Below are 72,089 nucleotides of genomic sequence, written 5' to 3'. Positions count from 1 at the left end.
ACGCTAAATTGTGGGCTATCAGTAAATAATAGTCCTAAGAGTTTCGAATTTCAGCCACAAGAATGCGCATGGGCTAACTGAGTAGTAAAACCGGGGGCCGAGTTCCAAGCGTATTTTAAACGGGTTTCAAGATTATTGTATTGCTGACTTTGCTGTTAGAGGTGTACTCATGGGGTTTTACTAAAATGAGTGATTTGGAGATTGTAGGACATAATCCTAAGAAAAGACGTACATATGGAGTAGGAAGTGAAAAAGACTTTCAAAAGTCAAGGAAAATCTTATAAAAATAATAACAAACTAAACATGTTAGCAAAGCAGGCCCCATCAGATGAGGTAAGACTTGAGGTCTAGTTTATAATTCAACTAGCCTAAACCCGCGGCTCCGCTCGCGTGGCAGTAGAGAGGGGCTACATCAATCAAGCATCGAAAAGAAATACTAATTTTATTATACGTTTTTCCAATTAATTTATTGCTCTACTAATACATCGTAGCATATCATAAAATCTATTATAAAAGTTTTTTGTTTATTTTAATGCGTTTTGGTAAACAACGTTATTAGTTGTATTAGGAATCACCCTATATTTGTCAAACTTGGGGGGGGGGGACTCCTCCACAACTATGACAATGGATTATCCATCACTGAAGTCAGATCAGAATGACAGCTTTCTCCAGAAATGTGTTGTTTTGATGCATGAAACATGAATGTATTAGATGGATATTTAGAGTCCATGTCACTAATAGACCATATCATACATTGGCTTGGTTATAAATAATGAGATCGTGCATGGATATAAAATACACTGGAATATTTACATGAGAAAACAAAAATACTTGCCTATTTTTTTAAACCTTTTACTGATGGAAAATAACACTGTTCTTGGAAATTGTAAAAAAGATATCAAATCACGTTTATCAAAAATTTGACATTTGTGACACGTTGTAAATGTCAAAAAATGTTTGTTTACATAGAAACGTCAAAAATATTTATGTTTACTTAGTTACTGTCAAAAATAACAACAATTTTTTGTCGCATTATATATGTTTACAAAGAACAGCTGATTAAAAATTTGAAAAGACTCTTTCACTTAATAACATATGTTTGCTGCAATGCATTTCTTACGGGTATTTCTGTAACCAGTGGGGCGGAATCCTGAATCGGGAAAGGGATAAAAAGTATCCTATAACCTTCTACAGATCAAGACGAACAAATTAAAAAAAAAATTAGGCGAATCCGTCCAGCCGTTTGTGAGTGATGCTGTTACACACGAACAGTTTCATTTTTATATATATAGACTATTTTTTGTTTAATGGATAGATCAACACTTTTTTGAAAGGGAGTAAACCCAGATGACCTAACGCCAAACTTCAACCAACAAATTTTAAAAAGGAGAAGAAAGCTGATCTCAAGAAGTTGATAACCATTTTGAAAGAACAAAAACAACATTTTTGCAGATCTTCTTACTACTAATTTTACAGACTTTTTATTAATGCTCACTTAAAATTACGAGCGGCACTGTAATTGGTTCCGTTTTTATACTCTTTTATTTTACGGAGTAAGTAAAACAGTATCATAATCTAGTTTTATTTTCCCTCAACTCTAAAAAATTGCAGTATATTAACAAATAATTATTTTTACTAACTCTGCATATAGCCCATTTCATAGTTATATCTATGTTTCTCATCACATTTTTCATATCTAGGATTTGGGACATATCGCCTTGTTTCAAGAGTGTTACCGTACTTAAAAAAATTTTTAAACATGTAAACCATTTGTCTTAGGGTTTTTTATAATTGAAACAAAATTATTACAATTTAATAAGCCTATCATAAAAGTGTTGAAGTAAAAATATGGGTAGTCAAAATATTCTCTTTTTCTTCATTATCTAGGAATAATGGTTTTGGTACCGGTTTTCATTTACACTCTACATCTGGGGACCACATTCAACGCATCTTTTGAATGAAGAGTTCAAACATCAATCGGGCATCCATTTAAATTGTTTAAAATCAGAGAGAATATTTTGGAATCGGAAATAATGCCTTTAAAAAAAATAACGCTCTGTTTTATCCCTTCACGCCCTACAATAAAAAACCCCTCATCTTTAATATATTAGTAATACTATTAGTTTACTTTCAACAAATTATATCGTATTGCATTGATAATCTCAGAGGAAGTCTATCAGATCAGGTGCAGAGTACAGAACTATATAGCGCTAGAGATGCACCTGTGTAGAGACGAGCTCTCTGTAGTGCTCGTACATCAAGTCTAAGTTAATGCTGTCAAATAAAAACAAATGGACAAAGTTCAGAGGAAGTCTATCAGATCAGGTGCAGAGTACAGAACTATCTAGCGCTAGAGATGCACCTGTGTACAGACGGGCTCTCTGTAGTGATCGTACATCAAGTCTAAGGTGATACTGTCAAATAAGAACAAATGGACAAAGTTCCGAGGAAGTCTATCAGGTCAGGTGCGAAGTACAGAACTATCTAGCGCTAGAGATGCACCTGTATACAGACGGGCTCTCTGTAGTGATCGTACTTCAAGTCTAAGGTGATACTGTCATATAAGAACAAATGGACAAAGTTCCGAGGAAGTCTATCAGATCAGGTGCGAAGTACAGAATTATCCAGCGCTAGAGATGCACCTGTGTACAGACGGGCTCTTTGTAGTGCTCGTACTTCAAGTCTAAGGTGGTACTGTCAAATAAGAACAAATGGACAAAGTTCCGAAGAAGTCTATCAGGTCAGGTGCGAAGTACAGAACTATCCTGCGCTAGAGATGCACCTGTGTAGAGACGGGCTCTCTGTAGTGCTCGTACTTCAAGTCTAAGGTGATACTGTCAAATAAGAACAAATGGACAAAGTTCCGAGGAAGTCTATCAGGTCAGGTGCGAAGTACAGAACTATCCAGCGCGTTAGAGATGCACCTGTGTACAGACGGGCTCTCTGTAGTGATCGTACATCAAGTCTGACGTGACGCTGCCAGATAAGAACCAAGTGGTCAAAGCTGGGACCAGCTCTAACTCTGACCCCTTCACATGAATTACCGGAAACTATAAACAAGGCCTGTTCAAGGAAACCGCTCACATTACTAATTTAGTGTTCGGCGCTAAAATCTCGAGGTTTTTACGTCTTATAGCCCTTCTGTAATAAATCAATGCTCTTAATTAGGTTTTTCAAAAATACCCGTTACATTTGAAACAAGTTTACGGTCAGTCCGTTCTCAATATATTTACACATATCATTATCTATAGTTTTCTACTGCCACTGTTTCTAAAAAAATGCACAAATTTGCGTTTTTACATCCAAGATGTCGGACCAATAATGTAAGAAATATACTACGTTTTCATTTTGAATCTGTCACGGAAAAAGCACATTACTAACACAAATTGGGGGTTTAGTCTTCTAAGCTTAACCAACTTATAAAGCATTAAAAATTCATTTTTAAGAATTAGTACTTCCTGAAAATCATATAGTACAAAACGTTTTCGTTCATGACTCGATGTGATTAAAGGTAAAGGCGTACTCAATGTTGTAAGACATAAGATGGTAAACATCACCCCCGTATAATTGTTTGCCGAATACGGAATTTGTACACCAAGGAGTCACCGTGTAATAAAATCCTAAAAAGAGAAAGGTTCTTTTTATTATGAGTCGAAAGTAATTTAATCGAAAGAAATAAAACAATATTGCCACATATTGTATTTTTCGTCTACGAATAAATATTACTATGGTATTAAATGAGAAACAAATGTCAAGTGAGACAAGCTAGTAACTGATATTGTCCTTTTTCTAGTTGTCAAATTTCTTAGCAAGGATCAAGACAAATTTTCCATGAGTACCCTCAGTTTTAGTATAACCGAAAAGATCTCACCAAAACTTTCCTAAAATTACGTCTTAAGGATCCCAAAATAACTTACCGGTCATTTCACGTAACAGTGTGTTTGGAAGAAAACACCATTAAAAATTGGCCAAGCCTCTCGCCTTTATTTGTTGAGGATGGCCTATGTTACCAAAACCTACCAATCATTAGATGAAGAGTTGTGTTATCGTCGGAAATTAAAAATAAACATATTTCCTTCAGTAATCATAAATGTCACAATTAGGACGTAATTAGTAACTTTACCTGTTATGTCAATTTGTCAAAAATAATATTTTAAAAATGTGAATGTTCATAGTTAAAATATAGCTTTTAGAAGAAATCTTCCATGCACTGTAGGTGTCGTGAAGCTGTACACGCGACTGGAGTGGGGCCATGTTGTACAGTCATGCGTAAAAACATCTGCCTGTGTATAATCACAAGGGAAACCTCTTCAGTGACAAGTATGAAGTGAATACATCGATTCCCTTCACTTTACGGTTGGAACATAAATGCTTAACAATACTTTGTTCGTAAATAATCGTGGTAGTTTATTTAATTGAAAAAGTTATACTACACAAGTAGAAAAAACAAAATATTTGCAAATAAAATAATCACATATATTCGTTTAGTTAAACTAACTGAAAAATGATATAAAAGTTAACGGTCTATTTAAAATTATTTATACGTATATTTTATATATAATATAAAATTTTAGTTTACGATTTATTATTCTAACATAAAGATAACCCTATAATGTGGAGTTCATAACATAATACATTTATTTTGTATTTAGTGTAAAATTATTGTTTATATACAGCTTACACAGTTGACGTGAAGCTTACTTCTGTGTAGAGGCAAGCAAGTAGATATACTTGTAGAATACTGCACTTAATTTCATTTATTAAATGAAACTGTCCAGCAATAAACAGAAATCGTGAATGTTCATATTGAAATCGGACCTTTCACGTTTTCTATATGTGAATGTTAAACTGATTTACGCTTTTGTTTTAATGTCCATTCAGCTAAAGTAGACAACAATTTAAAATCCATATTACGTTGTCGATTGAAAATATTACGTCAACGCTACAGATCAAGAGAGTAGGCACACAATATTTCTACATTCATGTATTACAGTTTATTGTATTATTCATGACTCCATGTATACAGGAACAACTATTTGTAACTGTTATTCATATCCCGTTTGTTTCATATAACTTATTTCATACTGTTACTCTTTGCGTAACTTACATTATTGTATTGTGATGTGAATATACATCATTCATATGTGATAATACTATCGTTTGATTTCTATCATTTAGGGATATTAATCACTCAAAACAAATAATATTAGAAAGAAACAATACTGGAGAGAGTATTCTTTTCTTTTTGGAGTACTGATCAAAAGAAAAGTGTTGATTCAAATAAAACTAAAATAATAGGTACATCAAGTATAAGTGACACTGTATATTAAACCAAAATAGACGGCTTCAAGTGTTAGATATTTAGTATAATACATTAAGGGCGAGGTGAAACCACGCGAAGAGAAGAAGACTGTCGCCTCAGCAACTGCTGCTCGCCAAGAAGGCGTCAGCACACGTCTGCTGATCTAGTCCGTTCGACGGATGTTCGCAGGCCTCACTACCTCGGATGAATGTTAACTAACGCGATAAGCAGAAGTACTTACCTCAGCGTTCGTTGGGAAGAGAAGGATAAAGGCTAGGCAGCCTAGCACCACCAGACCTCTGGCAGCCATGTTGTCTGTCAGCTGAGCGGTTCGGTTACTGCTTCGGCACACTCATGCTGAAACATAAACGTCTCGTCAGCGTGAGAAGTAGCCACTTACTGCCGTCTGTGGTGGAGGTGGAGGTGGAGGTGGTGGTGGTGGTGGTGGTACAGTAGTAAAGTCCGGGCAGGCCAACTGCGCCGTATGTGTCCCAACTGCCCAAACGGCATTTGTAGGGAGTAAATCAACTTTATTTGGCTGTGCAAACAGCACAGTTTTATTCCATTATTCATATCTTACCATTTATTGGCGAAATATTTTTTTTTAATACCAATATATACATTTTCAATTGCAAACAATTTAATTAAAATATTAGAATTTGTCTAATTGTCGCAATATGTGGACGGACGAACATACACAGTATATTCCTTCAAACTAATCAATTAAATTCGAACAAGATTGTTTGAGTGCTGAGCTGTTTCTTATCACAGCAGGTGTATAGACAGGACTCTGTCTCAGGGTACTCACAGTTTGGACTTAAATATTTGTGTCCGAAAATGAACATTTTTACTGCACATCTTACAGATTATGTTTAACAGGCAAAATTGGCGAAACTAGGCTGGAACTAATTGATGCTAGAAAACTGGTTCAATGTCCAATGTGTTGTCCTCATGAAATGTATTGTCTATGTCACTCGGTTTCTTACTTGGTTATCTTCACCTATAAGTTGGTCGAATACTTAATTGAATTTTAACCTACCCTAAGTTTTATGTTATCAGTTATCGTCCTATTCCACACGTGTACATGGGTGAATCTAAAATACAATAAATTCCTAAGTTCTAATTGTTTTGTTATTTGGACGTCTGGAAGTTTTAATTGCATTTATTGTAAAGAATTTGGCTGTACAGTATAAAACATGTATTTTTAATTATAGAAAATTTCGAAGTATTTTGTTCTGATATCTTATAATTAGTATTCTTTGGATGTTTCAAACTTGGTAACATTGAGAAATCTGAAATTTACGAAAAAATTAGAAAGTATGCAATTTATCAATCCATTTGTAAGAGACGAAAATTTTAAAGACGAAAATGATTCACCCAAATTTTAATAACATGGAATAAAACTGTCCTTGTACGCTATTTTCAAAAGAAAAGCAAGCTAATACAGTACTCATAGATCAGAAAGACATCAGCAATATACATTTATATTCATGGAGCATGTGGTGAGGTAATCACTGACTCGGTTTATTATAATGGACATGTCAGAGATCCGTAATAAAGTTCGCGACAGCCAGACATGTGACGTCAGAGTAACAAAAGTAATTAGTGAATTCATAAAATACGTGGGAACACAGAAAAGAGTGATAAAACTAAATAGGACATGAATATAAAAGAGAGGACATCATTGCTAATCTGGGGCACGATGACATCATGGTGCACGCGGTGCGGGGCGACAGCATGGTGGGCCTAGCCTGGGCCTACTGGAGCAGTATATCACCAGCACAATGCGAGGCGCGGGCGCCCGACATCACTCCACGTCCGAAGTGTGACCTCCAGACGTTGTGACATTTCCAGCCAGCGATTGTAAACACAAAGTCAAATAACGCGGATAGTCTTTCTGCGGAAAACTCTACTAAACACAATATACTGCTGGTAATCTACTCATGAATTATACAGTATGACAGGTTTAAAGTGAATTTTATTTCTACAGATATTTGCAAAATGTTTATATAGAACAATTTGAGTTTTAAGAGAATAATCAAAATAAGTATAAACCACTACTGCCCAAGTAGAGCTTTCCAAGTATCACGATAAAATGCGGAACCTCGCTCGCAGTGCTGCACTGCTGAAACGATCAGTCTCGTTTGCTCTTTGATTGGATGTAACTAATTCATCTGTATCATTCCTAAATTAATAAACAAATATATTATAGGAGACTTCCATTAAGAATTGAACTAAAACTCATATAAACTTTCCATTTCATTTCATTTTCAAGTAATATGTTGAATTATATCTTTTTCATAGGGGTTTATTTGTTACAGAGGCATTCTGTAGCTCTCGAATTAGTTTTAATATTAATAATTCGTCAGATTTTCAATGTAGTCAGCTTCAAAAGGTATTTCTTTCCAAATATCAAGGGGAAAGTGCGAGGAAATAATTGTTTATATCGTAGGATCTCATCGGGATCCATTAGACTAGTGATACTATGGAACGATGTAATCTTTTTTTATAGATGTAATTGTAAAGTGGAATTCTTTTCTATTTTGTATATTTTAATTTTCATTTCGATTTAGCGCTTCTCTCTAAATGGCATATTTCGTTATAGATATAATTGTAAAGTGTATATTTTGATATATATTTCAATTTGGTAACCCTCCCTAAATGGCGTCCCACGCGGGAGGCACACGTTCCATAGACCTAGAGGCAGAGCCGCCCCTGGATCTATGATGAGTTCGTAGCAAAGATTTACAGAAGTGCTTACCTTTGGATAATAATATGTCACATCCTTGTCTTAGAATTAGTGATTATTTATAGTTTTAAATAGCCATACATTTAAAAAAACAAATGAAACGAATAAAAGGTTTATAAACTAGCTTAAAATATAATTTGGTAAGTTTCATCGTGTTTTAACAATTTAATGAATCCTTTCGTTCTAAAAGTCACGTGTTTTAGTAATATGGTACTCTGCGAGTTCAAATTTTTTAGACAAAGAATGTGGATAATCCCTGTAAATGTTGAAATTATATGGAAAAATACCAATGAAATCCAAAACATACTATTAATTATAAATTTCATGAATCTTCCTGAAATATTACCAATCATAAGAACACCAGCAAGTAAGAAAAAATTGTTTTACTCTGATACACAATAATTGAGTAAAACAAAATCGTTACAGTAAAGTATATATTACTCCTGTAATCTTCCCTAACATATAATAGCCGCCCACTGACAGTAAGAGAGGGGTAGGTCAGTGAGGAGCGCGATGTGTGTGTGATATTTGTTCCCTGGAGACCCAACTATTATCTCTTCAATATTGAATGTTGCTGCCATTCCTCGTCATATTGCTCCGGACATTCCAACTATCTGCTCTCGTGTCTCTTGGGTTAGTTCCTGCATTCTCCTCAAAAATACACATTTCAATGACAAGCTGCAGCGAGAATTGTAGATGTTAGTTTACACCGCTTTTAGTTTTACCACTGACAGTATTGTCAAGTTTTTTATACTGTTACTGCAATGACAAAATTACTTCGAATACGTTATCTCGAAAACAATAATACTAAAAATAAGCAGATTAAAAATGGGAGGAATTGTCTCTCGTGTTATCGAGAACTGATTCAATCACAGCGTGGATGTGATCAAAACGTGAAGGGTCTTTGATTCAGAAATATTTATTCATCTTTCAATGCAATAAAATATCTTAATTATTCTATAGGTACTACGTAATTTAGACCTATCTCGATGATGCGTTTGATATTTAAGTAAGACGGTTTTCTGGACAAGAATGGGCATGTATTTCTTGCTAACCACTTCATGAACCATCAATTCATTTATACCTCACATTGTCAAATTGTCTTCCAATGGGAATTACAGAAACTGTACACATTCCTAGAAGCCTACGGACCGTATACGGGTATACTCGTTCCTGATATACATAACTGTGAATTGCTACAGATTAATAGCTTAACTATTATAATCGTACTATATATTAAACGTGTTACTTCCTCCCGTCGCAAAATCTAAAAAGGCGCCTAAGTATAATTTAACTTCAGCCATAATATACAACACAAACCTGTTTGTAATTGAAATAAAATAGATTATTCCGAACAATTCTATGTATATATATATATATATATATAAAAGAAAGTCGTGTTAGTTACACTATTTATAACTCAAGAACGGCTGAACCGATTTGGCTGAACATTGGTAGGGAGGTAGCTAAGGAATGGGAGAAGGACATAGGATACTTTTTATCCCGTTCCCGATTCAGGATTCCGCCCCACTGGTCTCTAAAAGTTACGGAAATACCCGTAAGAAATGCATTGCAGCAAACATATGTTATTAAGTGAAAGAGCCTGTTCAAATTTAATCAGCTGTTCTTTGTAAACATATATAATGCGACAAACAAATATGTTTATATAATTTAATTACGATTTTAAATTTATTTACATATTTATAGTTTGAAAGCATAAAGTAAGCTTAAACTTAGAGAATCAGCAAATTTTGTTTCAATAAAATAAAAACCATACGCAATTTCGTTTAACATCTGGAGCTCATAATCATTAGACTGTAATAATATGTACCTAATATATGCCTATTTTCGTTTCAAAATTACATTGAGCGCCATCATTTATTACATCGTATTTGTGCAAATGAATTCGACTTTTGACTCCTGTCCACGCTGGGCTAATATAGTTCAATTGTATACAAAAATCATAGAATATTAGAGAAAAATTCCAGTTATTTCACAAGTGCATATTGAGACTGTATTAAAATTTAAATCTTAAATAGTTCATGAGCTTGGAGTATCTTTCAGTGACTATTTATCTCAAAAGTTGAGTCAAAAGTCAAAAGTGACGTTCAAAATAAATATGCCTCCTATGTTCCAATTTTTCTGCAGGAAATCGCGTGCGAAGCCGTGGGTAACTGGGTATCTGGTTGTAATTGGTATTTTATTGAAAATCAAGAGTTTTCGTTATAAAATACTACGAATGTATTGACGAACTAGCTGTTACCCGCGGCTAATCGCGCATAATTGCTTTTAATAAGTAATATAAGGACTTTTCTAAAGATTGTGTGCGAAGCCGCGGGTAACTGGATATCTGGTTGTAATTGGTATTTTATTGAAAATCAAGAGTTTTCGTTATAAAATACTACGAATGTATTGACGAACTAGCTGTTACCCGCGGCTAATCGCGCATAATTGCTTTTAATAAGTAATATAAGGACTTTTCTAAAGATTGTGTGCGAAGCCGTGGGTAACTGGATATCTGGTTGTAATTGGTATTTTATTGAAAATCAAGAGTTTTCGTTATAAAATACTACGAATGTATTGACGAACTAGCTGTTACCCGCGGCTAATCGCGCATAATTGCTTTTAATAAGTAATATAAGGACTTTTCTAAAGATTGTGTGCGAAGCCGCGGGTAACTGGATATCTGGTTGTAATTGGTATTTTATTGAAAATCAAGAGTTTTCGTTATAAAATACTACGAATGTATTGACGAACTAGCTGTTACCCGCGGCTAATCGCGCATAATTGCTTTTAATAAGTAATATAAGGACTTTTCTAAAGATTGTGTGCGAAGCCGTGGGTAACTGGATATCTGGTTGTAATTGGTATTTTATTGAAAATCAAGAGTTTTCGTTATAAAATACTACGAATGTATTGACGAACTAGCTGTTACCCGCGGCTAATCGCGCATAATTGCTTTTAATAAGTAATATAAGGACTTTTCTAAAGATTGTGTGCGAAGCCGTGGGTAACTGGATATCTGGTTGTAATTGGTATTTTATTGAAAATCAAGAGTTTTCGTTATAAAATACTACGAATGTATTGACGAACTAGCTGTTACCCGCGGCTAATCGCGCATAATTGCTTTTAATAAGTAATATAAGGACTTTTCTAAAGATTGTGTGCGAAGTGCGGGTAACAGCTAGTAGACTATAAAATGTTAGATTTATATGAATATACTACTGGTTGTGTCAGTAGGTTCTGTATCCTCCAATATTAAAATTTGATATATTGATATTGTAGCAATTTACTCGTGACTAGCGATATGTTCCATATGCGATTACATTACCTATTTCTTTGTGTACTACGAGGGATATGAAAGTATCTGTAATAGTCTCGCATAGATAGGAGTAGTATAGTCTAGTTTGATCGGTCACATTTTGTATCAACTTTTCGAAAGATTTTGGCGAATAATCAACATTTTTCGAATACATGATGGAATATAATTTTTACCTCTACATAAAAATGTAGGTGTCTAAGACGACGATAAGTAAAAGTTATTGCACAATTGAATATAATTCGATTATATACTTAACTTTGTGCAATATATATTTTCACACATACATTTTTCGTGACACTGCCCAATTCAGGGAGTATATTTGCTATTTGTCCGATTATTATGAAATCTCATTCAAAAGCAAATTATTTGGTTTAAAATTCACTGGACCAACTGCACAGATGTTAATTACTTTTTGAAACATCTATATCGGATACAGCGATTTTAAATCTGTTGTCTTGAACATATTGGTCTGTACCTCGTACCTTAAAATTTGAATAAATCTGTAATGATGTAACCACGTAAATCAGTGTCCTGGAATATTAATTTTTTTAAACATTTCGTGTGTTTAAATAGTAAAAGTTTAAATACGAATATATGTTGCAAACGGCTAGACACTTTACTCTTGCTAAATAATCCGTTGTTTATAAATGGAATGACAATACTTGACTATCTTAGACAAGCAAGATAACCAGTATGGGGGCTGGAATCGCTGAACATGTTGTCTAACGCTGCAACCGTTCTGGATTATTGCAGGGAAAGGCACGAAGAGATGGAAAATAATCCACGATGTAGAATTAAATTCTTCCCTCCTCAAGAGCCAAATGGACTGGCCACTATTTTGATTATCGCTCAACACGAATATTTTTTGACAGTAAACCATTTAAAACTCTCGCTTTGGGTCCTGGATTTTCGCTGGGTGTTTCACGTTAAAGGTTTAATACACATTGAATTGTCTTCCAATCTTTTCGATTTTATTGCCAATCTCAAAGGTTGCAGTTAACCTTAATCATGCAAAACTGTGCACATTTTACAAAACTCCCTAAAGAATTGGATATGTATACGCAGTGTTTATTACACTAAAAATCTAGGAATTAGGGAAAAAATGTTTTGAGGTTTAACTTTGTTGTTTGAGGCAAAATGCAAAGTAATTATACAAAATATGCATCTCTTAAGACACCTTTGCTACGGTTAGGGGTAAAATAATTACAATTAGTTTTGAAGAGCCGGGGGAATAATATATGAACTCTTTATACAACAAGATTAAAAGCGACTTTCTCAAAGGTTTCCAAAGGCAGTGCATCAAAGCAGTGAAGGCCACCATGGTGTACGCGGGTATTGGTAGTTACGTGGTTTTAAATTAGCATTTAATGTTCAGTACTACAAACGAAAAATATAATACAAACGCTGTAAAGTTAAATTCGACACGATACGAGCGGTGCAGTGTTGTGCTAGGAGTGAAGAGAGGTATGTAGCGATCTGATAATAGCGCTCTACATTTCTTGTATTTGTCCTCACGACAGTGTCAATGGACAATACACGCGACCGCGTAGACTACATACCTTCCTGCACTCCAAGTACACCACGTCGTGTTGCTCCCACACCCTCATGGCAGAGGACGTGCACTTGTGTAATCTAACAGAAATGTATTCTTGTATTGGTCCTCACAACAGCGTCAATTACACGCGACCGAGTAGACTACATACCTTCCTGCACTCCAAGTACACCACGTCGTGTTGCTCCCACACTTCCTCATGGCAGAGGACGTGTATTTGTGTAATCTAACAGAAATATATTCTTGTATTGGTCCTCACGACAGCGTCAATGGACAATACACACGACCGCGTAGACTACATACCTTCCTGCACTCCAAGTACACCACGTCGTGTTGCTCCCACACTCATCATGGCAGAGGACGTGCATATGTGTAATCTAACAGAAATATATTCTTGTATTGGTCCTCACGACAGCGTCAATGGACAATACACACGACCGCGTAGACTACATACCTTCCTGCACTCCAAGTACACCACGTCGTGTTGCTCCCACACTCCTCATGGCAGAGGACGTGCATATGTGTAATCTAACAGAAATATATTCTTGTATTGGTCCTCACGACAGCGTCAATGGACAATACACACGACCGCGTAGACTACATACCTTCCTGCACTCCAAGTACACCACGTCGTGTTGCTCCCACACTCCTCATGGCAGAGGACGTGCATATGTGTAATCTAACAGAAATATATTCTTGTATTGGTCCTCACGACAGCGTCAATGGACAATACACACGACCGCGTAGACTACATACCTTCCTGCACTCCAAGTACACCACGTCGTGTTGCTCCCACACTCCTCATGGCAGAGGACGTGTATTTGTGTAATCTAACATAAACGCTCAACGGTTAATGATAACGGAATAATTATCAGTATTTGTACTGACAATTATAACTAAGTTTATTTAGATAGTGAATAAAAAACAACAATTCTCGCATATTTAAGAAAAGCTTGTAATTAGGGTAGTTCTGAATGTACCAATCATAAAAAAACTAATTATTCACTCAGATTTGTACAGACGAAATATTTGTTTTTGTTCATTTCCCTAAAATCAAGAAACGTTCAAGACTTTTTATATCAAATACGAGTATTAACCTACATTCAATTGTCTAAGTCGGTCACTAAAAATTTATATAAGTAAAAATACAATGAGATAAGATATATAAAATCAGTCTAAATTAGTTCACTTTCTTTATAGAGGACATACTTTTCATGTATGACCCCGATATACTTAAACAAAATCTGCTACAATTAAATATAACAAAGGTTATGTTTTAAATACATTTGATTAAACTTTTACCGTAGGCCTACTGTTGTTACATATTGCGTCTAGTCTTGAACCCGTATCGTCCATTATTACGACAAATCTAAAGTCTCTGATATTTTCTACAAATTTTGCGAAATTATGTTTAGATTCGAGATGTGCAAAAACCTGTGTATATAAGCTACGTCTGACTCCTAGAAATGTAGCGAAGTAGCCTATATGTGACTGATTTTTAAAATCAACTACGTTCACAAGTTTACGACAGGCAGATGCTATTTTCACCGCTAAATATTCAAATAAAACTGTAACAAGAATGTGTTGCTACATAGAAACTGTGAATTTCTGCTACTTCGAATTTTACCGAAGTGTATTTTACAATTTATATGGCAATAATGAAAATAACAGTAACTACAAGATTATTACTGATTTTTACAATTAACTCTGTTTACAACTTATGCCAGATGAGCCATAACATTTTCACCTAGAAAATAGTGAAATAAAAAAAGCAATATGCAGCTAGAACATGTGAATATATCGTAAAAGTTTACTACCTCAAATTTTACTGGAGTGTATTTGACAAACGAATCTAGGGAAATGTTTCAAAAAAGAATAAATACAGGACTAACAGTGATTTTTATAACCAACATAACGTTTTCGAGGAATAAACTCGTATTATTTTGTGAGCGGATGTTGTCCAAATTATTTTTAGCAAAAAGCGTCATTAATGTCGGAATTTCAGTCTAAATGTACGCATATTCGTGAAGAGGAATGAATTTTACTTATTGCGTACATAAGACATCAATTATCTTAACATTATTATAATAAGATATTTTAGTATTTTGTTACTTATAGGTTTCTATTTAGTTAAGTGCAGGCTGAAAACTAAAAAAGTATTTATTATTCTTCTTCCATTTTTCAATCAATGTTTGGACGAAATAAAACGTTCTAAAAATATAATTTCTGAATAAAATACTAGGGTTCATTGAAGTAAACATTATTATTGAATGAGTTTCTTTATTCATGATGAACCAATTAATCTTTCGCACAAATCCAAGACAGTAATTAAAATTGACGTAAATTTGTACAATTTTCACCGTAGTTTATGTTGCTTCTGTAAAGCAATGTAGAGAAGATGTAACATTACGCAATTTTTAAAGACTATGGCAGGCGTTCAATATTTTAAAACCTCTAAAATGTACAGGAACAGTATAGGTACTGAATAGCAGTCAACAATTATAAATTTAAATCTTATATAAATATTTAACAATTAACAAACTACGGAGTCTTATTAAAAAATATTCAAGTAATAACATACCTTTCTTAACAGTTTCATTAACTTCTTTATACAAAGTAATATCACAACTCAAATGTGTATGGATCAATTACAAGAATATCACAAATAAGCTCGTGTTTATGCGTCAGTAGCGAGACAGATGCCGTGGAAATTAAAAATAGGTTTTTACTGATTCGTCACGTCTTGCTCACGATTCTTTATTGTGCAAGTAACAGCTTATTATACATCATAATTGTACTATGGATTCTACGGACACAAACTAAACTTTTAAACACACAGAGGATATGCGATTAAATAGTGCACAGAGTAATAAATAATGTATGACGACACTTGAAGCGGTTCGGACATTGAAAGTTAGAAAACCCAGGAGTGATTAATTCCACCAGCCGTCTTCACTAGTTTAGCAATGGAAAACAGTGAAAATGTATTAAATAAATTTGTTTAACCCGTACAGTACCAAAATGTTTGAATACAAGTAAAAACCTGGCTAGAGGTTTAAGAGGTGTTCTCCAAAAGTATCATCCATATCTAGTAATTTGTATACAGTAATTTATTGGCCAATTTTTACGGTTTTTGCGCAAACATATGTCTAATAACATTGTGTATACTTAAACGCTTCTTAAGTATAACAAAATATATAGAAAATAAAACCGAAATCTGACTTTGATTTTTCTCATTTTCAGGGTCGACGCCCAAAGAAGTACAAAAGTATCCCACATTCCATGAAACCAATGCACACTAAAAGAACCTTTTATTTTCAAAATATCTACTCATTTTTATCTAATTGTGTGCAAAGATAAAAATATTAGAGCATTTCTTGATCAGCTGTGTTTATACATTAACATGAAAATTTTAATAAAATAACGTTTATTTTTCATTAAAAATCTTCATTCTTTTGTGTCATGAATTGACACAAAATAAGGTCTATTTTGAACACTTTTTCCCAATACCAGACGTTAGTACTGAAAAGGTTAAGCTGATACTTAAGAACTGTAATTGACTTTATTGACTACATTGTAGAAGGTTTTAGCAAGTTCCTCTTGGCCTATAATTTTCTGGCGATGTTGGTGCCGGAAGTGGTATTATTGCGGTTTGCATCTGCAGAAGCTCATCGGTGTCGGCACGGCGACGGTGGTGACTAGGCGGGTGAACGCCCTGCTCCAGAGCGCCCAGACAGCCTCTCACACTCTGCGGCATCTCACATCCACACCTACCTACAGTTACAGCTGGCTCTGGCCTCTGGCTCGTTATAATGAGACCGTGGACAGTGCAGTACAGTCAGCTGAGTCCCCCCCTCTTCCACGCCCAATAGTTTGGTTCAAATCTTGATACGAACACATATCGTAGTCAATTATCGCCGTCGAAGAACTTTAACGGATTAGTTACAAAGATATAACTAATACCCACTTTGAACAGCGATAAGGATTCAATAGCTTAAAAGTTTTAGGAATGAATGAAAATTTATTTAGTACACTTCAATGAGTCATATTTTGGTCACTACCTAAAATTTTTTAAATAAGTTTTTTAAATTGACAGAATCTAAGAATTAAAGTGATGGATGCATATTCAATCATTTCATTTTTTTGTTATTTTAGCGCATTGTAAAATTGTTATATAAATTGTAATATAAATCTTTGTTGAGCAATAAAATGTAATAAATATCAAAAAATTTAGAATTAAAACGAAAATATGATGTGCATATTATTTTTGTACGTTACACTAAGTAGATACTTTACTTAAATAAATGCATTCAAGTTGATAATATTCAGTATTGACTTCATTCTATAAATAGACACGTGCAGGAATTTATGTAAAGCTAAGACCTCGCACGGCATTGACAACTTCTTGTACCCCCATTAAAGTTCCACGCAAATGCTTGACACAACTGCAATTTTTCCATTTGCATGGTACATTTGTTATTCATATTTGTAAAGGCGCTGAATTAATTGTATTTTGAAAATCAACAAACACTCAATGTGCGAGTTTTCCAAGACTGATTAATTTAAAACTACAAATAAATTAAAATTACTTATTGTTTTTCATGGAAATTAAGTTTTTGAAATTTCTGATCGATCTCCGTCTCATATCATCTCCATCTCCGTTTTCATAGTATCAAAACATACTGACAAAATTTAAAAACAACAAATAAATATTTTTTTTTTTTAATTGTTAATAATAATGACTAATCAATAACTAATAAATTGATAAAATACACATATAAATTACCGCACACTAAAAAAGTTCATCAACTGCATAAAAGTTTGGACCTTACCTGACATCGGAAAACTAACCTAAGCAATGAGAGTCCACAACACAAACTACTACAGTAGGACTACACACACGACTCCCGACTACCACCGGTCCACAGGTTCTACTTTATCTGAACTGACGGTCCTCTTTTAGTGGCGAACAAAGAGCACATGTGATCGTAGGCACGGCTAGGCGGAATCCCGGTTCGTGTCGCGCGCTCTTTAAACGGCGAGGCCACTGCCACCTGGTGGCCACCGGCGCAAACTCTTCCCTTGCAGCTGGCGCTTCGCGGCAACTCTTGGAACTACGCGCAACAATTGGGCATTGTTGGCTACTGAGTACAGACCACAGTGCCTTCTTGTTCTCGTTCCTTTTGTTTTCTCGGAAAAAGTTTTATGAGCTATAAACTTTATTTTAGAATTCCAACGCTAAAGGTCTACGAACTACTAATTTATTACGAAAACTAATAAATCACCTATTTTAGCTCGTCGTTTCCCGAATGAAATCCTTGAAGATTATATTGCAAAATAGATGTCCCTTAAGGAAATCCTCGCAGAAATCAAAGTTAGAACTGATCAATATGTAGAATATCTAGAGGAAACTAGAATGACAAAACAAAAATCAGTACAATGGCGATTAGCATAAAAGGAGTACTCCTTCCACTTGACGAGAAGTCTATTTCTGGCGATACTTTCAGAGTTGAGTTGACTCATGCCTCTGTATGATAGAAGTCTAGTGTTAACACTAGATATAATCACATATGCGCCGGAACATAGATTATAGTAGACTCTCTCTATCGCCGATTGAGACACAATTACAAATATTAAGCGCATCAGAGACACTAACCACATTCATCCGTACTCGCAATGTAAGCTGAATCGGGTAATATTCAACATTTTACATTACCTGTGGTGATTGGTTCTTATTATGTCCAAGTATAACTTAGAAACATTGTTTCAACCTGTTAAGCCCATGGGGGGGGGGGACAGTATCGACCCTCTACTAGTACAACCATATGTTAGAGTAACAGTTTATCTGATCTATATTCTGGGCATATATGGGTTTCTAAGGCATTTTTATGATTTCATAAAAGATTTTTATTTTCGTTGCGCTTGTGTATTAATTGACAATTACCAATTTCAAATTGAGAAAATCTGCGCTATGTCCAACTAACTTATCTTTGTCGTTGAAATTAGTTTTTATCCGCACTCACGAGTATAAAGAGAGTAAGCGAGAAACTGCAAGTGTATGCAGAATTAAAAACGGAATCATATAATTTCAATCAGTTAATTGTGATATTAAATTCCAGATGCAGCATTTCAAATGGAAATCGATACATCTTACTTAATGTCATAGAATCGAACTGATATCATTTCTCAGTATCATTATTTTCCCTAAACAAGTGAAATAATTTTTATTAAATTAAAAAATTGTTCATTAAAATACCAGAAAGAGAATTAAAAATGTTTCCCCAATATATATCACGTTATAATAGTACACTACAGTCATTCTTAAATCTTTCACGCTCAAGTACGATTACAAGTAAAAAAAAATTTTAAAAAAAAATTAAAAAAAAAAACTGTGCTGTATTCGCAGTTACACCAGAGCCGAAAGCTAATTTTCATTGTATAACGAAACAACCTAGATTTTCAGAGGATTGATTCCTAATAAAAATATCGATGCCAGGCACGCTAGTTTTGGGTGAGATCGAAATGAAGGTTACCGATTGGACTATAAATATCATATAATAACTTTTTCCCGTTTCACTTTATTTTATTACGAGTGCGAAATTCTCACGAAAAACCAGATTGTGGTTTCGTATATTGCAAATTGGCTCTCATCTACAAGACCAAAACCAGTTTATGTTTGTGTAGTGGGTGACTTTAAGGAAAGTCTAAATCTTTAAACCACTAAATCTTACACCAACAACTTTCCGTTGTAGTTTTTAAACCTTCAAAACCTAATGGGTTATTATTTGTTTCTTGGAAACATTAAATTTAAAAGTGTATTATACAGAATGTATAGTTTCTAGGTAATCATACACTCTAAAATTAGTGTTGTATTCGCCGTTCAAAAAAAACATATTGCACCATCTATGGAGTCTATTGGGCAATCTCATACTTTAGTGATGTAGACAATTAATAAAGAGTTGATCATACTCAGTAAGTAGTACACGCAGACCAAAATGACAGTGTGAAATATATCCTGTTAAGTAAACGAGGTTTACCTAGTTCAATATTCACTGGAGAGGTTTATTTAATTTATTTAGCTATTAGCATATTCTGTTCCATTTTCAGAATTGTACTCAATTTCGGCTTACTCCTTTACATACAGGGTAAGTTTAAAAAGCCTCCCCCCACTACTATGTCCCACCTTTCTCCAGATATCGACTTCGGGCCAACACTGATAATTGTTGAGTAGCAAGTAGCTCATTTAATACGAGTATTAAGTTCATATTTTCGGTCACAATCTTGAATCCACCATATTGAAATTAGGTATAAATTAAATTTGAAGACCCTGTTGTGATATATGCCTTTAATTACCTTTTTGCACTGAAAACGATACCGAAATCCGTTTTTAAATAATGTTATCCATTTATGAGATATTGGTATTTTTAGAACAAAAATAACAAGTTTTGGTCAGAACATTCATGTTGACTACATAACATAACTATATCTCATTAACAGCTTACCTTGAGGTAAGTAGGTCTTATAGGCTTTAACATTATAATTAAAGTGTGTAGCTGGTCGTACAACAAAGTTTTGTTTTATATGTGTGTTCTCGTATTTTAAAAGTTACGAATACCTCTATCCCCATCATAATTATTGTACTAGGTCAGCCCAGATCAAAACTCTTGTTGCCCATTATCATAGTGCTGGTATACCTTTATCTACATTTCACAAAGATAGGAGATTCCATGCTACTATTTACAAACATATATTAGTGAAAATTCACTACTACTAGAGTTGCTTTTAATTTGTATTTATATCTGTCTTCCTGTCTACATTATCTGGAGAACGAAGCTAGATTCTTATGATTTTTAGAATTGGATGATGGCCAATCCTAAAAGAATTTGGCTGAGCGTTAGCGAACATTTTTGCATTCGTCTTTGGTAACCATAATTCAACGAGAAACTCTTACAATAAATACATTTTCTACACAAACTGGATACAAACTTGTGTCAGTTTAATATATGATAGTAATACATAGACTTGACATTTTGAAAACAACCTCGGCGAAGATTATTACGCGATACGTAATGTGTTTATATGATGCATTTTATAATATTCGGGGGGGGGGGCATACGAGTACCATAAAATAAAAACACATTACAAGAGTTTGCATGCCATAGATTCTAAAATTTGGTATTTTTAAATACCTTCTTTCTAAATTTGTATATTTTCAGTTTAATTTACAAATGTTTTATTATGGAAATAAACCTGCAAATTGTATAACTAAAGACTCTTCAGTTACTCTAAGTTCGCTAAATTATGCTAATAATTATTTAGCATATGCAAATGTTGGTTAATGAATTGCATACTGTCTAGTAGTTAGAAAGATGGTAATGAAGCGAGACCTTGCAGCTGTATAACAGACTATGGTTTTATATTTGTTAAGACTGTTTGTTTCATTATTTGGGCTGTAGCTTTTCTAATATTAATATTATACACGAAGAAAGATAATCTCACACATTTATTAATTTATAGTTTTTGTATTAAAAAAACGTACTATACAAAAATACCCATGAGCTTTTGGATGAATATTAATCGTATATTTGACTTAGGACATTTATACGGAAAAACTAGAGCGTAAAGTGTTAAGTTTAACATTGTTCTTATAGTTGAAAACCAAAGAAAGGTCATGTGACTACAGTAGCTCGAATCTGACCATCGCACCACAGAACAGTGATTAGGCACATTCAGAAGTTGGTAGTTTTTAATGTTATAAGAAGACGTAATTAGTTTAGGTTCGATAAATGTGACGATTCTCCTTTTTACTCTTACGTAATCCTAATTTCATGCAAAGTTATAGATTCTTACCGCTCTTGTAAAACCGTAAAACTTTTTTAACAAATCAATTCCTATTTTAATAACAAGATGAGCTATTTTCGGGCTTCCTGAAACATCTTTTTTCGTCATTTGGCAGTTTGATACTTGTTTCTTGAATGTTTTTGTTTTTACTTCTAATATGCCTGCAAAATTTCAAGTTTCTACGACATTTGCAAGTGGGTAAATTACTGTCAGAGAATAGCTGAGACCAAAGTGTTGGTTTATACGTTACAACAGTTAACATAACTAGGACTGTACGTGAAGTAAATTAAATTTTTGTACGACAAAGACAATCCAAATACAGACGTATCACTGAGAATAGTTTCTCTGACTAGTCAAGAGAATCTGCTATTTAAGTTCAAGGTTCATAAATGGTAGTACTAGCACTGGTTGTTGGTTAGCACTACATCCAGTGAGAGCTAGGTAAAGCCAAGCACTTATATTCAATCTAATGTAAAAAGCGTTAAGCAATAAATTAAATTAACTACAAATTTAACAACGGTGTGTAGTCTAGTAATTAAGAATGGAGATAAGCAAATTAACTATGTATTATATTTAAGTTTTTCAAATTACACAAAAAGAAAGATAAAATACAAGAGTTATTTTTCTTCCATTATTGATATACTATACATAAAAGTAACAACTGTAGATTAAACATTATTGCTGAAAAGTCACATTACAAATATTAACATACCAAATATTTTAATTACATGTTTGAATTATTAATTTTAATAATGATTTGTTAAAATAATAATGCTAATGTTGTACTAATTAATTCTTATCCTTATTTCAAAAATATCCTAAAATTATCTTTAAGCTGCAAAGTCAAACAAATAGTCATTTTAAGCACAAGGTGCAACAAACACTCACCATACTGTTAGTGTTGTACAAATTAACCTTCATAATTATTATCAATGTAACTTCCGACTGACAATTCAAAATGACAAGTACCAATGACATCTAAAGTTCTTCTGTTTTCGCCAGGGGGATATTTTAAAATTTAATTCCTTGAGTCTAGTATGCATTGGCATGTATAATTAGTCAGTTTAATCTAATTTTTATTTACATTCAAGTGACACATGTAAAATTCAAATGATGCTACACCGTATCTGGCACCACTGACATTTTGTTCACCAATATGTTCCAAATGGCACCATAAGTGGCTCCGTGCCATCTCCCTCGTTTGCGCGCCACCCAAAATCACTTGTACTTGTACATGGACATAGGACTTACGCCGCTTACATGACAGGTGTCCACAGAGCATCGAAACATTGCTAAACAATGAATATACTCGCTAAGAAGATCCACCTTCAACAACAGATGATAAACCAAAACTGAGTTTAGCAGAATATCTCCAGATTATAATATTGTAATCGTTTAATGTTACGAATAGAACACTACTTGGAACATAACCTTTCCTTCAGATGTAAATAATACGACGCGGTTTGAAATCGAAAACTCATATGATATAGGCTTACCCATAAAGTTAATAATGGCCTAATAATAAAATAATCAAATTCTGTATGTCCTTTATTTATCCTGGTTCACCGATAACTTCTTACTGTTTTTTTTTAGTACAGAACTAGTACATCTATATCGCCTTGAACAAACCTATTGTCCATTATCGTCAGCTACCAAAGTTAAGTTATCACAGTTAGTTTGCGACTAACTGTGATAGACTGAAGTCATCTTCAAGACACGCTGAAGAAACTATGTATACATTATATATGTATATACATTAGTACTATATATATATATATATATATATATATATATATATATATATATATATATATATATATATTATTTTATTTTTCTTAAGTGTTGTACTTATTCCCTATTATTTTCATCCAAGGCAACTTTAAATAAACTCTTGTTATCTTAAGTGTACACTTATTAATTTTGTTGTGTTTTGAAAAAATAACTTCTCCTTTTTGTTATGACATCGGAATTCTGAATTTATTCTTATATTAGGTTTATTTTCGTATGCGCATCGAACGAAGAAATGGTGATTGCGCGCTATTTAACATTACGCGCATCCTACTCCTGTGTTTAACAAAGTTGAATTATTTTATTTTTATAAGCAAGTATTCTCTAATTGCGTATTACTGGGAAAATAAGTCGTAAATTCTGTTTTTTCTCTGTGTTACACATGAAATGCACTGCACTAGGAGTATCGCAGATTAAAACTGACCAGTTAAAGAAGAAAATATTTTTTTTATGAATTAGTATTTTAAATAAATTCAGTATTTTATTTACTATTCGCAGCAAGATAGATGTAAAACTCTGTTTGAACTTTTGGGAAATTACAAATGAAATTCAAATAAAAACTATGCATAATAGAAGTTTTTACTTGTTTATCTTCATTCTCAATACTGTTTTCAGTGTGTTTATTATTATTCGTTATATATTTAGATTATATTCGTTATAGTCGAGTCATTATTCGTCACAATGTTCTCGATTGAATTTACGTGCTCGGTTTGTATCGCTCATAAAACTCGATCAGCCACTGAAATACCTAACTTTTTACATTTCTTGGCACAATGCCTACAATTGGATCCCAAGTAGGCTACTGGTGAAACGAGTACTATCGGTGTTGTAAATTTAATTTTAATATTCAACATATTAGTCACGAGTTTGGTAACCAAAATGAGACACATTTGTTTAATGAACTGAGCTGTAAAAGAAGGCATCAAAGTGACGTGCCAATTAACAGTTGATGTTGCTGCCAGTTAAACAATCATCTGTCTTAACTGTAGTGAATCAGTTGCCGCTGCCGCTGCAACACCACCCCTCAACTCGTCTGTGGTGAATACAACTCATTTAGTTCAAGTACAACTAGAAACCATGCATGATGGAAAGTTTATTGAGTGATTCGAAGTAGTGCACCTGTCGCAAGATAATAATAACAATCTTTATTGTGTCAAACATTACAAACTTGAAATCATACGACAGGTCATTACTATATACGTTCTTCACTAATATAATATAATAACTGTGCAATTGCATAACAGAACTGGGAATTTTATTTTTCAATAATTTTCATCCCAGTGACCCAATATGAACTCTTCAACGAAGTAAATAGCCTTTGACTCCAGCAGATGTATTAATCGAGATTAAAATGGTTTAGAACCATTGGGCTGTTTAATTCCCTCGGGCAGCTTGTTTATCAGTTACCCACAAACTTAAGACGGCAAGTGTTCAAATGCCGTCGTTCTATGTTGTAAAATCCGAAAGTTGTCCCTGCCTTTAGTCTTGTATTGGTGGACGTCAATGCCTTGGACCAACTCTGCATCTGAGACGATAGTATATGACGACGAGTGTATAGCGACAGAGTAAAGTTAACGATCAAAGCTTCCTGAAAGCTTCTTTGCACGACTCTTTAAAATTCAATTTGTAAAGAACTTGTTCGCAAAAGAATTTCGCAAGATTGCGGAAAACATAAGTGCCATAAGCAACTTTACAGCAGACGTTGTCAATGTGAACGAACATCCATGTTATCCCTCGATCAAGGTACATCCAAAGGAACCTAACTGGTTTGGCTTCGACAACATCCATGATATGGGTTTAAAGATTGTACGGTGCAGTGGTACGCTTTTAACAATCCGACACAAGAAAGGGAGACGGCTTTTCTTTCAATAGAAACTACATTTTGTCATATCCATTTCCAACACTCCATGCTAAACCATCCATTGATTGTTAAGGGATGTTACATGTAAAGCGAATAACAGTTACGAAGTACCTATTTAATTTTCTATCAGCCCTTACATTATTGTTAAAACGAATAAGTGACAGTTACGTCATCAAGAGTATATGAATGCAAAAACACGTATTATGCCAATGTATATCAACATGTTCTTGTGCTGGACAAAGGAATGAAATAGTTCTTCAACATCAAACTTCAATGTTGATAACAGTACAAATCTCAGTTTCCCTTATTTTTCCATTTACCGTTTTTCCAGTGTTAACCGTAACCAACTTTTGGACAAATTTAGAATTAAAGGATTTTCAAGACCTTATTATACGATTATTTTACGTATCGCATATCTTTACATCATGATGTCTGACTGAGTGAATAAGTCAATCAAATAAATTGTGGAGTACTCGAGGGTTCAGTCCTTGAGCCTCTGTTGTTTGCTGCCTGTAAATAACATTAGTACTGTCCTTATTATAAATATGTACGCATATGTTACACACAAGTTACACATACACATATGCTTGCCAATTTTCTCTCATCAATATTCTCTTTGGACTGCTTGTCCAAAGTTATTGATAACCCTAAGGAATGTTCACGTGTATCTTTACAAATTAATTTTTATTAAGGCACTAAAACTTTAGCAATTATTATGTCATGCATATTTACAGAATTATATAGACTTAAAAGTGTTTTATCTATTAAAGTTACCGCACGGTCTCATTACAATATATACTAAATATACTTGGGCTCATAACAAACTATACTCTTACACGGATTAGATACAGATTTACAAGAAAACTTACAAGAGACTCTTCTACCCCTAAACAAATTGCATAACATTTTTCCACACACAATACCTGTTTTTCGTTCAGTCGCTTACCGCACTTCATTATATCACTGCAGTTATATTATCAGTTTCATAACTGTAGACATCAATAGCAAGGATCTCCAAAGTCACAATAGATTAAAAAAAAAAACACAACATATATTATCCATAACTATACTTGAACAACCTGATAAAGGCACGCATGTAAATTCTAACTTCTATACTTATACAACCTCATACAGCCTCACATGTAAAGTCTACATAGCTCACTATCAAAAGCACAACGTACAATACCCACTACTGCTTATACAACCTCATACAGCCTCACATTCAAACTTGACATAGCTCACTATCAAAAGCACAATAGACATTAGCCATTACAGTAATTGTACAACCTCATACAGCCTCACATGTAAAGTCGACATAGCTCACTATCAAAAGCAAAATAGACATTAGCCATTACAGTACTTGTACAACCTCATACAATGTCACACATAAAGTTGCTTTCAAGCTTGCTTTCTGCCAACTGGTTTACATCACTTGTCACTTGCATCAATAGAAGATAGCTTTGTGACCATGCTCATCCATATAATATGTTGTAGACTGTACGATATATAAGCGTAAGCGTGAATTTGGAAGTGTAGGAAATATAAAATACACATACATGAAACTTATATTTTTAAGTGTAGGTGTAAGACAACTATTTTAAAGGATTTTATAAATCATATAAGTATAATACACGTACAGTATATAATATGTGCGCTGAATTGCACACATACCACTGTATTTATTGAATATTTATAAAACATTTAGTTTGCACCGAAATTTAAACTTAAAAGTTTTTGGTTTTTGGTTGGTGGAAACCGATAAGAGATTATAATATTAATAATACATACATATATATATATATATATATATATATATATATATATATATATATATATTATAAACATTGAATCATAAAAGCAAGTACTTTATTGAAATTAAATAAGGCTATTGCCATTTATACAAATTTAATGTAAATAAAAGTCATTTGACAGGTGTTTGGTCTTCCGATCATATGTTAGTTTGGTTATTTAAACACATATGTGAAAGAAACGGCCTAATACAAAATAATTGAATCGTAAACAGTGAGGGCTCTGTGGTGTAATGGTAGCACATTCACCCGGCAAGTGAGAGATCCGGGTTCGAGTCCCGGCGGAGCAAGTACTTTTTATGATTCAATGTTTATTGAAATTATATATATATATATATATATATATATATATAATATACTTATATATAATATACTTTTATACATATATGAGTTGGTGGTATCGAATGTTTTGAAGTAGACATATGCGAGATGGTGAAACCGCTAATATTGTTTCTGTTTGCACATTTGAAGTACACATTTATATTCATTGTGTACAAAAAAGTCATATCTTTTACTACAGAAAGGCTAGTCAGTACATTTACTGTCACATCTGTTTGTATTGAATTGCACTAAATAGACAACGGATGTATTTCACTGAAGATATTTTTGTAAACATTTCAATTTTAAGAATAAGAATAATAAAGAGTTATATTTACGTTACAATTCCTGAGACAACAATCAACTTCAGCAAGACCGACCTTTTTCAGTTCTGCTCATAGTCTACAGCAGTCTAAAAGCAGATGAAGGTCTGGCCATTCGTGCCAGACGATAGCACTAATCTAACGTATGCACGTTAGAAAACGGTGCTCTAAAACGAGAATTAGCTTATCGTGCGCGCACAGTAGGGCACGAGGGAGTGGCCTGGCGCTGCTGCACACAATACGTTTGTGTTAGCGATGACGCGGCGGGCGTCAGCCATAAACACAGCCGCTGCTATTTGAAGGCAGAATATGAATCACTGACTATTGTGAAGTTGCATCACGGCCAGGAATAGCCTGGACAGAAGGCTTCCACTCCAGCCGCTGACCCACTTGCTTACCGCCGGCCAGTGTTTACACTAACCTACCGCTCGCTTGTTCGTGGAATCTCGCTGTGTTAGTAAATAATACAACTATTTTTAGTGATTTTTGTAACTCAAGTACACTAATTACAGAGACAACCGCCAGGCGCTAGAAACACGATCCATTTGAAACGGTTTCTTTGTGCATGTGCACTGTTAACAAGTTAATGTTAAGAGCCGATAGGTTCACCGTTCCTTTTCAAAGATATTTCGTCAACTATAATAGAATTCAACAACATATATACCTTATAATAAATTAGTTATAACTGAACGTTTGTCAAAGAAATATAGTCAGTCTGTACGAAGTTGAGAATGATCTAGACCTACTTCATTATACCTAAATTATCTGTGCAGCTTCTGGAATAGCAGAGTATTTGGATTGGGTAAAGGTGGGTATTGAAGTCACCTCCTGCCGAGATCTCGTAGTGTAGGCACAATGAAGAGGGATTGTTGTAAATGTGAATACTACATCCAACATGTCATTCTGGAAGAAGGAGAGAAGCTCTGTTCCAGCTTTCTGCTTAAACTTGATTTATCGATGAAGCTTCTTTTATTGTTCTTCTAGGGCAAGAAGCTGAAAAAATATCTCATTGTACTTAGTTCTAAAAGGAACTTTTCACTGCTTCCGAAGTGGCAGAACATTCAGGATGGGTAAGGTTGGGGCAATGAATACAAATACAATTACAATACAATACAATAACAATAACAATACAATACAATTTGTATTCATTGGTTGGGGTCACCTCATTTCGAGATACATGAGGAAGGATGCATACTTAAGCTTAAAAAGACTACTTTTGTCAAAATGCATCCACTTTTGCTAGTGATATTAGGAAAAGAGTGCACCATCCATTTGCTTTTCCTTTAGCTACAGAAAAATTGTTAAGGAAGACTAGTTTCGGTAACCTTGTGTGCAAAACACTCTCAGCTTTGTTCATCAAGGTGGGTTTTAGAACACCGTTTAAATATTATTCTCAATGCATTAGATGTTTTGCAATTTGCATAACATTAATGACCAAGCGTTAAATAGTTATTCATTATTTATTAAAACTTAATTGTATAAAAATGTTTCTGCCACTTTGGTGAACTGCAGCTAAACGTGTCCACAGTTTTCATGAATGTAAATGTTGGAAAATAAATATTTATTATTATTATTATTAGTTGTTTAGGGTCAGTTAACTTTGGATTACGTATCGTACATATTATAATTATTTTCCAGAATTATTAAATATTATAAGAAACCTTTTCAATATTTCTCACCTTTTAAACCTTTCTTGGACTTTTGCAAGTATTTGAAAACCAAAATATGCCAAATCGGTCCAGCCTTTCTCTCAGTATTAACAATAAAAGGGCTCAAAAATATCAATTTTCGCATTATTCAAATTTTTGTCAACCTCCTATGATTTAAATACTGATTATCATACCTAGAAACCAGCCTTAGTTCATGACGAAGTTGACAGTGAAAACCATAATAATAATCCGTTTGGTAGTTTAGAAAATATCGATGCACAAACAGACCAACACAAATTAATACAGTATTTCTTTAATAGTAGGTGGCTATCACGTTTGCACGTGTCGTAATCTTTGGTTTTAAGTTCGGTTATTAATGATTCGGTTTTCTTTTGTTTGTGCATGTCTTAAAGATAGTGTGCATAGAGCTGACAGAAAGGTGTTGGTACATTTTGGTACGATTCGTTCATTTTAACCTGTATTGTAGTTTTGTGTCGTTAGCCAGAAGAAGAGATTAGAATTCCACATTTGTAAAAAAAAAAAAAAAAAAAAAAAAAAAAAAAAAAAAAAAAAAAAAAAAAAAACATACTGATATATTTGGAAATAGGTGTTCACTGTCTCAGAAACTGAGAATTGTATTCTGTTTCTGAGGAGGCTTAGACAGGGAACACAAGACTGCCTCACGCCTGGGGGCGACACATGATTGTTTACCCTTTAAATATGTTGTTCAATCTGGTGATCGACTAACAGGCGCAGGAAGATATGTGATATATTACTATATTATTGTAGTTTTCTGTTATGTTAGTACACCAAAAAAAGAGATTAGAATTCCATATTAGTTAAAAAAAAAACATACAAATATATTTGAAAATTGGTGTTCACTGTTTCAGAAACTCAGAATTGTATCTCTGTTTCTGAGGAGGCTTAGACAGGGGACATAAGACTGCTTCACGCCTGGAGGCGACACAATATGATTGTTTACCCTTTAAATCTGTTGATCAATTTGGTGTTGGACTAACAGGCGCGGGAAGATATGTGATGTGGCGCCTCGAGTCTTCATCGTTGTGCAATCCATCAATTCAAGCGACTAAAGAGCAATTTAATCGGCTGCGATATAAATGCGCGGTCAGGGCCGTATTGGCAGTATTGGCCAACTCATTTATTGTTTAATTTCTAAATAAGCGAACGATTTCCCGTTTTGCTGTCGAGGCTTTGAAGAATAGCTGAAAAGTACATGTCGTATCAAGGCGGAAATAAAATATTGTTTAATTTATGAGAAAGCCATAAGGTTCAGTAGGATATTTCCAAATATTTGTATTAAAGTCGGCTCTATTATCTTCAAATTATAACCAATTCGAAAGTAACAGAAAAATAAAGTGAAAGTTAATTATGCATTGTTCAGCTTTCAAGTGAATAGTCTAACATGTCCTAATGAAGCAAAATCTTTAACGTCCGAACACTGGATGGATATGTCAGTACATTTTGAATGAGTAGTGCTCTAAACTAAGATAAATACAGTTTTTCACTAATTACTTGTGACATTTATGTTAATTTTAATCATTTACGATTGTGCCAGAAAACAAAAGAGAGTGGTCCGTGAAGTAGAACGGGGTGTCCCTAGTTAAATGTTAAAACTTCTGTAAACAGAAACTTCTGAGGTGTCCCAGATTTTTCTCTCAACTTTATTCTTTAAAGCGTTAAACTGATTCCTACGTACAGTACAGTCAAATTAAAGAACTGGATAAGGTTATAGGACTTTAATACTTTAAAAGGGGGAAGCAGTCTCCCAGACTGTTATACCTGATTACAGAGTGAGGTGTGCAATCTGCTGAAGTTTTAGAGCTGCAGAACAGATAAATAAATGTCTCTATAACAATAGGCATTCGCCAAGTGGTTGTAAAATGTGAATGGAACTAGCCTAACATACGACTTGGTGCTGCAGTAACCTATCAGATGATGACTAGCTGGTTGTGAAGTGCCACCACTTCCGCTTAAAGCTCAGGTGATACTGCAAGATATATATTTTAACCGAGAGATTCGATCTGAGATAATGTGTGTAGGAGGAATAAATACGGATATAAATAATTAGGTGCATTGTTTTTTTTTTTTTACGTTACTAGAAATAGTTTAAAATATAGTTAGTTTAGTGATGTATTATAATGAACATGACATATTGAATAGAAGTTTACTTCAAACTTAACTATAATTAAATTTAATCAGACTTTGCTCTTTAAAAATCAACTGCCTGTTAATGTTTTTCATTTTATAAACTCAGCTGGTTACGCCTTGTTTTTATTCTGGGGTTCTAACAATACCCGACTTTTCATTAATAAATATTTATTTATTGTATAAGTGTTCTTATTTGTGCATGTAATGGTACAGGTAAAGAAAGAGATGGCGACGTAATCTAACTTTGCCAACGTAAATACAAAACATTTTACTTCCGGCTAAGGCTGACATTTCGCTATGCCCTGACACTGTGCCAAAAAGTGTATGCAACTGGATAACCTCTGTACCTTACACATATCACTCATTCTTTACGACATGACTAAATAACTGTTTTAACTAAACAAATGTTTCTTTAAATAAGTTCCTTAAATTGAATAATATTTCATAATTATATTATTTCTGCGAGGGAAAACGAAAATGCTAAGCGTTATAACTTTTTTGTTGTTGTGGCCGATGAGTTCCGTATAAATTTAGAATCTATATCTTCTGACGTAAAATGATACATACGATACTGTAATATCTTACTGTGGTGTGTTGTGTACTGTCGTATCAAGATTTCGTACGTCACAAATTCCATAAAAACGTTAAATAATTTCATATAACCTAGTGACATGTCCTTTGGTCTTACGTTAACTTCTCTTAGAGTGAGGTACTGCTGAGACTCGTAGTTTGTATTGCAAGGTATTGCTTCTAAAAATAATTATCTGTCATCGTGGAAACATCTGAAAATTCAATTTCAAATATTTTGAAAATGAAAAGTAGTTATTAAGAGAGGATATAGAGGAACCTTCGAATGTCTAGCCTGTAAGGATGGAGTAACCTCTTTCAGTAGTTGCATTGGGTCTAGTGGCATGCATAGATAACATAACACTTTTTAGGGAGGGCTCTTATTATCCTTCGGCATGGCTAAAATTTTCTGGCAGGGTATGGGTGGACTTAGTAAGGATGACAAAAGAATATCACTTGATTCACCCGGTATTAGAGTCAAGTGCTGCAAAGGTTCCAGTAAAGTCCTAGTACACCCACAGGAATATGGAAGGAATTCATACATTCCTGATGAACGTCAACCCCTTAGACGGGAGAAGAAGGGATCATTGGAACGGAGATTGCTTGTCCGTTGCGTAAGTGGTTTGAAGAATGTAGAACTCGGTAGTAAAATGTAGGATTTTAACCAGAAAAAAGTATAACTGTCGTGGTCAATACTTGTGAAGGCAATGCTAAAGATCGGTGTATCGAGTATAAGAATGGAAGGACTGAATACCAAGACTTGCTCGATATCGGGACCAGTACTGAGAGAAGAACCGATATGGTTAATAATAATAATAATGTTGTCTTTATTTTCGTCAATCGTTTCTCAGTTACATACAGAACAACTGCTTTTCAGAACAACTATAGTCACATACGACATATACATTGAAAATGAAATACAAATAAATAAAGAAAATCTATACATTAAGCAAATTCTGCCTCATCTTATTCTTGTATTCTTATCAATGTATAAATGTAGCTATTGAACATTGTTTCACGTTTGGTGGGAGGTCGTTGTACAATTTCGGGCCGAAATAAGAGAAGCTCCTCCTTCCCAACTCCAGCCTAACTTTGGGAAAGTGAAGAAGATTCCCATGGCGGGTTCTGCGCTGAGAGACGTCATCCCGAAATGAGAGCTTCTCACTAAGGTACTGAGACTCCTGATTAACAAGAGCCTTGTGGACCATGCAGCACGTCATGACCCTGCAGACGGTCTCTACCGACATCATCCCAGCGGCATCTCTGTAAGGAGAGACATGCTCAAATCGTTTCAAATTAAAAATGAAACTGATTGCAGAGTTTTGCAACTTTTGAATGCGATGCATGTATTCTCCAGAAATGCTATTCCCGTAGGCTGGGAAACAGTAGGCGAAAACGAACAGGACTAGTGACTGCATGATACGTAGTTTCGCAGACTCAGGCAGAAGATCTCTAAATCTGTAGAGTCCCCTCAGTCTACCGAGTGCTCGTTGACAGGCATGCGTGATATGGTCAGAGAACGTGAGGCCGCTGTCTAGCACAACGCCAAGAGTCCTTGCCCTATCAAATACAGCCAAACTCTGGCCATCGAGCCTCACCATCACTCCTCTTTCACTGAAGGACTGCACAATGTTGTGTGGCGCCGTATGCAATACAGTGCACTTGCCTATGTTTAGTTTCAGCCCATTCGCCATTGACCACCCCAATATTTTTTCAAGGTCGACATTGATCATATCAATGGCTGACACCATCTGCGATGACTCATAAGACAAGTGCAGCTGCGAGTCGTCAGCATACAAATGAACTGTGCAAGTTTTGCTGTTTTGCAATTTTTGCTCCAATCTTACAGAGACTGGAGAGCAAAACCTAATCACCAGATCCTAGGAAATTACCTCCGGTAAAGCGAGAAACACAATGGAAAGAGATGAAAAGTAATGACATCACTAAACCAGCTCTCATCCCATCATAGTGGAGAAGAAGATGGATAATTTCGGTTCTGTATGGATATTTGCTCAATACTGTTACTAAAATGCCCCTTTTGACTATAAAATGAATGCTGAATAGGAATTCAAACTTTTCTCTACACTGAAGTTTGGAATGCGATGATGAGACTTGAAAAGCAATTACATTCGGCCTCTGTAATGCACCTTCAACTATCGATTTGCTTAAAAAGAATGTCGCACCGTAAATTGAATGTCCTGTAAAGATGATTTTTGTGAAACGACAGGAATTTTGTATCAATCAAGCAATTGTTGGAAAACCTTACGGCAAAATTGAAATTATACCATTAAAAAAGTGACATATTCTTTGCTTTGATCCAGCATGGCCATAATAAAACCTCTGCTATGATCCATCTGGCATGGTAATTTTATTTTATTCAGAGAAGAGCAGTGCAATGATGAAATGGTCAGTTGCTAGCGATAAACACGACGTTGTGAGAATCTTCTTGGTATTTAAACTTATTTACAGACTGTTCGTGGACTTAAACTTAACTACTGTACTTAATTAAGCTTAAATTAATCAATTTAAATAACAGAGTGTAACAAAATGTTTGGGCTGGATATGCGTTTTCAGATTCTATGTGTGATTCTAAGTTAAAAATGAAGAATCAAATTTTTACAATTTTCACTTTGTTTAACAACTATACGCCTTTTTGATTTTTAAATTTGTTTTGTTATTTTTACGATTATTACAAAACTTGTTAAACGGATCCATGTCAGAAAGTATCATATCAGAAAAAATATTTTAAAATCATATAATGTTAAAATCAATCAAATAATGTATCAAAATTATTTTTATAAAACATATAATAAACCACTGTTTTGATCAAAATTGTATAATTCGCAAAAAATGTTTTAAATGCCTTTTCCTTTCCAAGAATATATGCCATTTTATAAAAATCGGTTAAGAACATTTTATGGAAGGTTTCGTATTACACATGGAAACTAAATGGCCCATAATTGTACAGTATTTGAACAGCTGTTATTTTAATCAGCTGTTACTGCAATGAAGATAAACGACCAGCACAGTTACAGTTTGCAAGCCCATACATCAGGTGCATGTCCGTCATCTTTTGAAAAGAAAACTTGTTTTTCATAACACTAATAATTAATCGCAAATTAATCTTACAAAGTGTTAATGTGGTTACATGTTTACATTTATTAGATGTTAAAGGTTCAATAGTCAGTCCTGTGTTGCATTTTATAACAAAAAAATAAAATTGTTTTAATAAAAAAAAAAATGTCGTTTAGCTGATAAACAAAGTGGAAATTGGAAAAAAATTCTTAATTTTTAGCTTAGAAACATACATAGAAATTGAAAATGCACAGCCAGCGCAACCTTTTTGTTACACCCTGTATATAACATTTTGAAATCGTGTATTATATAAAACTGAAACATGACATTTAGCAGAATGGAAATTTATCTGTTCTTCAGTCCAAAATTCTGTATATAAAACATAATGCAGAGAGATTGTAGGGAAATATTTTATACACTAACTTGTCACAAAAACTTTAGACAATTTCGATATAGTGATTATTAGGTTATATTAATTCATGTGGTAGATTACCCTTTTTATGCTGATAACTGAGTAATTATTACTTCTAAAACGAATTTACAATGAACGAATGTATGGGACATAGCACAATAATATTAGGAAACCGAGCTTTGCTCGATATTTGTTCTGGTAAATCGTGTTTTGGGATGCATTTTATGATATACTTGTCCGCCACGATAAAAGTATAAATGCCATGGCTATTTATTGTTCTGTCATCTTCTGCATTAAAGGATGCGTTTATGTTTCCTATGCTTTTATGAAACTCTTCCGAATATGGGTGACGGTTTAAAAAAAGACGTACTAATTCATTTGAACATTTTGGTTGCTCCATTAAAATTCGTCCAATGCAAGCAACAATCACCAAAAGAATTTATATTTATCAATTAGAAACCCGTTCCTCAGGGAAATGCAATGCACCTAAACTTGCAAATGGATTTCAAATGGCCCTAAGGCGTGATGTTACACAGCTGCAGTAACGGCACGTTTTATATGTCAGTAAAAAATTGTTAAGTTCTAATCCCGTACGACGTCTTCCGTCTTGACGCCTTTGTTCTTCTAATCGGTATTCTCGTTGTTTGTTATTTTCAGTAGCTACACGTTGTGCCGCACGCTGCCGCAAATCTTGTAGACGTTGAAACATCTAAATCGTGAGACCTTTCTGCTCGTATAAAGTTAGATAAGGTTTGCAGGCATTTGACTTTAGCAGTACGTGTGGGGCAAAATATGAAATAGATAAATATATTTAATTTTAAAAGAATTGAAATTATTCATCAACTTGTATAAAAATTAAAAATTTTCTTTCGGTTTGACCCTTCGTTAATTTATACAACAACTTATACTTTTACTCTTTGGCATTTCTGATGAAACATCAGCTGTGAGAATTGGCTTGTTATGAAACAACAGATGTAATTTACTATAGAATGTAAACAAAGAAATAGCAGTTTTTTATTACTCGAAACACCGATAAAACGACGTTTCCTAAAAATGAAACCTAGTTAGACCGAGTTATTGCCCCCGAAACCCCCTGCACACTTATTTCATAAAAATCGTTGGAGCCGTTTCGGAGATTCAGGGTATATATATATATATATATATATATATATATAATATATATAATACATTTTCAAATTGTTGAAATAGTTTGGTTGTCTTTAAAGTTATACATAGTAGCCTATTATTTATTTTTTATAATTAAAATTTAATAACCTTTAGAAAACCCCTGTAATTTTGTTGTTATAAAACATTTGTTGCATAATTTTTAAATTTTACATATTAATAGAATATTTATTATAATTACTCTTATTATTATGCGGCAGGAGGTTTGTGGGGTAATAGCACTTACGTGTGGTGATCTGAAAAATAGCGCTACCAAGCTAAATTTTTTTTTTTTTTTTTTTCAAAGTTATAATCTATTCCAAATTCTTACTACTAATCTCATTTTGGTGAGCTACACTTAAGTATTAAGTAGACTAGTGGTTTTTATAGTCACAAAACTCAATATAGCATGTTTTTTATATTTTTCTGTAGTATTGTGTATGAAACTGTATCTATCGTTTACCGCAAGATAGCGCGCAAGTACAATATTTCAAGTTGCAACAGATTTAGTATTGGATGAAATATCTCATGGGCTGTAGCATAATCAAAGTTCCACTCTTGTGCTGCGGATTTTTACTTTGTTACTCATGTTACTTAACGATTTTGGGTTATTTTCTAGATTAAAACTAGCAATATCAATAATACTCTGTACTTTCGTAGTTTATGGAAAGATTAAGTGCAATAAAAAAACTCATTATAACGTTTAGGGCTTCTCCACTACCGACAACAACGTGTGAGTTCAACACGTAAATGTCGTAGAAAGTATAAATAGACAGAACCGACAAGTCTGAACGTGGTTTACAATAGTGAAAACATTCTACGGTATTCTTGCAACTGAATGTCTTCCCAATACAAGCCAGTAGAGAGTATTTCTAACACTTTACAAACATCATGAATCGCTCTAACTGTTCAACGAACGTTTTAATGGGCTGCCTTAAATATTAGCCACATGGTTGATTCAATTTTTCAGTACTAAATTTTCATAATATATCATGAGAACCAGCAACTTTAATTTAAATTTAAGTAAAGACAATACAAATTTAGATAATTTTAACATTACGTTAACGTATTGCAATGGGTAGCCAATTAGGTGATTTTTTAATTAGTTTAAAATGATGTAGTCAAATCTCTTTGAGATACCTTTCTTGAAAAAAATAAAAGTACAATTTGTTTTAATTCAATGAGGAATTGAAGGCATTTAGTATTTGGCGACATCTTTTAATATATACACAGAAAATGACTGACAGTATATTAAAGATGACTGAAGCGAGTATCTTATTTTTATTTATAAAAGTATAAGTTCTTTAAGTCTTATATCATCTAAAACATATCAATCTCTCAGGTAACAAAAGATGTAGATACTGTAAAAATTGCTCAACATTCCTATTTTAAATGCCCATAAATCCTAGTGAAGTCATCACCAAAATTTGTATCCTTTTATGTCCTTAGGAAAGTTATTGTATGAACAATGACACTAAAATGAAAAAAAAAAGGAATTAACCAACCTAAAACTAATCGCACCAATTCCAATGTGAGGAGAAAAAGTAGTTAATTCTAACCAGCACTTACTGGTTGTAATATATAATAGGGATTGTCTCAATGTAGTATGTTGCACACAGAGATCTGTAAAGAATAAGCTCAGCAGAGAATCAATGTAATTTTCTTATAAGGTAATCGAAAATCGTTTTCTTGTGCCTCTTACCATCCGTGAGAAGCGTAGTGTTTTATTCGTACTGTATATTTTATTATAGTATGTTTTTGAACAAACGTATTTGCTATTTGCATTATAAGATAGTGGGAGCTAAACAAAATATTTCTTTTTATTTGCAATTTATTGGCACCTCCCTTTCTAATAAAACCAGATGTCTATTCTTAGGTGCATGCACATGTATCTGTGTACAAGGCCATCATGTATGTATCTTAGTATATTATAATGAGCTTTATTATAAAGATACCTTAAAACATGTATATCAAGTTTGTTTTATATACATATAAAAATGTGATTGCTTGCATCTTTTGTTAAATCTGGCGCACAACATGTGTTCGGTTGCAAGCGATATGATAGCATTCTATTACATTGTGTTCGTATAAAAGCTCCCAAGCTCTAAACCTCTGCGAAAAAACATAATGAAAAACGAATCTTCAAAATATTATCTTTTGTCAATATGATAATACAATCCCTTAACTCAAACTACTTTAAAAATATATATTTCAATGTAAAAATACTATGAAAACGCTCCTTCAGAATACAAATAGTTTTAATTTAATTACATGAATAACCTTTTCTTAGGCATCCATAACACCAGCAGCTGGAAAGTAATATCTTATAGACATATTTACTATTTGTATCAACTTGATATAAAAGTATATCAAGTTTATACAAATTTATGTTTATATATACTATACACTATTGGTCACATGCTATTCACTGTGTCAATCAAATTCAAATTTACTTTAAAAATACGTAATGTACGAATTAACTAATTGATCTAAAACTGCGTACTAATTTATGTATTGCAAACAGTTACCTACACACTATGTCGTGAATATAGTACAACATATAATAACTATTCTTATATTTACCCTTGAAGAAACTATTATATCAATCGCAATCAATCTATAACTATAAACTATGATTGATTATTCAATTTGGGAAGAACGGCTACTACCAGTTTTATACCAAAGAATAATATATTACTTTGTATATTAGATATACAATCTGGCATAGTTACTGAAATACTGGCATTATGTTGTAGTATTCTGTTGTAAATATTCTTTGTTAATCAGCTGAACAATATAACAAAGCTCAGCTGAGTAACATAGTTTTACTTCAAATCTGTCATCATAACATTTTCTCCTGCACTAGTTACATCAGCACAAACTTAGTAAGGTTATGTTAGAGTTTCTTTTTAGCGCTTTTCAATATTTCAGCGTTATTTAGTTCCAAAAATATCTCAGATACAATAAAAGAGGTAAGCTCTGTAGGTTTTAATTAACAATTGGTTAACTAACAAGTGCGTTAATTACAATGGATCGTGTTATTTTCTTAATTAAACAATAATTAATTGGAAGATCTATTTCCCACAATCATGAATATTTCAGTAGGCTGTGACAAGAAAAAATAACTTTCTTGCTTCTTGCTTTTTTTCAAATTTACATGTGTAACATTTTCTGTTTTTCCTATTTTGTATGTTAATGAAAAAAGGACAAAACCAAATATATCTAGATTTGATTTTATGAAACATAGTTTCTACAGATTATTTTTCATGGCCATATACATATCTTAATGGATATTTTAACTTAAGGAACCAAATTAATATCCTGTCACCAATAACTTTAGTCGGTATCTTACATTTGGTGTAAACAATATGTAGGCTTTCTCAACACTAGCCAACTTCCAGATTTTTGGGAGGTTTAGGCGATTTTCAGAGATATTTGACACGATGTACTCACGCTGGGTAAGACATCAACATATTCTAGTTTACGATTAGCAAAGGCGGGCAACATAATAGGATATCCAATAAAAAAATTATGTAGAATACTAATTATATATTGTACTATTGTACATTAATCGTTAAAAGTATTTTAGTTCGTTCGTTCGTTGTTGTATGTTCGGATCTACTGTAATATTCTAGGTCCTTGTCATCCTAGAAAACTTTATTATGTGATGTTAAGGAAAAAAGTTAACCTTTCGAATGATTATAACCTTATCCCTCAGATTATGAGTAGTAGTTTAATATTAACAGTGCTGGATATTTATATAAAGCACATCACTGAAATAAACGCATATTTTGCACAACAGATCACCATGGTCTTACCATAAATCGTCTGTCCAGAAAGTGAAATAAAAAAAAAAAAAACAGCTATTGGTTATTTTTACGTATGGATAAGCTAAGTTAAATTAAGTTTGTTGTGTGGGATGTTCGTCAAGATTAATAAAATTCGCTGTAAAGGCATTTCAAAATTAAATAAATATATATTTAGTTAATTTAAAAATCAATTTGCTCCAATTCAAAACTTTTGGCCCAATTAAAAGCATAATGTGAACATTTGTTTTACAGGTATTACACTACCTTCTAACAATTCTTGCCTCTGTACCAAATAAGGCCTGGTAACTGTTCAATTTGAAATATGCACTAATAGTCTGAAACTCAATTTTTTACACTTCAATATTTTTTTCTCTTGCACCTTTAAAATTTTCAGACTCAGTTTGTTCCCATCGAGGTAGTTTTTAAATAATTACTTTATTCTTTTTATACTTAGAAACAAAAAAAATGAAAATTTTATATTTTTCCGAAAAAGTTATATCTTGTATTTTAATTTAAAATTAAATCACCTTCTCTTTCCTACCGAGTCTTGACAGACTTTATTAATGGATTTGTGAGGATTGATGGTAGTCGGTCTTCATCGTACAGGAAATTCCGGGTAATAAATAACAGCCTAAAATACTCAGTTGTAGTTTTATTGATTATTTTTGCGAGATTGTATATATAGTAACTGAGACAGAGTTACTAATATTAGTTGCGTACTATTCGATGACTCACACATATCGATGGAGAAAATACTAATACAACCAGCGCTGGTGAGTGTGACATTTGCTCATTAAAGACCCACCGGGCCAGGTATTACTCCCTCTCGGGAACGTTTTCCGCATAATTATTAATTTCTTGGCTTTGCCGGAAGCACATACGGAAAAGAGTAACAATGGGAACATGGATAGGAGTGATAGGAAGGGCGCCGTACCCACAATAATTCACCTACACCACACGTAGGATGAGGATACGAAATACCGAGCTAGAGATAATTCACCCAAACACCCGAAACGTGAAACCCAAACCTATTGAGAACTCAGTTCTTTGAAATGACCAAATTTTTCGTCATGTGCTATCTAGCTATCCATCCAACTCTATTCCAATATTAAGTGCTCCTAGATAATTCCAATAATAAACTCTGCTGATGATAAGAACCATAACTGATAGATCGGGTCGAGCCCTTATATATAAAAAAACTATTTATAGACATATGTTAACAGAATAAACTAATTTGTGATTGGACAGAATTAAGAGCTGAGGATGGCGAAAAGAACGCGACCGGATGAGGATGTCACTACTACCTTCATCAGCTCTATGACTACGCCTAGAGAGATCAAAAAGCCCATAGCAGTTCAGGAAAAGAAGAAGGAAGAAGAGAGATTGGCCGATGACTACGAGATATTATACGACCCGGAAACCGACAAGAATCATCCTCTCGAGAAGTTCAGGCGGAATCGTGTTTATAGTAAGTGCGATGTGTTAAGAGTACTTAGTATTTTCCAATATTCAATATTGATGTTTATATTTCTTGAACATAAAATTACATTATTTTATTATATGCATACAGGTAGCAATGTTATTTTTATCATGTCATGTTCAAAAATAATATTTAAAACTACACAGGCACTAAAATCTGGTAGACAAAAAATCTTGAATTGTAATATAAAGTGTGTTGCCATTTATTCTGAACTAAAACGATGTAGTTTTGTAGTATACGGCCCTAGGCTACAGTATATTGCTGTATGACAACACATTATTATTTTAACTTTACTGTAAGCCATAACAATATTTTTGGCTCATTTTCATTGAGAAAAGAAACCACCTGAAACAGTGAAACATCGGTTTATAACGATGTAATAATAAGTTAACTCATTATCTGCATTACAATTTGTTTACCCCTATAAAGATTACCGATGATATAACGTACGCATATACGGCCTAACTCTAAGTAATGGAATTGTAGGTCGACTTCTAAAAAGTTATTTGATTTTAGAGTTATTGAAGCTAGTTTTGCAGCCCATCAACCATACTTTTTGTTCTCAGAGTTGCTTATAACCAGAGAAATAGCCCGTTACTTGGATCGAAGGACCTTCGTCACCGTGTCCTTCAGAGAAGCGATCATCTACATTATCTTCTTGGTCTTAATTACTTTAAGTAAGTAAAGCTGAAAAATACTAAAAATGATAGTTCTACGTAATTTTAATGTCTTACATTGCACAATAAAATGCTATGCGAATGAAAGTAAGGCTTTTTTGTATATTTTGAGTTCTGAGGTATCTACGTAAACATTGTTACATTGTTATTGTTAACACGTGTGTATTGGCATTGAAATACTAAAACTTCTCTTTGTATGTAACCCATTAAATTACTTGTGCGTTTTGTTTCATGTCTGAATTTACAAAATTTCAGATTATCCGCTTCTTTATTACCCCCTCCCATCACCAAAATCCAAAACAACCCTACAATCCAAGATTTATGTGTTTTATGTGTGCGTGTGTGCGCACATACATTTGTCAGAAACCTCTAACACTCAGATAATGAAAAAGTAATTATATAAGTTTTAATTTATAATTTCTTCACTATGCATGGTGAGTTAAAACTGTGAAAAATGTCTCAAGAGCAGAGAGCGCATTGTCCATATGGCGGCAGTCCACAGTCTCCACTAGGCGACGACCCTAGTGCTGGCGAAATACGTTATAATCTAATGATGGAAAGCATATTGTAATACATTTAGCATGATCACATTTATTTCATTGTTAAGAGAAAATTTAGTACAAATTACCTCAGTAATTTATAAGAAGAAATATCTTAAATATTGAATAGATATATTTCTATTTGTGTTAAAATTCACAAAATTGTAGTTTTAATTTGTACGGTTTTATTTAAATATTTTGATATTCTCTCTTATGCTACGAACGGTTTTTAACTTTATTAAAAATATAAAAAAAATTATTATTTAATAAACTACTTAAGGTTTAAGCGGATAATATAGTTTTAGTAGGATGTTAGATACCATAACCAATACAGGGCATTTTTCACAATCGTAAATGAAAGGTAAACATATTTACAATAATTAAATATTTATTCTAATTGTGTTGCTACGAATTGCGAAGACGCAAACGAATATGAGAAGACTTATAGTGTCATTATTCCAGAAATGTAACAACGTTATAATATGACTATGACTTGAAATATTCATGAAGTCCGAGGAAGGTTTATACAAAGAGAAATGTCAGATATAGTTTTCGAAATATTTTATAAAATAATGATGGCATTTTTTTTTCATAGTTCAAATTTAACTGGCACTAAACAGTTGTTGGCACTATCAACTCTGAAGTGTATCAAAGAGGCTAAAACATTTCTTTATATTACAATTTTAGAAAATATTAAGTATGCCTGTACAATTTAGAAGGTAGGTTAATTAACAAAAAGTAGAAATTGAGTTCGGTTGTCTATTGCATTTGTCTGAGTAAACCATTTGTATTTTTGTAATTTGCTAAAACGTGTTTAAATTCACCTTTAAGCCTAAAACAGCTTATCTCCATTGAAATAATTCATATTTTCATCCACAAACCATCTTATTTTCATGTAACCAATAAGAGTCAATTAAACTCTCTGATTGAAAAAATATTAATTTTTAGGAGTGAACCAGTGTATTTCCACATGTTCCACATACAACCAAACATATGTCCATCAGACTTCGTACAAACTAGCGTATTTTCACAGCATGTTTACATGCAAAACAGCTTATTTCACACAGATTTCATACAAAACGTCTTATTTTCAACACAATTACAGTACCCAGCAGGGATCACTTCTGGCTGATTTATACCTACCAGTTGAACCCACCACTGGGCACAGTAAAAACCAATGTGCCACTTCAACCTTATGCATGTCCAGTAGCGGCACATCACTAACCGCAAATGTTGAGATTCTGGAGTTCATGGGCAATTCGATAGGTCTAGTCTACTGTGGAAGATGACTATTGGAGTTGGTGGGGTTTGTTCCCTTCCCTCAGAGGCTCTTGTTAACCTCAACAAGGGTGTGCCACCCCTACCTACTTTGACTGGAGAGGCTGGTTCAAAGCTGGCCTTCCCTTCTTCCGGGATGACTTTGAGATGTAGTGCCCTAATTCTTCCTCATGGATCTCGATAGGAGGCGGCCTCTACTCCCTAACTTAACCCATCCTGAATATCCTATCACTCCGGAAGCAGCGCAAAGGTTCTTACATGACTAAGTGCAATTTATAAGCTTCTTGTCCTAAGAGAACAACAAAAAACCCCTAATTACAGATATAAAATGTGTGTGTATTACAGTTACACTGGGCTCCACGCCCCTCGACATGTTCTACTTCTCACAAGCCATGGAGACACTGTACACGAAGCAAGAGTTCGAGGGAGACTATGGAGCTACGAAAACTTTCTACGAAATCAACACAAAGAGTGAAGTCTGGAAGGTAAGCGGAGGCAATTCATAACAGTTTCTCATCACAGTGAGTTTGGTTTATATTGGTGTTTTTATACACTGTGTTTAAAAACTCAACACTAAAACTTCAGGAATGGATTCCTCGTGTAAATAAAAGGTTAGGCTATAAGAACACTGGTTGAGCAGTGTAAATTTTGCGAGTATGTGTCTTACGAAGAGACAAACCTTGCATGTTATGCTGCAATAAAATGGAAACCGGTTATATTTATTGCACAAGTAGTCAGTCGTGTTGTGAATCACTTTGATGTAGGTCTCCTAAGTTTGTGAGCCATCTCTCCCCAGACTGTCAGATAGCTGCCAATACACCGGACAATTTGGACTGAGTGGTTAACTCAGCGAGACGACGTGTTGTATTGAGACAACCTGTCAGACGGTTTCCACTGTACCAAACAATTTGTACTATGTGGTTAACTCAGCGAGACGACGTGTTGTATTGAGAGAGCCTGTCAGACAGCTTCCACTGTACCAAACAATTTGGACTGTGTGGTTAACTCAGCGAGACGACGGTTAGAGGCCTGTATTGAGGCAGGAGGTTACTTTGAACATTTTCTCTAATATATACGTGTTTAATCTTCTGAAACAGATATGCAGTGTGCTGAGTAATAGTTAATTAAACATTTGAATAGGTGGCTCTGTAAATATTTATATCCTGATCCTTATTGTTATACAATTTTCTCCTTTGTATATAAATATCCATTTCTAAAATTTTGCCGTTGAGTTATGAACCACCCGATTTCATTTCCATCTTAATATGGGAATTCGTTTTTGTTTTTTGTTTTGCTGTTGTTTTGGAATCTTATCCCAATGACGAAAGTGTATCGTCCAACTAAAAAGTTACTGCGGTCAATATGGGTCTGTTCTGGTCGTTTAAATTCACTCCTAGTCTAATCTATTTACGGTTCTAAAATAAATTTATTCTGTTGCACTGACCAAAACAACTGTCTCATATGTTGGTTTCGGAATCTAACTAAGGTTAAATTTTGAAGGTTAAGTGATTTTGATATTTTTACCGATTACTAAATATGTATTAGGAGTATATGCTTCAAGTATTAGGGCAAGAGTATGTTATCTCCATTTGATTTTCAATAACTACAGTAAAAAGGCCATACACAATGTTAAAGGTACTAACCATATTAGATTACGTTATGTGCAAACATTCACAGCTTTATACAATAAGGTAGTTGTTATAACAGCGTATAAATAGCATTTTATTGTAGGTACATTTTAGATTATTATTGATCATTGGCGCAATCTAAATTTAAAATTAAATAACTTCGTATTTGCAATCTGCATTACACTACTGATTGAGCACTTTACAATAATTCAATATTTACTAAAATTTCAATGTAAACACATGTTTCTGCCTCTTTGGTGAACTTAAGCTGAAAGTCTTAACAGCTGTTAAGTATCAGTTCAATTTATATTACGTGTCGTAGCGCAATCTGCCGGATCCCATGTAAAACACTCCAATATCAACAACAATTTATAAATAAAAATTTAATTAAATAAACTATTTAAATAGGACCAAATATTGTGAATCTAAACCATTCTCGCATCTCCTTCAACACACACACAAAATTTCATCAAAATCGGTCTAGTCGTTTAGGAAGAGTTCAGTCACATACACACGAACACAAGAAATATATATATATATATATAATATATATATAATATATATATATATATATATATATATATATATAAAGATAGTCCATATACACAAGTTTTATCAACAAGAGAGCTAAATAATGAATATAGCAAAATTTTAGTTAAAAAATATGCTTCAGAAATTGATGGTCTTCTAAAGTTTGTATAGTAATTCTAATCACTTTCGTGGAAAAAGTGTATTTTGCCATTTCATTGCAATATAAATTATTAGGCAGCCAAAAACGAACCTTCGAGTTACTATATTGGATATCTAGTCTGTTCTTCTAGAGTAAGAAACATGTTTTATTCATGATTATACAGTAAGTCGGCGTAGCCTGTTACCGACCACCTATACTGCTACTAAGCTGTATAAGTTCCTAACATTTACGAGTTATCTTAAATCTTGTAAACGTACTCCAAAAGTACAGAAAATCCAAACGTGGCATTAGTAACTATGACCTATCAACAGAAGTCGCTACTGGTTAGTGTTTCAGTGAGACTTGTGTGTTCTGTTTTTTCTGAGTAGGCAAATTTACATCGTTTTTCATAGGACTATTGAAACAGAAGTTAGTATTTACCTTAGTGATGTACTTAATACTTGCGAATTGAATGGCTATTTTTCCATTTAACGTTAAATTATAACGTTAAATACAAAATAGTTTTTACAACTCTATAGTGTTACATCGAAGGAATGAACCTATTCTATGATTATTTAAATATATGCAATAGCAATTCATTGTTATGAGTTTCAATACTTGTAATTCAGTTTTTAACTCCCAGAATAATTAATTGCTGTTTATAAACACTTAGTGTTGGTTGTAAATATGTTGATTTGATTTTTTATCGTTTATATTTTTCAGTATCAGATGAGCATTTTACATAACTTGTACCATGACTTTTGGTACTCAAAACCAGATCCATATGAAAATCCAGAATCCACGCAAGAAAATTATTTTGAAAACAAGTTGATTGGAATGCCTCAAATACGACAGGTAGTCTAAATAGAATATGTTATTTTGATAGATATTTTGTTAAATAGTTTGTTTTACTTCCTTTATCGATTTATAATACTAACACGCTAGAACGCGATTATCGGTATTGCGGTTATCCGGAATGCAAGGCTAACCGTAATGCGGTTATCCGGACTGTCTGCTTATCTGGAATGGTGTTATCGGAATGCCTAATTATCCGTAATGCGGTTATCCGGAATCCCTAGCTATCCGGAATGTGGTTATCGGAATGCCGAGTAACCCAGAGTACGCTAGTAAGCAGCCGCCCATCTAAGGGTCCATTTTTAACATGGGGATAAAGTTTAAAACTGAAAATATAGATTTTAGAGTCTCAATACTATTTAACTGTAAAAATACGATTATCTCTTATTATTAATGGTTTATAAATTACATTCAAAATAGAATTTCTTATGGGAAAATCTAATTTTAATATAATTTAAAAACAACAACTGGTATTAACAGATAAGCATTTTTCTACCATCCTTTAGCGTTGAGACTGTAACATGTAAGTCAAGCATCAGATGATCATTCAAGCGTAGGTGCTTTCTTAAATGGAGTACACAATCCATCGTAATCGTCATTACTGGTAACATATGTTGTTAAGCAGAGGTTAATCCACTAAGAACTTTGTATGGACTGATGTATACATTACTATAATATGTGTCTCTTCGAAGTGTCTTTCGTCAATGTTGCGGCAGTGATTGTTACTAGAAGAGAAACTATGTAGTCAGCCATAAAGATGTTTCCAAACAGGCGTCGAAATCATCAACGTAATTATTTTTAGTTAATAGTTTTTATCAATTTTACTATATAATAAATTTAGACCTTTATCGCTGTATATACTTTTATGCCATTAATGTGATTTTGATTAGGATAGGTTCTATTTAACGCTATAAATAGCGAGAGCAAACTCTCGCGTAGGCTCGTGCGCGTGTGCATGATGCCCCACTCAGTTTAGTTATAAATACCAACCGGAAGCAAGTTTTTAATGGCGGTCCACCTTATCCGAAATTTCGATTAACCGAAACCCACTTGATTCCACCAAATTCGGATAGTCGCATGCCTAGTGTGTATAATCCTTATATAATGGCTCGAGGATATGAAATGTGCTATGAAATATAATGTATAAAATAATACGTTTTTAGTTAAATATTACTTAAGGAAATTGTATTTATCAAAACAAAAACATATCAAAGGAAAAAGGGCTAGAAAAATTTTGATGGCTGTTGGGTTTGAAAAATTCCATCAAGATGCATGTTCCCACTCACTTTCTTTGGTCCCAGCCCCAGGTAGACCTTGAAATCTACACTGAGGTAACATCTTTCCCAAGAGACAGACTCTGGGAACAAATGCCCTTATTGTTGAGGTGAATATAGAAGCTGTAACAACCTGGATCTTCTTAATTTTATCAGCTGGAACAGATAACAGTATTTTTGTTTTTCCTTGAGATGTCACTAATAGAGTTCATTAAGAGTCTGTGATGTGTTTGATAATTTTTTCAGAGTAAAAAATATCACACTCCTAGTGTTTTACAAAATTCACATATTTTTTAAAGAAGTTTTGTGCACCACTAACAGGGTTTAAGGATGTAAGATCTCATCAAAATTAACAGAACACATTTTACACAATGTTTTTCTTAATATTAGTTCATGTACCGTACTACTGTAGTTTTTGTTATTTAAAACTTAGGTACGGGTTGGCAATGGAACCTGTGAAATGCAAGATTCTTTTAAGGATAAGTACAAACTTTGTTACGGACCATATTCTTCAATTAATGAAGCAACTGATGATTTTGGAACCAGTGAAGAGTAAGTAAGCTCTTTTTGATGTAATACAACCATTTTCTGGGTAAACTTTAAACATGTGGTATTATCGATCACTAGACCAAGAGCCAAAATGTCAAATATTTGACTTAAAAATTTATAATTAATCAAAATTACATTTATTGACAAAATTTTCTGTTTATTCTTTAAAATATCCAACACTTTAAAATTTATTTTAAATCCTAAATTAATTTTATTTAAAATTAAAACACTAATAAAATATACAATGGTCATCTGTCTACTTTCAGTATGCCTTTTGGTTAATGGGGTTTTCCAGATTAACAGCTGACATAAGTTGTTTTTGTTTTAATTATGCAAAAGTTGAGGTATATGGATTTTTTTGGATTAACATATTAAAATAACTTCATTATTATTGCGCTCAAGCCTTTTATATAGAGAGAACATTGTTAAAAGGAACAGCATGAAAAACAAGTTAATGGTTTTAACAAAGATTTGAACCACGTTTAATATGAAACATTGGAAATCACATTAAGCTAATTATACAATATTCAATTAGTACATAAATCTAATTATTTAGTTCTTGAAAGTCGATTTTTCATTGGACATATGTATACTTCAACTTCATTATCACTGGGAAAGGGACAGTACAAAGATTTGATATTTTTGGGATTAGAGGCATAATCATAGCTAATTCTTTTCCCATTTTGTCACAATTCAACTAACTTTTCGCTCAAATATTAAAATGTCAACAGATTGTCTTATTTTCTTCTTTAATAATATGTTTACTTATGTCTAAATTTTCTAGTAAAATTATTACCATGGTTTCTCATTTTTGAATCCAACTTCTCTTGCTTTTATCCAATTTATCTTACAAATGTTTGTCAACTTAATAATTAATTGTTATTTGTTTTTTTCCTGTGTAATTTTTGTTTTTTCATCTTATTAACTAAAGCATACTTACTTTTTATGAATTGTTTTTATCACATTCATGTAATAATCTATAGTATACAACTGTTTACACACTGTTACTAACTGTAAACTGTTTACTGTTTAGTTAGCACACTACTATATGTGTTAAAAATCACCATGGTGAAGGCAAAAAACTATGCTCTTAGGGAACATTACACAGAGTAATCTTTTCAGGAGTGAGGCAATTTTCCAAAACAGTTTTTCATATTAAAACTGTTTTAATCTTTTTTGAATAACCCCTACAAAAATCAAACCTTTGATGTATTTCTGAGATGTGTTCCTTGAGGCACTGCCTACTTACTGAGTTCTGCGGTCAGCTCTACCATCAACCTAGACCTAGAGAAATGGTGGCTTTCGTTATATTTGGCACTATGGATGCTTAGGTAGTAAACACAGCCTAATACAGTTAATTTGCCTTTCGTAATACATTATATTTCTGAGAATACCTGAAGGAGGCAAAGTTGTCCGTGAATCAAAGTATATACTTTCCACTTTACTCTGATTCTAGGCTGCAACCATATCTTATTTTCTCCTTTCCTAAGATTTTTCTGTTTTTACCAAATGAAAATTTTTTCCTTCCTTAAATTTTGTAGTTTTATTTTATCAACACAATTCTTGATTTCCACTTCCAAATAGATCACAGGAGCATTCTTCAGCTGTTTTTTTGCATAGGTTGAATTTTTCTAAACAAATGTTTTACAGTACAATACAGTTTCATCTTGTACACATTGATGACTGCACATAAATCTCAAACTGGTACTTGTACTTTCATATCCTTGAAGGTAAAATTCCATTTGCAGATGTATATTCTTAAAATTTGTAAACATAATATACAATCAAACCACACATGTTTGACAACCTATTACATTGTCTCATTGCCACATGTTCTCAGTTTCTTCTTTTTCAAATCAAATTCTAAACCTATTGAGGAAATCAATGTTTTCTGAGCATTGTAAGCGTCGACAATGTAACTTTTTTTTGTTCTTGATTCTTCCTCTCCAACTTTTTTATGTCATTTTGGAATGTTTAATAACTCTTTATTGTTTATAAGGAGTTCACTCAACCTCTTATACAATAAATGTAGTCAAACACAAGGTAGGAGTATGCCGGACCAATTGTCATATACAATGTGACCCAATCTTAAACTTTTGAGATATATGAAAAGTTTTTACGATAGACTATCGAAACATTAGGCATTATCAGAGTAATCCCCTCAAGTGTTGATTCACTTTTGAAGTTGGATTTCCCATTTGTTGAAAGCAATCAGCCACCCAAATTTTGGAATGGAGTGAAAATATTTATAAAACTCGTCATCAGTTTCAGCTCCTGAATAAAAGCAATAACCATGCAAATCTTTCTTCAAACTGAAGAACAACCAGAGTAACACATAGCGAGATCAGGTGAATAAAGGAGGTGCTCGATTGTTTTGATACATTTTTTGTTAATAACTCTTAGGTTTTTGTAGGAGTGTGAAAAAAGGTATTTTTATTATGTAAAAGTAAACCCCTGAACTTAGCAAAGTGAAGTTCGAGGCACGTCCAGAAAGTAAGTGTAGTGGTACTCTCACAGCTGTAGTAATACTTTTTCGACATGTTGGCAACACTGCCGCGTAGCCTAAATCCTCCCCTTCAAAACGAGACCAATCCGAGGATAGTGTGTTGAAAACTCTTGACGTAGTAGCATCTCTCGCGAAAAATGTCGATCGTATTTCCCGCCAAGTGCGAAATTCGCGCCGTCATTCGCTATCTCGTTGTGAAGGGAAAAGCTCCGGTTGAAATTTGAGGTGAAAACTGTTTAGACTGCCTCTTAGTTTCAGGCGTGTAGTGGGCAACCCAAGTTTCGTCTCCAGTAATAATAGAGTAGAGAAAATTATCGTCTTCAAGTTCGTAGCGTTCCGAAAACTCTTTGGAGTTCTGCACTCGATTCAACTTGTGCTGTTCTTTCAGCTGTGTTTGGACCCACCTCGCAGACAATTTCCGATATCCGAGAGTTTCTGTGATTGTTTCGTGTATCAGGGATCTGGAGATTTGCGGAAACATCGCAGAAAGTTCATCTAACGTCAATCTGCGATCGTCACGGACCGCTTTCTCGATTTTTTCCTCAAGTTCGTCAGTCACAATGGAAGGTCGTCCGCTCCTCTGATCGTCATGCACGGAAGTACGGCCATTTTTAATCTCGTGACACCACTTGTACACGCTCGTACGATTCATAGCCCCATTACCGTAAACAGTTTTCACCTCATTATATCGGATTGGTCTCGTTTTGAAGGGGAGGATTCAGGCTACGCGGCAGTGTTGCCAACATGTCGAAAAAGTATTCCCTACAGCTGTGAGAGTACCAGTACACTTACTTTCTGGACGTGCCTCGTATAAAAAATTTCAAGTTTATTAGCTTAATTCATTTTTGAAATGACCCTTTCCTAATGTTCAACCAAATCCCATGGAGAGACATGCACCATCATTGAACTCCAACTTGTTTACATACAAATAAACTGAAAAAATGGGGTATCAATGGATCCAACACAATGTAACAAATTCTTACCGACCAATTAAACAAAGTAACCTTCTTACATGTGTTACTATGTTACATCTTAAAGTATAAAATTACTGTAATTTGTTTTCAAATTTCTTTGTTCTACGATTTTCTCCTTTCCATCATGGTTATCCATAAGACCAATATAATAGTGATCACTTACAATCAACCAAGTCTCATGGCAATCAGTGCCATCAAACTCAATGCTGCATATACAAGAATGATGCAAAATGTAAATTCTAGAGCTAATTTGTTCTATAAATATTGTGCAGACAGAAATAAATACTATCCAGCCCCACAAGTGATAGGCTGAGCATGAGCAAAGATGCGAGGAGTGGTACCTCTCAGGACAGATCAGTTATAAAAGTCTTCCATCCAGGCCAGACTTCATCAGAAAAAAGGGCTTATTTATTACATGCTTCATAATTACTCCAACCGTCATTTTATGAATAATATGAACACGTAATTAACTAAATGTTCTTAAAGGTGGAAGTACAAAACCGCAGAAAATTCAAGTACAGCGTCAATAGAGGGCATCCTGACAAACTACAATGGAGGAGGGTACGTTGCACTTCTTCAGAACATAGACACCAAGTCCGAACAAACTATTTTGAAACTACGGAATGGCAAATGGATAGACAGAAGCACGAGAGCAATGTTTATTGAGTTTACCATCTACAATGGAAATATAAATTTGTTTTGTACATTCAAGTGAGTATGATATTATGCTTATTTTATCAATTGATAACTCAATTAAATTATGAGTACATACCCGAAGATCAGTAAGGAAATTATACACTGCTATAAAACTTATAAATATCAAACATTGTTTTGTCGGTTTTACTGCTGTGGTAAAATTTCTAAAGAAGGGTAACAATTAATTATATTATTCTGATTCTAGTGCAGTAAATATTTTTTATAACATTAATTCAATTTACGGGTTGTTTTTTTTTTTTTTTTTTTTTTTTTTTTTTAATTTAATAAAATATCTTGTACAATAACATTTAATAGTTGGTGTGATATGAGCATTTTTTGTAAATTTTATTGTGTTTTAAGTCTCCATTTAAGAGAAAACATTTTACTAAGGCATGCTTATGGAAATATATATGACAGTAATGTAAGAACATTTTTATATGCATACTAAAGTCCATCATAACATGTGAAGTATGTCCTTGTAAAGCAATAATTTCTCAACATGGATTTCCTCTAAAATTTATAAGTAAATTTCTTATCCATCTTGTTTCTATAATGTGTTGGAGATAGTGAAAAAAAACTAAATTTACATCTTTAATTTTGGGTGAGTTTAGTGATTTTTTTCAACATTATTGCAAACATCCACATTTTTTACAAACAATGAGGTGCCGTCAGAAAAATGTAACCTTTATGACTTGGGGTATTAATTGGTTTATTGTAACTAGAAACACCCAGCTATATCTCAACTGTCTATCTAGTTTGTATAAAACGTGCACTCTAAACATCATTAGAGAAATTTAACATGAAAATTAGCCGATATTTTCAATATTATATTTTAAAACTTATACCTTTTTATGATTTCTTATAATATTCAAATTACGTTTTTTTTATTTTAAGCAGTTCTTTGGGGCCATTGCACTACTAAAGTGCATTATCCTTACTGACTTATAGTGAAACTAATTGTGTGCTCGCCATGTTTGGCTTGTTAACAGTAGGTTTGCATAGTAGACACCAGGACCACATTTTTCATTGATGCCACAGTTAAAATGCTAAGAATGTAAACTCTATCAAATTTGTAATGGTACAGATTGTTGTGTAAGCGTGGTTTTTTATTTGTTTCATTGTAATGAGTTTTAATAATACTGTTTGCAGAATTATATTTGAGTTCCCACCATGTGGCGGAGTGATCCCTTCACATTGGAACTATGTGCAAAAATTTATCAAGTACAACGACTCCTATGACATGTTCATCTTTTTTTGTGAAATTGTATTTTGCATATTTGTTATTTTCTACACATTTCAAAAACTGGCTGAGATAGTTACTTTGAGACTGAAACTGTTAAAGTCATTCTGGAATTGGATTGATATCATTATTCTCGTTGTAAGTAATCATTTCTATTTAAAATTAGTTATTTTGTTGATATTTACAATTATGTTATCTGTATTATTTGTTATGAAATGAAAACATAATACTATACAAGCCAAAGTTAACACAAAAATAAAATTATTATAAGCTTTTTATCTGTCATTTCAGCTCTAAATAATTTGCTATATACATTTGTATACTTGAAAGGTGTTAAAATGTACAGAGAAAAAAGAAAAACTAATCTTTTTGAACTTATCTGGAAAAATGATTTGTATTTTAATGAACTTAAATATATATTTTGATGTTCCAAACACCCTGAAACAACCTTTTGATATGAAAGACAACATATTTTCTAACTACATTCATATGCATAGTGCTATATTTGCATCTAAAAATCATATATAAGTAAACAATTCATTAAACTGACAACTATTAAAAAAATATAATGAAATTTACACTTGTACTGTATCAATATGATCTTAAGGAATCACTCTCTGGAATAAAATTATAAATTAAACTTTACAACAGTATTTTACACATGCTATAGAACTTATAATTGGTGACATGCAACTTGATTTGCTTCTATATGTAAATAAACAGTAAATGACAACTAAAAATAAATTTAATTTGTTGAGTGATCACTGTGTTGTTGTTTGACTTTAAACAAGTTATTTTTAGTATTATTCTTGGCGAGTGGAAATTTTTAAAACATTTTATTTAACGCAAGCCCTATTTAGGGCTTTATTACATTTACAGTAATCTGAGTAAACTTTTAAATCCTGAAAAACCCATCAGTTTGTAAAACTATGTTTGAAATGTTGTAGGTTTTCACTATAGGAAGTGAAATATTTAAAAAGTTTTATTAATGATGAACATTTAATGAAATTTATTGGTGGATTACTTTAGAACATTTTTGTTTTTATCAAAACTGTTTGGAACACATTTTTCATTAAATATACCCAAAAAGTAAAAATGTTATTTGCATATTTACCAGCTACCAAGAGTTAATATTACATCATATGGTTGTGGTTTATTCAATGGCTATGTTTACATCATATGGACATTGCACACATATAACAGACATATATTTCCTAAATCAACTTTTTGTAATCAGGAATTTTTAAAGCATATATTTTATTGAGGATAAACCCATCAATAATATAGTATAATATTATAATTCTTTCTTCTGTTATGTGAGAGAAAGCAAAAGGATATGTTGAAATTTGGAAACAACTTTATAGCTACTTAAGATTACGAAAATATTAATATTAATTTTCTGTAACTTTTATTTATGTTAATTTTACGTTATAGGCATGCTACATGGTGGTAATACTGGACATATTATTGTATGTGGAAGTCCATGAGAGTTTGCCTGAGTTGGTATCGGTAAAAAATCAGTGGAACTATGCCAGCTTCGATCAGATGTTCTACATACATATACTCTACAGTTATAGCTTTGCAGTTCTAATTGCATTTGCCTTCTTCAAACTTCTTAAATATTTGAGCATAGTGTATGTCATGCATCAGTTACAGAGCACCATTTCAAGGGTGAGTAAGTTTCTATGGTAATTTTCACATCTTATGCAAATAGCTGCCACATAACTTTGGTACATTGGTAACTCAATATTACTCCAAACTAATCAGTAAATTGAAATTATGAGTAGTAAAAAAGCACACTATAACAAACTTTTAATCATATCTTGCTTGAATATATATATATATATATATATATATATATATATATATATATAATATATATATATATATATATATATAGAATAATGTTGCCTCTAAAATATAGAGACTTGGCAGAGTCAGTAGTTGCAACCTTTTGAAGGCTTCCTTGCATGACACTTATAACTTCAATCAGGCGATTATCCGAATCGCCTTTGGATTTTAAAAGCTCTGGAGAACTGGCCGTTTGTGCTTGCTTCCCACAATACTACACCGTAGGTGAGGTGGGGGTAAACAAACCATAATACGCCGTCATCAAAACATGAATAGGGCATTATTTGGCTAAACAGCTCAAAACATATAAATGCCCGAGGACAGTTTGAAGCAAACATGGTCAATGTGACCATTACCCGATCCAGGTATACTTCGAGGAATTTGGAACTATCAACTTCTTCCAAAATAGTTTCATCCAGTAAGATGGTCGGTCCATCATTTTGGATCTCCTGATCACAGTGTGAAAGTCAGGACATTTGATTTTGAGCAATTCGCTTTGAGATTGAGGCTGTGGAAATTCTCAACACAGTTTGATGATGTCAATAAACGTTTGTTGTTCCAATATAATTTTTTATCTGTTCCTGAAACAAAATGTTGTGTCATCAGCGTACTGTACGAGTCTCCCATGTAGTAGTGATGACCCTATGTCATTAACATAGATGAGAAAAAGAATCGGACTGATAATTGGTCTCTGAGGGACCCTAAAACTCAGGTGAATTGGTTCAGAGAGTTGATTTGAGATTTGACCCATTTGTGTTTGGTGGTTACAAAATGAGCTAAGCTACTGAAGGGGCATATCTCTGATAACATAGATTCAAGTTTGTTGAACAGTTTGGAGTGGTTAATACAATCGAATGCTTTAGACAAGTCCAGAAACAGACTTATTTATTTATTTACATATTTATATCCACAGGCCTATATTTATTTGTCAAAAATTGATCTTTTTTTAAAATTGGACTGACTTTCATTATTTTCAGGAGTGAGGGAAAAACTCCTTGTTCAAAAAACAGATTGACTAATTGAGATAATGGTCTTACAATTTAAGTTATCCACATTTGATTAAATACTGAAACTTCTTGACTGTTTTTACTAACCTAATTAATAAAAAGTATTATAAGTTTCCAAATTTCAAGGTTGAAGCAGTTTCATATTTTTATCACTGTCAAGTAAGGGAATTTGCATGGTTGTTTTTAAGATTGGTTTACTAACATTTATTGTCCAATGGTTTTACAAACGACAGCAACAGTCACACATTTCTCTAAATGCTCTATGGGACATAATTTTGGTTTTTGGAGTGAGGCCAAGGAAACAAGAGAAGGGGAGAAGAATGATAGGGTTGAGGAATTCTGAATAGAGGTGTTAAAGAGCAGTGATAAACATAGTAAATTTATTATTATAGAGAGAAAACTTTTTAGAATGTGCTTGACAGAAAACATTATTTTGTAAACCGGCACTGGCCGTGATTTGAAATATAATTATAAGGAATAATAATTATAATATATAACTGTAATATAAGGAAATAAAATTGTTATCTGCTCAAGTTTGCAGAATATATCTGTCACATTAATGAATAGTGTTTAGAATCTAAGAGTTAAGATCAACAAACTCAATATCTGACACATGTTTGTTTTTCTGAAAACATTCATGCTGGTAAAATAGTAGACATTATCCAATAATTTAATTTTATTATAATTTAAAATTATAACTAGGTTTTTAAAACTGAAATAAAAGTTTAGAATTGTTGTACAGTTTGTGTTGCTTGTCTTTTGACGATAATATTTCCAATATGGAGTAGCTCCTCCCTCAATGGAATTCAAGTTGATGTTATCTACATGACTGACACTCCATCACGCTCAACTGCCACATTACAGACACAAGTTGGATCTTGTATCGTAGGTGTTGCACAGTAGTTCTTATTACTGTAAAATATGTACATTGCAAAATTGTTGGGAGGAGTTTCCAACTTTTTGTGCTGTTTTTATTAACCACTTATTTTAAAATTTAATATTCAGTTTTAACAATTAACAATAAGAAATTTTATTACCAAGCAAGTGTTACATGTTTCAGGCCATCCCAGATATTATCAACTATTCCATTTTATTCTTGTATGTATATTTTGCATTTGCTCTTGTCGGACATTTCTTATTTGGCAGTCAAGTAAGTGATTTTTCATTCTATTTACAATATTATTAAGCACTAAATATTAATTTATTATACAATAATAAATCATTGTGTTGTTGCTTTGTATATGTTTGATCCTCAGTCGAGCACCTTACATTATTGGCCAGCTTACCATTGTTGTAAATCTGGGTAGAACTTATTTTCATCTTTATACAGCTCTTTTTCAATGCAAATTAATGACAACAATTAAAGTTAAAAAGTACACTTTTTTACAAATACACATCAAACAGTATTAGTTGTTGTATATACAGGTGATAGTATATTCTGTTAGTACACTGACTTAACAACAAATACTTAATTATTTGAAGCAGAGTGCTAGAGAGCGCTTGATAGCCCTACCCTAACTCATTAATTTATTTTATAGTCTTTTTTTTACACTAAATGAATGAGAAATTTTAAAAAGAAATGTATTATTTTCCACATTGTGTAAGTTGTTGGTGATTGAGAACAGTAATTGTCTCAATAATGAACCCTGTAGTTGTAATGTTCCATTTTTATATTCCTTTTTTACTTTTCTCTTCAGATGGTCAGTATGAAACTAAACAGGTGTGCATCAAACAAATACACTTACAAAAAGCACATTGTTTGCACATACATTTACAATCCAATCAGTGGGGAGACACTCACACAAGAGCTATTGAAACAAAGAAGCTTAATGAGTGATGTGTACTCATCGTGCATTAATAATAACAACATGGTTGGACAATTCTTATGCATGTGCTAATTCATTACTCTGTGATGATCCAAGGTGGTTAAATGAAATAAATATCAGTATATTTTATGTTGCATGCTAAAGTTATTGAGAAATTTGTTTTGTATATGATAAGAAATACTAAATCCATTGTATGGAATTATCTTAAACTGATCAATTATCTTAACTCTCTTTATATATTTGTTACGACCTTTATTTCAATGCAACCTTATTGTACAAATCTCATAAAAAGCAGGACAGGTATACCCAGAGTCAAAACCAGGTGCTCAAGTCATGGACGTTCAGATTCCTCTACCAATTACTAGGTGGCTCTAGATATTTCTTAGTTTTTACACCATTTGATTATGTTATACAAATTTGATTGCTCGCTGCCGCCATACCTAACTTGGGGAGGCAATTCCTCCTTACTCTGGTACGTGTTGGGTACGCCAATAAGGCGGAGTTATTAATCCAAATACCTAAATATGGGATGGTAACACAAAAAATAACTTTTGTTTGTAATATTTATCAATTTTCAGTAATATATAGAGAGACTACAGAAATCTTTCAACTAAGAGAGATAGAGACAAAAAAATAGAGAGGAAAACGTGGACATGTCTCATTTCCAATGGACAGATGTATTTTTTTATTATGTTAGTAGCTATGCACATGAAAAAGTTATTTATTTTTTTATCTGAAAAGGTTTTTATTAAACCCTTTAAAGTTCTTTTTATGGTATTGGGATATTACACTAGAAATATTTGATAAATTACAAGAAATGTTATATTGAAATTCTGTGCCTATTTATTATTCTGTTATTTAACACCACACTTGCTTTTAGACGGTGAAAGATTTTAGTGTATTTTTCTAGTATGGATTGGCCTACATAACAATATAAAGATCAATCACTACTTATGTTTAAGATTTTGTTTCTCTAGCAACTCTATACTGATTATGAATCATTTATAGATATTAACAATATTGTTTTTCAGAGATTTCACAATTACTATCTTATAAATGTAGTGGAATTATGTTAAACAATTTAGGTATTTCGATAATACATGTCAATTATTTTTTGTGTAGATGGAAGACTACAAATCATTTCCAATGGCTGTGTTTGCTCTGATGAGATCTTCTGTAGGAGATTTCAACTACTACAAACTCGTACAAGCAGATCCATTTTATGGTCCTATATTCTTTTTCGCCTTTATATTCTTCATTGCATTTATTTTAGTTGTAAGTACTGCATAATCATTTCAGATCATTAATTTATAACAATAGTATTTTATTTGGAACAAGTGTTGTATGAAAAAATTGAACAGCCAAATAAACTAAATTTTGAATTTTTACAAGAATGTTGTGACTAAACCCTCTTCTATTTTCCAATATACTGTATTATTCAGTCATTGCTGATGTTTATAAAAAACGGAAACAATAATAATAATGAGTTAGATTTACTGTCTGAGGGTACCTGTTTTTATAGAGACAATTTAAATACTTAATCTCCAAAACAATTTATATAAATTTTATTGTAATTCTTGCATTGAATATACTAATGTAACAACTAAAACACTCCTTCCAAAGTGGCAGGGAATGTAAAATTTTAAGTTTTCTTAGTTATTATCTTTTTGACCACTCTTGATCAAGTTAATACCCTAATAAGATGTTACTACTTAGTTATAGCTGTTGAGGAAATCAGTTACCAAAGAATATTTATTAATTTGTTTCATTTTAAAATAGAATGTACTAAAATAGTAAGTGTTGTTTATCACAAATCTACTGGGTTTTTGTTTATCTTTTTCACTCCATTGGTTTATCAACTTAAGAGCATGGCTTTATATTTTTGAATCACAATCACAAGTTTTATACTGTAACATTTGTAGTACATAGAGTCTTTTGAGGCTTCCCTGTACAGGGCACGAGGTTGTAAAGACCTGAAATGTATATAATAAGAGACGTAATTATAACATGACGGTGGTTTTTCTCTCACGTAATTCTGCCAGGGAGCTCATAATCAGCACATAAAACTCAAGCTAATAAGGATGACTCCTAATAGTAAGGTGACCTTTACATTTGGTCAAAAGTCCAAGGTTAATGATGACTGTGGATAGACTCAAGTTTTGTACCTTGAAAAACCCAAAGACTAGGCACCCCATGCACATTAAATGCTTCTTATTTCTGTGTGTTTTTAAAATATAGTAAATATATTAACCAAATCATGGGCTTTACTTTTTTATATATTGTATATGACAATTTAAAACATGGTATTTATACTAAAATATGCTAAATTTATTATATAGTAATGTGTTAAAACAAGTAATGATGAATTCAATATATGATACCATATGAGAACTTCTTTCAAAAAGTTAAAAAATATTTCCACTATACAAATACAATATACTTCCACAAAATTTTACTCATTTTTAATTGCTGATGTTATTTGAAACCGAATTCAAACTTAATTTGTAATAAAATGTTCTATACTCTTAATGTCCTATAACTTTAAATTATTTCAAAATAAAATTTTTCTTAATGATTTAGAACTTAATTTAATTTATGACATTTGTTTTTGATAAACAATAGAATTCAAAGTAAATAACATATATGATTTTTAGTTAAATTATTTTAAATCATATTTAATATTTGCGTATGATATATGCAATATTATAGTAACAATTAGCTTTACTTAGCAATATTTTTACACTCGTTCAAATATACAATGAAATCCTTTTTTGCCTAAATAAAGTGTTACTATTGTTAATTCCTGAAATGCAGCTATTGTTAAATATTTCAGAAAATGTATATATAAACTATAAATTTTTATCTGGTTACAATAATTTAGATATTTTAAGATACAGTTTATAACTTGATCTTTCCTATTATGATTTCATCTAGAACGTCTTCCTTGCAATTCTCGTTTCCAAATACGAAGAAGTACGGAGTGAAGTAAGGATTGGGGGAGCAAAGACATTCATTGGGGAGATGATATCATTCTGGGCCATTCGACTTCTGGAGAAAGCTGAGTGTAATTGGCTTCTTTCACAGATTGAAAGAAAGCGCTTTGAGAAGAAAGTAAGATCACCGACGGAAGCAATTCGCCAATATTTGCGCCAGTAAGTTCTTAACAATCATAATAAAATTTTCATTTTCCTCTGAACACTTCAGATGACTCAAATTTACAAAGGCATTCAGAGAGTGTATTGAAAAACAAAACACATGTTAATATTCCATATTTAGAAAATCATTTTAATATATGACACAAGTGATTGTTTTATTTTTCTTACAGAGCTGGTTATTCTGAACTTGAAATCGAATTATTCTTCAAAAAGTATGACATTACAGACTCAAAAATTGCAGCGATGGATGAAGATAAGTTTAGCTACAGACAAGGTAACACAAATATATAGATTTGACTAGTACTCAGATTATGATCTATTTTATGGAAAATAAGTACTTGAATGATCACAAAATGTTCACATAGGTTGCACTATGCAATTGAATGCTAATGTTTGGTAAACTTCATCTAAAAATCTGACGATTTTAACTTAACTTCACAGACTAGTCGGTATCAAGTCAATAAACTGAATGAGCCATAACAAAACACTTCTGTTGGTTGTTTCCTGATGGTTTTGAATATACATAAATTATTACAACAACATTTAGATGGTTCTTATGTGACATACATATACACAATTGCTATTAAGCTTCTATTTAGAGGCAATGAAAATGGAGGTAAACTGAATAACTTACATGTTGATTGGTAAAATAAATCTTAAAAATGCCCGTTGTAACCACTTTTGTTAAATAAAACTACAAAATTCTAGGAAAAAGTCCAAAATTTTTAAGTTTAACTGTATTGATTGATAATAATGGTAAAAATTTTAGTCTACATTTGGTCATAAACTTGACATATTTCTTGAAATATGTTGCAGGAGAAAGAGAAGCACCTCCACCACTTACACAGAAGGATATGTAAGTACACATCACTAAAAATGTTATTGATATTATACATAGTCATCTTCTCAGAATTGAGGTAAAATAACAACTAGTGTTTAAAGTGGCATGTTACAGGTTTCTCATGTGGAGCAGAAAGTAACATAAGACAGGACGATCCATTGTCGTAAACTGTTTCTTGGGTTTAGAGGACCATACTCCGATGTAGAGATGTACATTTCAAGATCTATCAGTTCAATTATTTAGCTTTTGTAGACCATCTTTGCTTGTTGGTGAATCAAAAAGTAGTCTTCAGACAGTTTTAATTCAATCAGGTGATATTGGGGTACATGTGCATGAACTTGCCTAAAACTTCCTTTTCTCTTGTCCTGCGTGATAGTTACAATTTTCATACTCATCATGGGAAAAGATGTGTTTATTCCCAAGATATCTGTCCTGGATTTCAAGGTTGAGTCATGACTTAAGCAGAAAGCAGATGAGTAAAGGCATTTGCCTTGATTGTATAATAAACAATCCATTGAAACCCTACGAAGTGCTTGCATATTTTGCAAACCTTTTAGTTTTTCTGATTGTTTTTGTTGTAGTTTTTTGTTTGGTACAGTAATGTTAGGAAAGTTGGCCGGGTTGGGTAGCTGTTTGTGTATAGATTCAGTGAGGGTTGGAGTACCAAAGGATGTACTTATGCCTTTGTAACACGCTAGCATGCACAATGATGGACTATTTCTGGCTTTCACCATTTCTGGTTTGATGCTTGTCAACGTTCAAAACTTGTAGAAATCATTTTCCTTAGTCAGTGGTATGTTCTGAGTAGGTATTGCTTGGCTCAAAATTCCCATACTCGTGATAGAAAATAACTATTTACTAAGTAGCTACTAAAGAAATAATGGGTTACAGTGCATAATCTTGGTTGAACAGACGATTTTGAACTCAGAAATAGTTAAAATTTCACTGAGACTGTATGACTGGACTTTGCTTGCTTTGAAACCCCATGCTGAGATTATGTTCAATGTTTGAACCATTTGCCCCCCAACCAAGGAAGGTGATACTCACCTCACATATAATTTCACTATAATGCCACCTGTGTTTGGGGTACATATGAAATCTTGTAAGTCAAGTTTATGCAACAAAGAAAAACAATAAATATATAGTCACATCGCTATCCTGACTGAACTTTGATGTGCAATACAAAACAAAGAGTAAAATTTGAATTCAGCAAATGTATTGCCTCATACTGATTTTGTTCCACATTTTTCTATGCTTAACCATGTATCTATATTTTTTAGGAAATAAAATAGATTCCAGTTCTCAAAACATAATATTTTATTTTTGTAACATAAAACAATTGTAAAACTGAGACCATGTATTTTTTATCTGCAATTATTAATAATAAACTTTAAACAAAAAACATAAAATTAACCATTTAATAGGTTCTTTAAGCCTTAAATGTTATACGCATTTAAGTTTTGTTGTGTAAGAATTTCTCTGGTTTTAGATGATGATTCAAATTATGGCATAGACGTTGGAGTATCTTGAGAACCACTACAACAGACTGACTTTTCTGAACTATCCAAGTTTGAACTTTTCTTGTTTTAGATTGTGATACATTGTTATACAGGATTTAGAATACCTTGACCTAGCTGCCAGCAGACTGATTGATGAATTTCTTTCTAAACTATTCCAGTTTATATTCTTTTTGTTTTAGATTGCGATACATTGTTATACAGAAATTGGAATACCTTGAGAACCACTACCAAGCTGCAAACAGACTGATAGATGAATTTCTTTCCAAACTATCCAAGTTTGAAGGAAGACGTTAATAATTAATTATGTTTTAGCCAATACTTTGAGTATATGACAAAAGCTAAATGAAAAAAGCATGTCATTAGCATGTTGAATCTTTCTAATCAACATTCTACTTTTTTCTGTTTATTTTTAGTATTTACGCAAGTGTTCATTTTGTAACAGTAATTGTTAAACAAATAAATTTGTTCAGAAGTAACTATAATTTAGCTCATTTGGGACCACCGTAGTCATAATGTATATCCCAGACAAACACAGTCTCCCACAACTGTTATTAATTTTGAGACTGATGACATTCATAGCAACATTCACCCTCCTATCTCGACAGTTCAAGGAACAAAGAGGCAAGGAAAGATTCAACAGTTACTGTTAATTTCTAAACACACAATGACATCCAATATCCACACATATGAGCATACAATCTTTTGCAAATTTAATCTACCATAAAGAAAAATAAAACACAAAAGTTTAATGGAAATTGTTGTAGTGGGTTTGTTGTCAGACAAAATATATTGTACTAACAAGTTGATCAAGTTATGTCCTGTTAGGTTAAGTCCTTTAAATTTGGATTTGATGTGTTCTTTAGCTTAACTTTTAATTACCAGAATCATTTCACAAAACGCTGACAAAGTCTGATAAAATTTTGATTGTGTGAAGCAGTTGTGTTACTACAATTTTATCTCAAGTTATTATTTTTTTATTGAAATTATTGTAAAATATGATTATAATTAATATATTAAACGTGCTGATATATGAATTGTCTCAATTAGCAACATTGGAACTGATATGTTTGTGAAAATAATTTCCTTTTGCTAAAACTCTATTTTAAACAATCCCCATTTTGAATACTGCTTAATATTTTAACATGTAAGATAAAGTTGCAGAATATTAAGATGTACTTAGATTTTTTTAAATATTTTAAGAAACATAACCAATAGACAGATGCAACACTTTAGGCTAATGTTTAACATAAGGCCAATAATATATTTAATTGCTAATACTCAATTCGTAAACTATGGATGCAATATTATTTATAAACATAAAAATCTCTCCCTTTTTGTTACCTTAAGGATTATTACGTTCCATGATTGCTGTGTCAGAATGAGCTATTATTCTTGGTAAAACACAACAACTAACTACTGACCACAGTAAATGATAAACTATACTATAAAATCTTAAATTAATAATCAGCTTTAGTGATACAATCTTGAGTGTTTGTTGAGGAGCGAATTTAGACTGTCTGTAAGTTTTAAGGGCTGAAATGTGCTTTTTAAATCAGGTTTTAAATGTTTTTTTCCCATTTGACCTATGTAAAAAAGCTGCGTAGGCCTACACACTGTGTTTTTTACTTATTTGAGTGTGCTTTTGACAATGCCGTAATCGAGCAAAATGCATCACGTCTAAGGATAAATTGGATTGCTCAAGCTAAGAATACATTATATAAGATTTTTATCAGAAATCCCAGAACCAGATCCAATTAAAAATAAAACGTTTTAATATACAAATTGTAGCACAATTTTTTCATGAAATGTAGTATTAGAAAGAGTTACTATATTTTATAAATGTTATGTTTTACTATTTGTTATCATGAGAAGAATAAGAACCAGGAACATTTTTTTACCAAAACTTTAACTTTTACCACTTTTTAGCAGTAAAAAAAACTTGTAGGAAAATTTCAAATAGTCAAAATGTGTACAATGTTATGCAGAAAAAGAATATGTCAATAAAATTGGAATTTCTGCAATATGTTTTGTAAAAATGCTTAAGTTGTAAAAATTGTAAACATTAGGCTAAGTATTTTTATTTATACCTTAGAGTAAGCGTAAAATAAAAACTTATATTGTGAAAAGAATAGCCCAATTATAAAATAACAATATATGTAAACATAGCTATATATCAGATTTTGAAACAAGAAAGAAAATAAAAATACCATAGAAAAATAAATTTATAAACACTTGTTTTTCATGAAAAGCACTGAAAACAAGCTACAAATTAGGGTCTATACTGATTTTTTATTTATAATCAAAATATTATGAGTAATAAATGAACAATATAATACGTAACAAGCGTTCGCTGACATATTTTTGCTAAATAATTTTATAATTTATTGTAAATATAAATTATAAAACATATTTTTTTTCTATAGCATATTTTGTTGAAACACATATCTGTGAATAAATACATATAAAATATAGTAAAAAAACGAAGATGTAATGTGAAACCTAAACATAACCTTCTTTTTTTGGAAAGGTACAACACAGTTTTATAAGTAATGAAATGAAGATATTATTGACAGATGTTTTTACTGGCCTATATGCTATTCTTTATTTTCTCTTACAAAAAAATAGCACCAGAATCATAAAATAGCTAACTGTCTGAAAGTCCGTTGTGTAAGAGAGAAATTGCCTCAGTCATTTTGAAACTGCAAACCCCACAGTACAAAATACCCTCTTGACAATTCTTTCAATGCATTAGATCTTCATCTTCAAGGAGATATACTTTTTTATTTAGATCCATAAAATTTTATAGGAGTTTATTATGTTATCGCAAACAATGTATTTTATGCAATTTACCAGGCCTGGTGTAAAGGTTTTGGTGAACATTTATTGTAAACATCAAAGACATTTATAGACAAAGGACTTGGATCTTAAGGCAGAATATCTGAAATGTTTGAATAAACATCAGTTTACAGGCACTGATCAACATAAGGCAATAACAGTCAAAGCCAAAAAGGACAATGATCTTCGATTGAAAATGCTAAAACTGCAGGCTTCAGCAGATTACATTGAAAGAAAGAGACACTTCTTTATTGAGGCGAAAATTAGGGCCATATAATCCTTTTCTTACATTTAACCTCTTAAACAAAATTAATCTTAATAGTGCAAAATAAGGCTTATTAATTAAAACTTACACTTACGTCACGATTCAAAGAGTAGCCCTGCCACCCACCACAATCATCCAGTCTAGGTATCTTTGTCTCAGCTCCATCACAAACCTTTCCCGGCTCTCAATTTGTTTGACAGGATCTGGTAAGGAGTTCCATAATCTAAAGGCAGTGCAGTGAAGGATTGGTTGTGGGTTGTGGTTCTATGTATTGGAATTCTGAGTGTGCACCAGACCAAATAATGAAAGATAAATATTTTGGTGAATCCATATTAATAATATAGTACAACAATGACAAAATTCAAATTGATATTGAATCAGCTAATTTTAGAATTGATGACGGAATAAAATATGGCATAACACGATCCCTTCAACGTAAATCAAACAGAAAGCGAATGCAGTAATTTTGTGCTCTTTGCAGTTTAGTGCTAAGAGCTACAGTCGTGGTGTCATTGATTACAGAGTTGCAGAAGTTAAAGTAGGGAAACACAAGTGATTTGATCAACAGATGTTTAATGTGAAATGGTAGAGGTCCTTGCATTCGTGTCAGTGTGTGCACAGCAGCAAAACCCTGTTACAGGTGTACACCACTGCATTGGTCCATCCAAGTGTGTTGTTTGATTAGTCCTAGACTTTTTACCCTTTCAGCATATGGTAAAAGTTTTCCATCTACAGTTATTGTCGGTGCATTTTGTAGGCCAATGGAGTTGGTAAGTCGTTGACGGCAGACAATCACATGTGTTGGGTTTTGTGCGGGTTAAGCTCAAGTTCATTTTTTAAAGCCCATTGAACAAGTCGTTCATTAACAAATCTAATAATAAATGTAAGGCTGTGTGACAGATAATAAATTATGAAAGACAAAACAATAAACAGCAGATAACTCATCTAAATCTGGAAGTGGGTAACAGGAAAATAAGTAACCTGAGGGAAGTAGTAAAACACTTCAACCATTTCTTCACCAACATAGCAGATAAGACACTTACCAAACAATACACATCACATAAAAATACCAAACAATATACCAGTACAACCTATGAAAAGTTACCTCACATATCTGCCAGACACTTACATAGAAGAAATTCAAAGCCTAATCAAGAGCTTCAAGCCCAAAAACTCAGCAAGAGTGGGCAGAGTCTCATCCAAGTTATTACAACAATGCTGTGAAACTCTTACATCACCTCTGATTTTCATAACCAATATGTCACTAAGCTCAGGAAAATTTCCAATAGCCTTAACTGTCCAAAGTATACCTAAGTTCAAAAGCGGAGGAAGTCCAAAGCAAGCCAGTAACTAAAGACTAATCTTACTCATCTCAACCTTTTCCAAAATGATTGAAATAGTTGTCCTTAAGAGATTGATGGAACATCTGAGCGACACGTTACTGATGACAAGACAAACATGGTTTCTTAAAAGGACGATCAACTACTACTGCAATAATTGAACTTGCTAAATTTATAAATTCACCACCTTCAGAAAGGAGAACTCATTACAGGAATTATGCTTGATTTTAGTAAGGCATTTAATTGCCTTGGCCATAACTTAATTTTAAACAAACTTGACAGCCTGGGTATCAGAGGCCCTGCTCTAAACTGCTTTAGGAGCCACCTTGAGCAACGCATCCAATTTATTGAAGTCAAACATATAGAGAGTGGACTAACTCATACTATAAGATCCAAGCCACTTGCTATAACCAGAGGTGTACCTCAAGGATCTGTCCTTGGCCCTGTGATGTTTATTTTGTTCACAAACGACATGCCGCAATACCTGGATGGACTCTTGTCTTACACTTATGTATGCAGATGACACCACCCTTCCGTTTTCAGGACATTCTGCTGACCAACTAGCAGTAAGCTCATATATATATATATATATATATATATATATATATATATATATAATTGAATATGGCTTATCAATACTGCAACACAAATTACCTTGTGGTTGAATAAATCAGAGACAAACCAATTAGCATTTGGCACAACACGAGGAAACCAAGTTTCAACTCTTCCAGAAGTTGAAGTGAAATCACAGGCCAAATTTCTATGAGTAACTATTGACAAAAATATTTCATGTACATATCATGTTGACGTCCTGTGTAAGAAATTGAATACTAGCCTTTACATCTTAAAACTAATAAAAGCCATCAGCAACACTGTAACAAAATAACCAACATATTTCGCCCTATTTGAAACGCACAAACAATATGGCATAATTATTTGGGGATGAATATCTCTAGGGAACCTACAAAGAATTCTGCATCTACAGAAGCAAGCGATGAGGATCCTAAATTGTCTGGGATCAAGAGAAACCTGCAGATGATCTTTTACAGACAGAATTATTACAGTGATATCCCTCTATATCCAGGAAGTTATATTACATGTTGATGAAAAAAACAAAAACTTACCTCGAGCAGTTGACCTCCATGACTACCACATCAAACATGCTGCAGACTACCTCTACCGGTACACCATCTCACGCTGTACAAAAAGAGACCGTCATTTGCAGACCAGAAGCTGTTGTATTTTAACTTTAGAAACATGACTATATGTACTTTTGTACAAACATTATTGTAAATATTACAAATAGACATGAAATTATTGTAAATTTACGCTATAAATTTCTCAAAAGATATTGTAACAAACAGTTTCTGATATTTAAACAAAGATGAAAGAACAAAAATATTGCAACCGCCGAATGAAAAGATAATTAATTTTTGCATTTAGTGACATTTGGCAATGGTGTATCAGTCACGAGTTATCAGTCCTGTGATCAGTTAGAAGTATATATATACTATAAATATCATCCAGATATCTTACCAATAAATAGTACTTTTATCTAACAATCCTGAAGAGTATCTAGAGACTTACATGAGAATGGGATTTGTAGTTCAATAAAATTGAGTCACAGCTATATAGTGAGTTTTATTTTTCATTAAAACATCATTTCAGGAAGTTTTTGAACTTTATAATGATCAGAAAAAATTAAATTTAAAACACTAATTAATATAAATATACATGAACTTATTTGTAAAAAAAACTATTGTAAAAGTAAACTAAAAATAACAAATAAAACACAACTAATACTATAGAAACAGCTCGACCTATACTTATTTTTTAATAGATTACAGAAAATTTCTACTGGCTTCATAATACTGTTTTATATGGTAAAATTTCAGTTTTTAATTCTATAAATTAACTATTGAATTTAAATAAACAGACAAGAGAATCATAAAAAGATGCATAATTGATTAGTTAACTATTTTCTACTCTAAAAATATTCCTCTACACTACCATAAATGTTATTTTGGCATAGATAGTACACTATATTACAATACAAAATTATTGATGGTTTAATCAACTAAAACAATTATTATATACATCTTCTGACAGTTTGCAGTCTTTTCACAACAATAATTTTCGTTAACATAATATGTTATAATATGAATTCAGTCGATGCTTAATTTATTTTATCACAATTATTCTTACAACAAACTGGTTCATAAAGCAATACATATTGTGCTAATGCTCGTAAAGATCAGCCTTCTCTTCTTTCTCTAACAATTAACATTAACGTAATTTGTAATTTAAAAGTAGTTTTAAACAAATGTGCAACAATGTTGAAAGAATTTAGTACAATATATTATCTGAATTAGGA

The 72,089-nt window shown here is 32.8% G+C and overlaps 2 protein-coding genes across 29 annotated transcripts in view; one reads left to right on the top strand and one right to left on the bottom strand.

Moving 5' to 3' along the window:
• LOC124360280 (basement membrane-specific heparan sulfate proteoglycan core protein) overlaps positions 1-17,946 on the bottom strand; it is a 528,539-nt gene extending 510,593 nt beyond the window's left edge. For 26 of the 28 annotated variants that reach the window (XM_046813745.1, XM_046813754.1, XM_046813763.1 and 23 more), the window contains exons 1-2: positions 17,758-17,946; positions 5,544-5,659 (exon numbers count right to left, since the gene is read on the bottom strand). In XM_046813745.1, coding sequence (XP_046669701.1) covers positions 5,544-5,612 — 69 coding nt within the window. In that variant the 5' untranslated portion in view covers positions 5,613-5,659; positions 17,758-17,946. The remainder of the gene's footprint in view (positions 1-5,543; positions 5,660-17,757) is intronic. The other 2 variants (XM_046813746.1, XM_046813774.1) reach the window with 2 other exon arrangements.
• Positions 17,947-39,737: 21,791 nt separating this feature from the next.
• On the top strand, positions 39,738-65,751 carry LOC124360279 (polycystic kidney disease 2-like 2 protein). Its single transcript, XM_046813744.1, has 15 exons — positions 39,738-39,872; positions 41,958-42,177; positions 42,756-42,866; positions 45,029-45,168; positions 47,705-47,836; positions 49,544-49,662; positions 53,626-53,850; positions 54,985-55,213; positions 56,510-56,746; positions 58,994-59,083; positions 60,882-61,034; positions 62,694-62,911; positions 63,085-63,188; positions 63,731-63,770; positions 65,455-65,751. Exons 2-15 carry the CDS (start codon positions 41,973-41,975, stop codon positions 65,567-65,569), a joined length of 2,118 nt encoding a protein of 705 aa, XP_046669700.1. The 5' UTR covers positions 39,738-39,872; positions 41,958-41,972; the 3' UTR covers positions 65,570-65,751.
• The last annotated feature ends 6,338 nt before the right edge of the window (positions 65,752-72,089 follow it).

This window comes from Homalodisca vitripennis, chromosome 4 (genome assembly GCF_021130785.1).
Source record: "Homalodisca vitripennis isolate AUS2020 chromosome 4, UT_GWSS_2.1, whole genome shotgun sequence".
Taxonomy (NCBI): Eukaryota; Metazoa; Arthropoda; class Insecta; order Hemiptera; family Cicadellidae; genus Homalodisca; species Homalodisca vitripennis.
The sequence above is the reverse complement of the archived record's forward strand: the minus strand, read 5'-3'. Positions and strand labels throughout refer to the sequence as shown.

Coding starts and splice junctions, on each gene's coding strand:
- LOC124360279 (XM_046813744.1), top strand. CDS start 41,973: ATGGCGAAAAGAACGCGACCGGATGAGGATGTCACTACTACCTTCATC. Junction 42,178..42,755: donor CAGGCGGAATCGTGTTTATA/GTAAGTGCGATG, acceptor TTTTGTTCTCAG/AGTTGCTTATAACCAGAGAA. Junction 45,169..47,704: donor CAAAGAGTGAAGTCTGGAAG/GTAAGCGGAGGC, acceptor TATATTTTTCAG/TATCAGATGAGCATTTTACA.